The sequence below is a fragment of the Corella eumyota genome, chromosome 5 (genome assembly GCF_963082875.1).
Source record: "Corella eumyota chromosome 5, kaCorEumy4.1, whole genome shotgun sequence".
NCBI lineage: Eukaryota > Metazoa > Chordata > Ascidiacea > Phlebobranchia > Corellidae > Corella > Corella eumyota.
Window position 1 is genome coordinate 14585447 of NC_137494.1, and position 66637 is coordinate 14652083.

The 66637-nt window shown below is 30.4% G+C and overlaps 15 protein-coding genes across 16 annotated transcripts in view; 4 read left to right on the forward strand and 11 right to left on the reverse strand.

Annotated features, from left to right (window-relative positions):
• Window positions 1–461: 461 nt before the first annotated feature.
• LOC145752176 (cholesterol 7-desaturase nvd 1-like) lies at window positions 462–9150 on the reverse strand. The gene is made up of 8 exons (XM_082568401.1): window positions 8323–9150; window positions 7942–8111; window positions 6126–6311; window positions 4905–5083; window positions 3893–4018; window positions 2815–2931; window positions 2240–2413; window positions 462–1633 (listed from the first exon to the last, which is right to left on the reverse strand). The coding sequence occupies exons 1-8, from the start codon at window positions 8634–8636 to the stop codon at window positions 1469–1471; spliced, it is 1431 nt and encodes a 476-aa protein (XP_082424527.1). The 5' UTR covers window positions 8637–9150; the 3' UTR covers window positions 462–1468.
• A 2919-nt stretch (window positions 9151–12069) lies between these two features.
• LOC145753568 (alpha-(1,6)-fucosyltransferase-like) lies at window positions 12070–14347 on the forward strand. The gene is made up of 4 exons (XM_082569972.1): window positions 12070–12153; window positions 12529–12748; window positions 13301–13538; window positions 14161–14347. Exons 1-4 carry the CDS (start codon window positions 12070–12072, stop codon window positions 14345–14347), a joined length of 729 nt encoding a protein of 242 aa, XP_082426098.1.
• Window positions 14348–14746: 399 nt separating this feature from the next.
• LOC145753293 (alpha-(1,6)-fucosyltransferase-like) lies at window positions 14747–15642 on the forward strand. The gene is made up of 2 exons (XM_082569703.1): window positions 14747–14821; window positions 15380–15642. The coding sequence occupies exons 1-2, from the start codon at window positions 14765–14767 to the stop codon at window positions 15584–15586; spliced, it is 264 nt and encodes an 87-aa protein (XP_082425829.1). The 5' UTR covers window positions 14747–14764; the 3' UTR covers window positions 15587–15642.
• A 317-nt stretch (window positions 15643–15959) lies between these two features.
• LOC145753569 (alpha-(1,6)-fucosyltransferase-like) lies at window positions 15960–19797 on the forward strand. The gene is made up of 8 exons (XM_082569973.1): window positions 15960–16313; window positions 16851–17003; window positions 17176–17284; window positions 17734–17953; window positions 18053–18274; window positions 18699–18945; window positions 19021–19171; window positions 19610–19797. Exons 1-8 carry the CDS (start codon window positions 16195–16197, stop codon window positions 19778–19780), a joined length of 1392 nt encoding a protein of 463 aa, XP_082426099.1. The 5' UTR covers window positions 15960–16194; the 3' UTR covers window positions 19781–19797.
• Window positions 19798–20357: 560 nt separating this feature from the next.
• Window positions 20358–23152, forward strand: LOC145753965 (polycomb group RING finger protein 5-A-like). The gene is made up of 8 exons (XM_082570527.1): window positions 20358–20569; window positions 20950–21089; window positions 21295–21418; window positions 21547–21699; window positions 21958–22103; window positions 22302–22393; window positions 22623–22731; window positions 22845–23152. Exons 1-8 carry the CDS (start codon window positions 20434–20436, stop codon window positions 22896–22898), a joined length of 954 nt encoding a protein of 317 aa, XP_082426653.1. The 5' UTR covers window positions 20358–20433; the 3' UTR covers window positions 22899–23152.
• Window positions 22678–24994, reverse strand: LOC145753968 (ubiquitin-conjugating enzyme E2 W-like). Its single transcript, XM_082570529.1, has 5 exons — window positions 24834–24994; window positions 24498–24689; window positions 23960–24115; window positions 23391–23466; window positions 22678–23244 (listed from the first exon to the last, which is right to left on the reverse strand). Exons 1-5 carry the CDS (start codon window positions 24846–24848, stop codon window positions 23231–23233), a joined length of 453 nt encoding a protein of 150 aa, XP_082426655.1. The 5' UTR covers window positions 24849–24994; the 3' UTR covers window positions 22678–23230.
• LOC145753966 (transmembrane protein 205-like) lies at window positions 24982–27655 on the reverse strand. Its single transcript, XM_082570528.1, has 4 exons — window positions 27477–27655; window positions 26295–26482; window positions 25935–26101; window positions 24982–25582 (listed from the first exon to the last, which is right to left on the reverse strand). The coding sequence occupies exons 1-4, from the start codon at window positions 27509–27511 to the stop codon at window positions 25295–25297; spliced, it is 678 nt and encodes a 225-aa protein (XP_082426654.1). The 5' UTR covers window positions 27512–27655; the 3' UTR covers window positions 24982–25294.
• Window positions 27656–27828: 173 nt separating this feature from the next.
• Window positions 27829–30468, reverse strand: LOC145753570 (3-galactosyl-N-acetylglucosaminide 4-alpha-L-fucosyltransferase FUT3-like). Its single transcript, XM_082569975.1, has 5 exons — window positions 30434–30468; window positions 29900–29906; window positions 29622–29759; window positions 29046–29290; window positions 27829–28702 (listed from the first exon to the last, which is right to left on the reverse strand). The coding sequence occupies exons 1-5, from the start codon at window positions 30466–30468 to the stop codon at window positions 27829–27831; spliced, it is 1299 nt and encodes a 432-aa protein (XP_082426101.1).
• A 297-nt stretch (window positions 30469–30765) lies between these two features.
• On the reverse strand, window positions 30766–32712 carry LOC145753119 (3-galactosyl-N-acetylglucosaminide 4-alpha-L-fucosyltransferase FUT3-like). Its single transcript, XM_082569517.1, has 3 exons — window positions 32579–32712; window positions 32003–32247; window positions 30766–31659 (listed from the first exon to the last, which is right to left on the reverse strand). The coding sequence occupies exons 1-3, from the start codon at window positions 32705–32707 to the stop codon at window positions 30786–30788; spliced, it is 1248 nt and encodes a 415-aa protein (XP_082425643.1). The 5' UTR covers window positions 32708–32712; the 3' UTR covers window positions 30766–30785.
• A 952-nt stretch (window positions 32713–33664) lies between these two features.
• LOC145751938 (3-galactosyl-N-acetylglucosaminide 4-alpha-L-fucosyltransferase FUT3-like) lies at window positions 33665–35924 on the reverse strand. Of its 2 annotated transcripts, none has more exons than XM_082568097.1 (3): window positions 35785–35924; window positions 35071–35315; window positions 33665–34616 (listed from the first exon to the last, which is right to left on the reverse strand). In XM_082568097.1, the coding sequence occupies exons 1-3, from the start codon at window positions 35911–35913 to the stop codon at window positions 33743–33745; spliced, it is 1248 nt and encodes a 415-aa protein (XP_082424223.1). In that variant the 5' UTR covers window positions 35914–35924; the 3' UTR covers window positions 33665–33742. The 2 variants fall into 2 exon arrangements, with proteins under 2 accessions (XP_082424223.1, XP_082424224.1); XM_082568098.1 differs by lacking the exon at window positions 35785–35924 and adding an exon at window positions 35521–35724.
• A 17-nt stretch (window positions 35925–35941) lies between these two features.
• On the reverse strand, window positions 35942–38713 carry LOC145751937 (NXPE family member 2-like). The gene is made up of 2 exons (XM_082568096.1): window positions 37793–38713; window positions 35942–37688 (listed from the first exon to the last, which is right to left on the reverse strand). The coding sequence occupies exons 1-2, from the start codon at window positions 38707–38709 to the stop codon at window positions 36713–36715; spliced, it is 1893 nt and encodes a 630-aa protein (XP_082424222.1). The 5' UTR covers window positions 38710–38713; the 3' UTR covers window positions 35942–36712.
• A 5429-nt stretch (window positions 38714–44142) lies between these two features.
• LOC145752421 (uncharacterized) lies at window positions 44143–51805 on the reverse strand. The gene is made up of 12 exons (XM_082568707.1): window positions 51614–51805; window positions 51125–51300; window positions 50760–50874; window positions 49991–50178; window positions 49218–49370; window positions 48807–48883; window positions 48292–48415; window positions 47815–47976; window positions 46849–47030; window positions 46127–46507; window positions 45398–45668; window positions 44143–44661 (listed from the first exon to the last, which is right to left on the reverse strand). Exons 1-12 carry the CDS (start codon window positions 51762–51764, stop codon window positions 44434–44436), a joined length of 2208 nt encoding a protein of 735 aa, XP_082424833.1. The 5' UTR covers window positions 51765–51805; the 3' UTR covers window positions 44143–44433.
• Window positions 51806–52649: 844 nt separating this feature from the next.
• On the reverse strand, window positions 52650–65159 carry LOC145753571 (uncharacterized). The gene is made up of 16 exons (XM_082569976.1): window positions 65018–65159; window positions 64271–64388; window positions 63265–63446; window positions 62863–62977; window positions 62078–62250; window positions 57836–57910; window positions 57543–57660; window positions 57282–57460; window positions 56910–57024; window positions 56511–56689; window positions 55102–55212; window positions 54752–54869; window positions 54123–54304; window positions 53717–53828; window positions 53269–53441; window positions 52650–52869 (listed from the first exon to the last, which is right to left on the reverse strand). Exons 1-16 carry the CDS (start codon window positions 65085–65087, stop codon window positions 52865–52867), a joined length of 2025 nt encoding a protein of 674 aa, XP_082426102.1. The 5' UTR covers window positions 65088–65159; the 3' UTR covers window positions 52650–52864.
• Window positions 58831–60678, reverse strand: LOC145752520 (L-rhamnose-binding lectin CSL3-like). The gene is made up of 6 exons (XM_082568820.1): window positions 60573–60678; window positions 60252–60372; window positions 59949–60130; window positions 59620–59731; window positions 59236–59414; window positions 58831–59106 (listed from the first exon to the last, which is right to left on the reverse strand). The coding sequence occupies exons 1-6, from the start codon at window positions 60628–60630 to the stop codon at window positions 59099–59101; spliced, it is 660 nt and encodes a 219-aa protein (XP_082424946.1). The 5' UTR covers window positions 60631–60678; the 3' UTR covers window positions 58831–59098.
• Window positions 65160–66313: 1154 nt separating the features above from the next.
• Window positions 66314–66637, reverse strand: part of LOC145753572 (rhamnose-binding lectin-like) — a 5955-nt gene continuing 5631 nt past the window's right edge. The window contains exons 10-11 of the mRNA XM_082569977.1: window position 66637; window positions 66314–66507 (exon numbers count right to left, since the gene is read on the reverse strand). The exon at window position 66637 is cut by the window's right edge and continues 178 nt beyond it. Coding sequence (XP_082426103.1) covers window positions 66500–66507; window position 66637 — 9 coding nt within the window. The 3' untranslated portion in view covers window positions 66314–66499. The remainder of the gene's footprint in view (window positions 66508–66636) is intronic.

Below are 66637 nucleotides of genomic sequence, written 5' to 3' on the forward strand. Positions count from 1 at the left end.
CTTTTTTAAAGCAAAAGACATTTGTACTAAATTGCATTTATTTACCTACATTTGTCTTGTGTAATTTTAAAAAAAGGCTGCTCTTTTGTATCTTAATGTTTTACAATTCTAAAGCTGCTGCACTTTTATACTTTGAATATGTTATATTAGCAATCTATAACTATCTGTAGTCTATCTAACTTTTTTACATTTGTAATTATAAACGTCTTAAAAATGGTTTTCAAATTTTTAGCTGTATAAAAAATTTACTACAATTGTATTTCTATGCTAGCTATAGCAGTAAACGCTTTGTTTTTGTTTGGTCTATGCGAACCTTACTTAAGGCGACCTTAGCATTTTATGATGTAAATAAACGCAACATTTTAAGTTCTAGAGCTCACGGCAATTAAATCATAGAAAATCTGTAGGTTTATATTTGAAACATTTAATGTAAAACTAAAAATATAGTGTGATCAATATAATAAAAATAAAGTTTATTTACAATATAAGCTCATATACATGTCTATTAATAAAGTGCCTTGTTAGTTGCATTGATATGCTGTTTTGCATTATGGTCGCAACCAATAATTGTCGGTGCACCACAAACAATATTGATTACAATTTTTTACAAATAAAAAAAACAACAAAAAATCTTAAAGCATTTGGTTTAGGGTGCAATTGAATAAAAAAAAAGTTAACTACCTTAGGATATAATAACTTACACAATGAAACAATATTAGAATTTCTAGAATCGTAATTGTTATTTTTTATGAAATCTTAAAAAAAGTAAATAAAATGTTAAAACTTTAAATTTTACTGAAGTATAGTGCAAAATATAACGCAATATTAAATAGATGTGCATAAATGTGTTTCAAGATATCTGTAAATCTATGCATATAACGAAATTAATATAATACGAAAAAAATAAATATCCCAAAAAAGAAAACAAAAATAACTAAAATCTTTACAAATAAATTTACAAAAAATACAAATTAATAAATTCTAAAATAATACAACCTAAAAATATACATTATTCATCATATTATTTTAGGTAGTTGATAAAAAATTTTACAAATTTTTTTTATTTAATTTAATTGCTATTTTGATTCAGTAATATTAAGCCTAAATGTAGTCGTATTTATAAAGATTTTACATATTTTTACATGTTGTTAAATTAAGTTTCAAATCCCACATTATAAATTTGGGTCGCCTGAAAATAAGGGAAGGGAAATTGAAGAAACGGAAAATGAAGGAACCGGAAAATGAAGGAACGGAAAATGAAGGATCCGGAAAATAAAGGAACGGAAAAATGAAGAAACGGAAAATGAAGGGACCGGAAAATGAAGGGACCGGAAAAATAAATTCCGCCTCTCCTTTTTTCACTTTTCTTTAATTTCCGTTCCTTCATTTTCCGGTTTCTTCCTTTTCCGTTCCTTCAATTTCCGTTCCTTCATTTTCCAATTCCTTAAATTCCGCGTCCCCTTAAAGTCTACCAAGATAAATTATCTTCTGATTTTATCTCCAACCTTGGACTATTTTCCGAATAAAACTGAGCGAACCATCTTCGATATTTCGCTATCTGGTTATCCTCTTTCAACAACTTTGGTTTGCTTGCAAACGTTTTATTATTCCAGATCATGACGTCACGATCAACCTGGTCACAACACAGTTCGTATTAAATATATTAGTTGTTTAATAGACCAAGCATTAGGAGATCTTGGACAATTATTACCCTGTTGTGTTATGCTAAAAATCTATATGTCAGCAATTTTGCAAATGTTTTTGTAAGACTAGAGGTTTTGGTTTTGATTACCACTGCAATTTCGTTGTATATGTGTTTTTGTACTTATTTAATTGAGTGCTATATTAATCCTATAGCAGCTAGGGATTAAGCCACCATTGGCGTTACGTTCAAACGGCATCCACCAACATAAGGATGCAGGTTAAAAGAAGCAGTGGAAATCAAACCCAGTTACCTTAACTCTCAGCTTTAATATACAACGCCTACCAATACAACATTATGTAACAAAGCATAACATTAGGTAATTAAGCTATTTTAACAGCTTTTTCGTACAACATAAGTGCAGGGCGTGTAATGCCATAACTTCTGATATGCTTTATAATAAACAGACAATGTTACTTAAATATAAGACTTTGACAAAGTTAAAATAGATCCTAATTTCTTGACAAGTTAATAGCCCTTTAAATACAACCAATAACCAAATAAGTATAAATATTCAAACAACAATTTAAAACCAACCTGAATGGCTTCCAATGTCAAGAACAGTCTTCCAGCAAACATTGGAAAGTACCAGTTTGTGTACAAGTTGTGGCTGAGAACTTGATACAAGGGCTCAAGTGGGACTAAAGTTTGGACTAAAACACCTTCACCAAACGGATGAGTGAAATGAAGATGGACAATTCCTGGCCCAATCTGAATTTAAATTAAAGAAAATATAACCTAATTAAATAATAAATAATTTTATTTAAACTTTTTATTTTTGATAAGACTTGTACTACGTTTTGCTGGTTTAAAAAAAACATGTAACTTAATAAGTAACAGTTTTGCTTTACATTCTTAAGGGCCTTTATCTAAAGCCTTTATATTATTGACCTCTAAACTTAGTATTTATGTGTTCATTTATAATGTAAAATAAGTAAACCATCTGGTAGTTGTTATTTAGAAAAAAAAATTTTTACCCTTTTTCACTTGTTTTCACAGGTGTATTTTTTCAAACAAATAAATGGCTTAAACAATAACCTACTTCGTTGAAAATTATTACATTGTTTATTGTATTGATTTACTGTTAATAGTGTGCTAAAGTTGCAATGTACCTGTAAAACATTTAGTTTCAGGTTATAACACTTCCATTTTCGAAAAATATCTAATTGATGAAGAAGCTTCATTCTTGATATGTGAGGTTGATCTTTATCGGGTCCAATACAAGTAGCCTAGAAAAGAAAATTAAACAATAATTATAAACAGCTATTAACTAATATATTATTGTAATTTGTTATCAAAAATGAGTGAAAATATTGTGCTTTTTTAAATATCGATCTTGTTTGGAATTTAATTTTTTTTATTTTGTATCATGGGTCATTAGGTTACTTGTTAAGTTGTTTGCTTTATTCTGAAATTAAAAAATTTATGGTAAAATATCATGTTACAAAAAAACAAACTTTTTTAACCTTTTAGTTAAATTAAATAAAAGTTTCAAAACGCGTCGAGAAGAGGAAAACAAAATGCCTTGTCACGTAAGTAAGCGCACAATTGATTTAGAACAAACGAACAAAAATCCCCTCGCATTCTAGAACAACAAACCACGACACCATACATTCTTAGCTTCATTGAAATTTAAAAGATTTTTTTGATTCGGTTACTACAGGAAACGGTTCAAAGTTTGTTTAAAAAGGGTGTGGCTCAAGCCGTTAGGGGTGTGTTGTTTACCCAATGTGTGCTATAGGTCGACAGTTTATACAATACTATAAAGAAAATTGTGTGAAGATGATTTCGAAATATCTTTGTATCGATTTACTTCCAACAAAAGTGAACCCTTTTAAATATTTAAATTTGATTAACAATTATAATACCTTCTTTACAAAAATACATTTGTTTTAAATGTTTTTGTTTATTCCTAATGAAAAATATAACTTGATAACTTTTTAATAAAGTTACGTTTTTAGTCGACTTTTTAACTTTTTTGCTAGTTTTTACTGGTATTAACTTGATGATGTTGCCTTGTTATTAAACTACAAAGTGGTTTTTACTTCGACAGAGCTATCCTTTTATTCAGAAAAGCTACGACATCAACGCAGTAGGAATCAAACTTAAAACCTTGCGTACTCCCAAGAATTTAACCCACTTTGCATTAGTGCGTTTTAAAAAACTTTATAAATTGTAGGGTAACCTCACCGTAAATAAGTGCTCAACAAAATTAAACCAGGTGTCGAATTGAACAGATAAATCGTTCCCACTCATAACATTTGGTAGGTGAAGGTGTCGCAAGTGTGCAATGTCGGATCCATTCTCTGGGATATCCTAAGAAAAATATTAATAGTTAAAAAAAAAATCATTTTAAATAAATAACTTTAAAATATACTAAAAATCTTTCTTTATAATTAAAACTGCTGTTTGTAATACTTGGTTATATTATTACAGGTATTAAGTTAGATTTGCAACCATATTACAAAATTAAAATGCCAATAGTAGGACAATCTAACGACCAGTATGTTTATAAAATACCTAAAGTAAATGAATTTAAAAATAAATAAAAAATATGGTTCGAAATTTGACTCTAATTTGTCAAAAGATATTTTTTTAAAGTTGTATGTAAGCGTTATAAGTGCTTTGTTAAATATCTTCTACGTGAGTTTTTTGTTTGCACTTTTAAATAGAAGAATGAGTTTCTATTATATTATCTCTCCTTTTATTCTATTGTGTGAATTGATTCTAGGATTGTCATTCTAAACGTTATTTATCATAGAATATTTAATTTATTTCTTGTTATTTATCTTTCATTTCCCGTTGGGTTAAATTAACTTTTATAATACTTTTATGATGAACGTAGCAATATAATTTTTAGCAAGTATATTATATGGACACTGTATATATTATAATGAATTTTATGATTGGTTAAAGTTACAAGTTAATCAAGAAATATTACAACCATCCCAACAAGAATAAAAACTGCGAAATAAATCAACTTGAGACTGGGTCGAGGTAACAAATGTTACTCTATGTTTAGACAGACAATTTTAAATTAAAACATTTCTAAAACTAATTGGTTAAAAAACACAATATCCCAAACTGTCAAAGGCAACTCGAGACATGGTTAGGGTAACTGGTGTTAGTTAATGTTTAGGTTGCAAAGTCGACTTTCCCACATCAAGGATAGCAGAAACGAATTTATACTAAGTAAATTTACCTGTATATGTGTGTTGGCATGGTGTTCCACCCGCCCGCGGTAAGAGTAGTGTCCGTTGCTAATTTCCTTAATTTCGGGGATTTCCCATTGAGGGGTGACGTCATCACAGTGATACCAGACGAATATAGCTCCGTTGACTTCGGTGCATGGCCATGATTTAGTTGAAGAAAAGTTGGGAACTAAAAAAATAATAAATAGCAAAGTTTTTTTTTTTTTTTTTATTTTGGTTTTTCGCGCATTGATAAAAGTAAATAATAAATACGATATACAATTAATATTACAACAATGCGACGAGAAAAAATGACAAAATCAATTTAATGATTTAAAACATGCCAAAAGTATTAATGTTTACACAAAGATTTTAAGTATATTATAGCATGGTCACCAAACCCAGTATACATATACACAATTTAAAACATGTAAATTTAATCTAATCTTATAAAATAATGTTTTGTTTTATGTTATTTAAATTAAAATTATTTTGACAAGTTTTAAGATGCGTAAAACCTGCGTTAAAATTTATAATTAAACTTGTTTAATTAGCTTTAAGAATCGAACAAACACTTTAATAAAAACGTGAAACCAAACCCTTTTATAATACTACTTGGGTTTCTTAGCAAATAAGGTTGGTTTTATCAAACAGAAATTAACAAAAATCGATCCAATATAATAATAGGGCCTGTTAACTTAACTTTAGCCTTTATTTAAATTTCAAAACGTATCAAATAATTTTTATTTGACATTTATTAAATAATATATATATCCATATCACACCCAAAATGAAATAAAAATGTGCTGTAAGAAGTTTTAAATAAACGAAAACCTGTCAATTAGTTCAAGTTTAAAAAAGAATGAACTAATAAATTAAACTAAAACAGCTATAACTCACTGGGTTTTAAACCCTGAACCTCGGGGCTCAAAGGTAAAAAGCGTCCACCAATACTTTAATACGTGTTACAAGCTCAAACAAAAATTTACCAAGTTTAACTAACTTAATCTGGTAGTATGGTTCAACGGTTATTTTAGAGGACTACGAGCTATAACGTTTCGGGTTCGAGCCGCACCAATACCACACTATTCGCCCTTTAGTCCAGCGTTTATGTATAGCTTAAAACTGGTCACAACAGCACAGCCTTCCCCAATAAAAAATACAAAAACTTATTATCTTAAGATGACACGGAGAAATTCACGCAACATAGTTCAACAAAACACAAGTCTTACTTTTATTTGAATACGGAATATTCGTGCATTCCCCATCTCCAGAGAACGTCCACCCATGGAACGGACACTGTAGGCATTCCCCTAATACCCGCCCCCCTTGAGCGAGGTTTCCTCCCATATGAGGGCAATATGCATCTAGAATATTCGCTTTTCCATTATCACCTCGGTACACGGCAAAATGTTGCCCTAAAAATTAAATTTTAGTGATTAAAAATTTTTGGCATAAAATTTAATTAAGGTATATAAATAACTAAATTAAATTGGAAATTTTTTTTTAATCTTACATTTTTTTATATACAAATTTCAAGCTTTAAAATATCTTTTTCGATACAGTATATAAACGATGGTTGCCTGTTATAGCCATGCCGGGATCACCTTACGTAATGCACTTTAATGATAGGCCTATACTTCCTTATGTCAAAACCATACATTTATTAAAAAGCTCTATTGTCAATAAACAAAACACGTCGTCATATAACTATTTAGCTACGTCACCGTCTTGTGTAACTAACACATTGTACGAATGTTAACTTTATTTGTTTACATTTTTTGCAAAACTGTCAACATAAACATGTCAGTTAAGTCCTGCAATTTGTTGTGTAATAGAACGACTTATCGCCTTTAAAAATGTTTAAGGTTACCGATCTTTAAGCTTGCTTAATAAAGTAATTAATTACGGTCTTGCTGTCAAAATTGTAATATGATATAGAGTTTTGATGTCAGCGTGTTATCAAGTGACATTAATGTACGTTTTTAATACGTAAATAAATGATCATAATACTTGTTAAACGAGTCCCAGAAATAAAAAAAATATACTAATATCATTAAATTTATTTTGTCATTTTTTCCTGTCGCATTGTTGTAATATTAATTGTATATCGTATTTATTATTTACTTTTATCAATGTGCGAAAAACCAAATTAAAAAATAAAATAAAATACATACTCTCGTGTTATAAAAAAAGCTGTAGTGCTAAATAAAAGACATTTTGTTACCCCTGCCCTATATTACTACGCATTAGGTTCTGTTCACAAAGCCTTATATTCGCTCAAGCCTAAAATGACCGCGATTAGAGCACGACAATTCGTAATTACATAATTTCAATGGAATGTTTTGAACATAGCAACCGTGGTACCTTTAGTTGTGCAATATTGGTTCATAATCTGATTAAAGTGTTTTTAAGATAGCGCATATAAGGTTAATTTCTTATATTGGCCTAGTTTTTATTATTTATTTTGCAACGGAAGTTATTTAGGGGCAATAAAGTAAATGCATGTCCTTTTTTAAAGGAAATGAAAAGCTATAAAATATTATGCACGCTATATTTTTATAGAATTTGTTTTCAATACGTTAACGTATTGTTTTAATTGTTACATTTTTTGATTGTTTTAACCTGCTGCGATTGTCAAAAATAACAATTAGCACAATAGTAAAAACACACCATTGTGTATTGTGCATTAAAACAAACGAATAATTTTTATTATTCTTGCAAAAAGAGATCTGTATATATGCATTGTTTTACCTTATAAAGATATACAAGTAAATAAAGGTAATTAACTAATAAAACCATTGTAAAGGATGCTACATATTGTGAGTTATTGTTATCGTCATTAGTATTGTTATTATTAATATATTTCAGTGTCTTAAAAAAAATTTGATTTTTTAATACGTTTATATTTTAGTGTCTTAAAAAAAATTTGAATCAAAATAAATTTTGTTCTTTAAAATTTAAAGTTTTAAAATTTTGGTATGTTGTTTATCATTAGATTGTGTTTTAATTCTTATATTTAGAAAATTTACCTGATAACCGTCTTACCTAAACAGCTGACTTCTTTAACTTTTCCTTTTTCAAGCTGCCATGAATCGAATAACCGAAACCAGCCGTTGGGATAGACTGGCGGTAAGTCGTTGCCGATTTTGCGCCGGTTTCGAAGCAGATTCGCGACCTCCTTTTTTTTATAAGATGAGCCGTTGTGATTAATGTAACTACAATAAAAAAAAGTAAAAAATTTTGATTTTTTTGCTGAATTTTTGAATGTTAAAATCTCATATAATCTTGCACATAATTATTATATAGTTACACAATTGCTTCGCTAAATGTATACAAAATACAAATCTTTTTTAAGTTAATTAACAACGTTTAAAATTAATTCTATATCATAATATTTTGAAGCCATATTTTAAATAAACTACCCACCCGATAGAGCCAAGCTTTTTAATCCTGTTTATAGGCACAAAAAGCAAATAATATAATCCATATAATATACTTGATATCAAAACCAAGTATATTACTAATGATAAAATCGACCAGCTTATTTCAAATATTCTAAATAACTTTTCTTCGTCGTTTTGAGAAATCGTAAAATTGTTGTCTGCATTGGGTGCTGTTATATTGGAACGGGTAAAATGCTGACTCGAAAAAATACTTGAAAACGAGTTTATAACACTAGTAACTGGATGGGAAATAGATGTACCGAACACTCTGTGTATATGCTGAATAAAATTGCTCATATTTCTTCAAAATTTAATCTTTTTTTTTCGGTAATTCGAGGTATTTGGCAAAGTTTAGAAGCTTGAATTTAAAACTAATTCATATATTCTACTTTTAAAGCATATATAATACTTTTTAACCAACTAAGATAATATAAAAAGCGTTTTTAGTGAACCCTTTCGCTAGTTATATTCTTATACAATGTGTTAACCCTTTTGTACCCTGTACTGCTAAGAAAAACAAACCCTTTACGTTTGAATAGCTTTTAACTGTAAGCGCAAACGAAAAAGGGGAAATTACGTAGTGCCTAGTCTATTTACATTTCACTATGATTTCATAATAAAACAATTAGTTATAAATTAATACGGTGTTTTATAGATGATGCGATATGCATAAGCAGTGTTAGCACAATTAATCAATATAATTTAATAAACGTTTTTGATGTATATTAACTTGTTTTACTATGGTAAAAATTATCAACATTACCTATGACCTAGCAAAACGAAGTGAAACCATTATAAACGTTTTGCAAAAAAATATTATTTTCTATTTTTTAATATGCAAATTTGCAAGTAGTAATCACATTTTAAATTAACATATTTGATAGCACTTTTTTATTTTAAGTTTAGCCTACCATTTAACAAGAAACAAACGTAAATAGATATCCCAACTTTACAATACATAACCGCAAAGATACATAAGAAAAAAGTAAAGTCAATGGGTCAAGTTTTAAAACAATGTGAGCTCAAATACCGAAGCAAAGTTTCAAAAAGAATCTTGTATTTCATTTCGACTGTAACCACGCAACCATATTATAATAACACAACAAGGGGGTTTCCCTAATTTCTAGAATTCGTGATTTTTTTACGTGACGTAGTCCTATAGGCAAGGCTACAATAAAATGGGCCAAAATTATTTGTAGTATTATTAGAAAAAATTTAAGAATTAAATAAAAAAATTGTTTTTTTTTTTAATAAAATAATATTTAATATTTTATAAATCGCAAAATATAAGGTCCGAAATATATGAAAATATTTTAAACATTTAAATTATAAACCAAAAGTATGCGTTGTTAAGTAACGGTACATTAAACACGAAAAACTGAACAAAAAACGTTCATAAAATATAATCCAATATAACCCCATATAAAAGGAAATAAATTCTGCTGAGTCATCGTTACACGAAATTTTTGGACAGAAACTAATTTTTATCCTCGATGTGATAGAGACGACTTCACAGCCTTATTAAACATTTTTTATTACCTTAACTTAATAGTAAGTTACACTGTAATGTTTAATATATTGTTGGCTTAATGATATTGATTGTTATGGAACTGTTTGTTATTTTTTCCGGTCTGAGATTTGTTTAAGCGAAGCTCAACAACATTTAAACCATCCTAAAATATTTGTAATCTTCATTCGTATATTTTAAATTTAAAATCGTAATACTTTATTCTTTGATTAACATTTTCAACAGACCCCACTATTCTTTATTATAAGAAAAAAATCCATATTCTATGTTAAAAAGTTTTCAAAATTCTGACATTTTTCGAACTTAAATTGTATGTCCAACTTTACAACATATTTAAATATTAGTCTTTACTATTATTGCTAAGCCTTACATATAAAACATACTACGTTTATTTCATTGTAACTAACTGCGCTACCATATCATTATAGTCATAACGAAAACAGAACTCGCGCACTAAATTACTTGTGTTTTCTTATGCTTAACTGCATAGAAAAGTGCTTGAGGTTTTTACACTTTAGCCTGAGCTTCATTACACTTTACCACGGGCTTAACCCGCATTCATTCTATGCAAAAACACAAGTTTAGAATGTCCTTTTATACTTGACTTTTTGTAATCTTATAAGCAACAAAAACGCGCACCTATAAATATCGATGAACTTGCCTTAAAATAGAAATTACGAATCGCTTTCGCATTTTTGTTGCACCACTAGATCGTAGATCTTACATTAATTTCTGCAATATTATTAAATTCACTTTATTTTATTGCCATTTCTAACATTCAAAAATAATTTACTAAATTAAATATAAATATATAGAAAAATAGAACAATAAAAGTTAATTATTTTAACTGTTAAATATTTAATATACCTAAATTTACTATTATAAAACAGTAGCAACAATTAAAATTAAAAAAAATGTAGGCAAAAATATGACATAACTAATTTTTAAATATAATATATAACACAATGGCTTAAAAAATCATGATATGTTAATTAATTAATAAAAATATATATCGCTGCTTTTCCAATACTTTTATTAAAACCAGTTGTTTTTTTTTAATTTTATCCATATCACAATAAACGGTAGGTTTTCGTGTTTTTATTAAAAGGGTTTGCTGTTAGGACGTGTTTAAGCTATCCATAAACGCCTGGCTCACAGGTTAGTAGTCTGGCATGAAAGCGGCTCGATCCCAAAGCCTTTCGGCTCGAAGACAGATACTATGACCGCTTAACCACACTATAAACTACTTACCTTTTTTTTAATTTAACCATAAGGTGATAGGTTTTATATTTTTTTATTAGGCAATAGTGTGTTGTTATGGCGTGATCGAGCTATCCGTAAACGCCGGGTTCAAGAGCAAATAGTGTGACATTGGTGCGGCTCAAACCTAAAATCTAAAACCTTTCGGCTCGTAGTCCGCCGCGATGACCGGTTCATCACACTATTAGACCCAAACTACTTAATTAAATTACAGTCAATAAAAGTAAACAAAGTGTCCGCTCTTATGGCGAGCCGGCTATTTAAAGCACACACAAATTGTTAATATTTAACAAATATTATTAACATTTGATAGCAAGCAGGCTGATTTTTTAATATCAAGACAATGGTACGCTCTTATAAGGTTATAAAATTGGTTTTCTTAACATTAGGTCTTAGTGCATGTACTTATTTCTTCGTTGAATACAGGTATAGTTAAATAAGTTATGTTAATTAAGTTTAAATATCGTAAATATTAAGTTAATTTTAAAGTTTTTGCAGCATTACCCAATGTGCTTTAAAGTTTGATTAATAAGATTATTTTTGTTTAAATTATTTTGTTAATTTTTAGGTTCCTAATTCTGTCCCAAAATGTAATGGAAGTAAAATAGACGAAAGAACTAAATTTTCAAAATCCGGATAATACCCAAACAAATAGTAAGTTAACCTTTTTAAATAATGTTTTTTTTTTTAAATTGCAATAGGTTATACGTTCTTGCAGTTCTTTATGTTGTAAACGTTAGAGAACAACAAGAATATTACAAAGCTTGTATTAGTTAAGGGTTATTAAATATTGTACACTATTGCATTACTTTATAGTGGTATAATTTTATAGTTTATTAAATTTGCTTTTTTATTATAAAACAATATCCCATGTAACAAAACAATTTCGCAGATGATCAAACATCAATAAGAAACTTTAAAAATACTACAAGCCAGTGGCTGATGAATAAGACAGAAATAAAAGCTCACGAAGAAGAATTTCTTAATTTTGGGCAAAAAATCCAAGAAAAATTCAAAAAATTACAGGTAAGAAAAATTAATGTTATTGATGAAATCCATTGGTTATACTATGCTTATTTTTTAACCAAAATTTAAAAAATAACTTGTATTTATTTTAGCTTTTATTGTGAAACTCCTTTCTTTAAATTAGCCCACAAAAACTTTACAAATCGTTTATAAATTTAGGTTTTATATAGGCAAGGTTGTATTTTTTACAACTATATATATTTTATTAATACAACATGTAACAACTTTTCGAATATTTTTACCGTGTTAAAATAAAATTAACATGTGTTAGGTATATTTTGTTACATGCTTCTGTATGTAAACTATACCAAAAAACATTTAAAAAATTTCAAAATAAAAAAATTAGTTTTTAAAATTTTATAATCTTATTTCTAGAACCCTAAAAACTGCAATGACAAAAGGTTGTTGTTATGCACTATGGCAACAAAGGGTTGCGGGTTTGGTTGTATAGTCCATGAAATAGCAAGATGTATGTTCGAGGCACTGGCAACTAACAGAACTATGGTTCTAGATCTTAAACTATCACAATATGGGATCAAAGAAATATATAATCTTTTTCCAAATTTGAATGTGTGCCAAGAACTTAAAAATTCGGGTAATACCATTTTGTACTTGAATTTATTTTAAACGTTTTAAAAATTCTCAGTATGTTACAAGATAACTAACTCTGTGAGATTTATATAACAGGAGTACGTGAAATTTAACTACTACTTCAAAGTACTTTTATATTATATTAATTCAATTTTTCCGGCAGCGTGGTGTAGTGGTAAGAACACTTGCTACATCACTCATGAGGTCCTGGTTTCGAATTCCAGTGATCTCATGCTGTAGCGCCCTTGAGTAAGGCGCTATAAACGGTATAAACTCCTGCTGAGCCAGCACTTAATCAGCAGCATAATTATCGGGCAATTATAATCTATAATATCCCAAACTGCCACAGGCAACTCGAGACTGGGTCGCAGTAATTGATATTACTCTATGTCGCGCACTCGACTTTCCCACATCGAGGATAAAGATATATACAAAAAAAATTAACAAGTACCAGTCAAAATCAGACTGAGCCAGAGTTAACCATCAAAAAAATTTGGTTAATTATTATAATATTTTTTTTTGATTAATCTTTTTACTTGTCAATTTTTTCTCATAGAAACAGACAACGACCGTATTGTACGAGTACGAATGGATTCTGATAGACCCTACCTACCCGGTACTTTCCCTGAGGGGTTATTAACTGTCACCTCCAAGTACAACACTGAAGTAGCAGTATGGTGGATTGGTCAGATTATGACGTACATAAACGTAGTAAATGATCAATTTCAACATGTAATAGACAATAATAAACAACGGCTTGGAATCGTCGGAAACAGGGATTATCCTGTGGCCGGGTAACATATTGAACAATGATTTTTTATGCATTTATCCTAGATAGAAAAAGGTCGACTTCACGACCTAAACAAAGAGTAACATTCGTTACCCCGACCCAGTCTCAGATTGACTTTGGCAGTTTGGGATATTATAGATTAAAATTTCCATATAATTAAGCTGCTCATAAAAGGTTAATTTAGCAGAAGTTCATACCGTTTTGGTGCCTTCTCAAAGGCGCTACAGTATAAATGCAGTAGAGATTGAACCCAAGACCTCATATTGTAAAACCAAGTTTTCTGACCCTACACCTTAGTTAAATTTTAACCAATTTTGAGTAACTAAAAAGACCCTTTCATTCAATTTATTTGTATAAGCCACAAAACAAACAAGTGAAGAGATAAACGAGTCTTAACTTAAAATAAGATAAACCCATAAAAACTTTAGACTGTGGTAATATATTACAATAAAGTCTGGTTTACTTAGCGTCAACATAAAAATTAATGTTTAAAAACCAATCTTAGTATAAGAACAAAACTGTTAAGAACATAACAGTTCCTAACAAAGTCTGATAACTCAACATAACTTCCAAAGAGAAATAAAGTAACTACATTATTTTACTAACCCAGCACTATTGTTTTAAAGAATTCACATTCGACGAACTGACAAGCTTATAAGAGATGCTAAATTTACATCAAACGATATCTACATGAAACATGTGAAGAGATGGTACGACAATCTGGATGTTATAACTGGCAACCATTCTATTCCCCGAACAGTTTTTGTTGCAACTGATGATGTTACAGTTCTACAACAGCTTCGTAAACAGTAAGTGAACATAAAACTAAAACTGTTTTTTAGTTCATATTTTTTTAATTTTTTGAAAATATTTAAAGACTGATTTCATAAATATTTTAGGAGTGTTTTTTTGTTGACTCCTCTGTCTTAGTCTTAAGTTTTATTCACAACTTCTTGTTGGTTTACTTATATTGTTGGTTTACTTGTTGGTATATATAAATTACATTGGTTTCTGGATCTGCAGAAGTAAGAACTGCAACTAACTTAAATATGTCACCACAGAAAGTTTGTCGAATTCTAACAGACATAAATTTAAAATCTATTTTTTTTATTTTATAATTCAGCTTGTTTTTTTAGATACAAGGAATACACATTTTTGTACGATGAAAAAATAGCACAGAGCGCTGAAGTAGCATCTAGAAACAGTGAAAATGGTTTGAAGGGAATAGTTATGGATTTAAACATTTTAGTTGATTGTGATTTTGTTGTTTGCACGTTCTCATCAAATGTAAGTACAAATTATGATCAAGTATTATACTTCTAATACGAGTCATATAGGCTACAACCAAATAAGAAAACTTCAAGTTTTTTTTATAACAGAACCAAAATTGTAGTACTGATTCTAAAAATATAACCCATTCATTGTAAAAATTTAAACTTAGTTGTTCCAGTGGGGCGTTTAAGGTCATAAGCGAATAGTGTGGCATTGGCCCGGTTTACACTTGAAACCTTTTGGCTGAGCTTAAGAGCAAAAAGTGTGGCATTAATCTGGGTTAAATCTGAAGCTTTTTGTGCCTGAATGCCATGACCAGTATACTACACTTTTTGGCACATTAAATATAATATTGGTAAAACCCTAGCCAACCAATGGCCCCATACCTGAAAGCAGTAGAAATCAATGACCAATAGTGTTGAAATTTCTGCGGCCCCAATTGACTATTATAAATATATTATTTACTACGGTAGTGGAACCCAATATGATGCATATACATTATAATCTTTGTTGTATTTTTGTAAACACTTTTGTATATCATACAATACTTTAAATGCAATTGTTCTTTTTTAGATCTGTAGACTTGTTTATGAAATTTTAAACACAAAGTACATTAACGCACGGGAAAAATTAGTTAACTTAGACAAGCATTACTTCTATGGTGATTTGGGGGAAATTATTACACTCAGAAGCGACAAAAACAGTGATATTTTGTTGAAAAAGAAAGCCTTAAAATATATTAATTTTGAATTTGATAAAGTTAAGGATATAAACGATTAAGTTTAAATATAAATTTGGATATATTTTTAAAACAATGTTTAAAAACTTGTTTTTATTTAAAAAAAAAAGTACTTCTAAAATATTGCAACTATCTCAATCCGTTATGTCTTATTTTAAGCACACATTTGTTATAAATTAAAGGTAGTTTAGCATATATACATTCTTGTGCTTTAGTTGCAATATTGCATCTTTGTCGTTAAGGCATAAAATGAAAAACACAAATGCTAAATTATTCAATTTAATGTTGATGTGACAAAATTTATAAACTAAAAATAGCAAATCAAAAAGCAAACAGTTATAATTATATCGGTAAACTAAATTATCTAAAAAAATTAATTTTTTAAATTTTTTTGATAAACTGAATTTTTTACATTTTTTTGGCCCTAAGTTTATTTAAGATTTAAAAAAACCGTTGTATTTGCAAACAGAATATGTATCGCACACAAAAACTTCAATACGAATAATTGCAAGTTAAACACAGCAAAGAAATACCGGATATATTAAAAACTCGATTAGGTTCACAACTGTTGTTTGAGAAATTGATGTATTTAAACAAGTTGTAAAAATTAAAAAGTGTTTGCGAATTTAGGAGAAAATTTTTTGTGTAAATGTTTATTAGTGCCATTCTCCAAAAAGCAAGCTATCTAGATATAATGCGTAAAAGTAAAGCTTTTTGTGTGTTTTGTTGTGTAGTTGGGTTGACTTTATGGTTTTATACTAAAAACAGGTAATTAAGTAAATAAAATGTTATAAAACCTAATGTGGGGATAACTATTAGACAATAAACTTTGTATTTAAAATTGTACGAACTAGTACCGGCAGCGTGGTGTAGTGGTAAGAACAGTTGCTACACCACACATAAGGTCGTGGGTTCAATCCCCACTAATCTTATGCTGTAGCGCCCTTGAGTAAAGCACTATAAATAATATAACCTCCTTCTGAGCCAGCACTTAATCAGCAGCATAATTATCGGGCAATTATAATCTATATTATCCCAGACTGCTAAAGCCAACTCGAGACTGGGTCGGAGTAACTAATGTTACTCTATGTTTAAGTTGTGCATTCGACCTTCCCACATCAAGGATAAAGACATATACACAAAAATTATAAAAGTAACTGTTTAACAAAATAAGTTAATATAAAAAAAGAAAAGTTGCAAAACATGTTTAAAATTTTATAACTTAAATATCTAAGGGACTCTGTTAATGTTTTTTTTTTAAATAAAAGCTTATCAAAATATAAATAAATAATCATTGGTATTTAGACACTTTCTACAGAATATCAAGAAAGAAAAACAACAATTTTTAAGTTCAACTAATAGGCCTACTGTTTATATCATATTAGAACCAGATATTAAATATGATAAATCAACTGCTTCATTTGCATTAAAAACAAGAAAAAATGAAATACCAAACAGGTTAAAATTATTAATTTAAAACTGGTTTAACTTAAAATATAATAGGCTATACCTAAAAATAATTAACTTTCAAAAAAAATATTTAAATGTTTTTAACATAAATTTTTGCTAATTGGTTTTAAAGTATAGTGTAGAATTTATTATAACAATTTTAAAATTATCCATATTTTAGAAAACCTTTATTGAAAAGATGGCGTTTTTTAGAAGAATTTAAAGTTACAAAAGAACAGAAATTACTTCAAATTGGAGAAAAAATTCAAGAAAAAATTTTCACGTTACAGGTAAATATGTTGTCCTTTATTTAAATGTTAAGTTAAAAATTGAACTTTACAAACTTAACAAAGATTAAGCTACATTATTCTGAGTTATACGCCAATGTTAGATGCTATTAACCTTATGATATCCTTTGTATTTTGAAATTTTTTTATCCTTAATGTGAGAAGGTGGAATTCACGACCTAAATAAAAGTAACATAAGTTACCCCGATCCAGTCTCGAGTTGACTTTGACAGTTTGGGATATTATAGAATATAATTGCCTGATAATTACGCTGCTGATTAAGTGCTAGCTCAACAGGAGTTAATGCCGTTTATAGCGCCTTAGTCATGGGCGCTTCAGCATGAGGGCAGTAGGGTTCAAACACAGGACTTCATGTAGTGAAGCCAAGTATCAAAAATTCAAAAAAATCCAAAGACTGTCGACGTTATCAATAAAAATAGAATTGTTTGCAGAATCCCAAAACTTGCAAAGCCAAAAATATTCTAAAATGTAAAATGAGTCAGCTTGGTTGTGGATTAGGCTGTTTCTTCCATCAGATAGCAAGATGCTTGTTTGTAGCACTTGGAACGAATAAAACTATGGTCTTAGCACTAACCCATACAGACTATGATATAAGTAACATCTACAATATGTTCTTCAGTCTTAACGTATGCGAAAAATTTCAAACAAAAAGTAAGATGTGTCCATGTTTTTCTTATATATATACCCATTGGTTGGTTTCAATGTAATTTAAATTACAGTTAATTTATTCGGTGACTTTTTTTATAACAGAATGTGGAAAGAAATATATTTTAGGGAAAGCAACCCAATTGCCAAACAGTAAGTTTTATCCCGGCACCTATCCTAAAGAATTGTTACCAATTACTTCAAAGTATCAAACAGAAGTTTCGGTTTGGTGGATTGGTCAAATTATCAGGCATTTGTCTCAAGTGAACAACGACTTTCAGCAAGTGATTAAAGAAAGAAAAAAACAGTTGGGGATAAAAAGCGATCGCGATTTTCCAATAGTTGGATAGGCAAACCCGTGTATTTGACTTTGGTACAAATCGTTTCGTTTTGGAATAGTTCTTTTTTTTGTATATATCTTTATCCTCGATGTGGTAAAGTCCGATGTGCGACTTCAACATAGAGTAACATTAGTTGACCCGACCCAGTCTTGAGTTGCCTGTGCCAGTTTGGGATATTATAGATTATAATTGCCTGATAATTAAACTGCTGATTAAGTCCTGGCTCAGCAGGAGTTCGCCCCGTGTATAGCGCCTTACTCAAGGGCACTACAGCATGAGATCAATGGAGATTGAACCCTCGACCTCATGTGTGGTGTGACAAGTGTTTTTACCACTACACCACGCTGCCAGTGTTCATAACCTTATCATGCTTTAATGAATAAGACTTGGCCTCTAATGTATTTGCTAAGTTGTAATAATTTTGGCTTGGTTGTATTTTTTAACTATTTATCTTTTGAACTTCTATACTTTTAGAATCCATATTCGACGAACCGACAAACTGTTAGGAGAAGCAAAGTTTCAGCCAAATGATCTTTATTTAGAAGAAGTAGAAAAATATTACAACAATCTGGTTTTTACAACTGGCAATTTTTCCATTTCCAGAACAGTTTTTGTTGCAACTGATGACGTATCAGCAATACAACGGCTCCGCAAAAAGTTAGAACAAAAATAAAAAGCTATAGATATTTTAATTTGCCTAATTTTAAATTTTAATGTTTAATTATTATTAAGGTATAAAAACTACACATTTTTGTTTAACGAAAAGAATATAAAAAGCGCCAATCATAAATATCGAAACTCAAGATATAATTTCGAAGGCATTCTGTTTGATATCAGTGTTTTAGTTGATTGCGACTTCGTTGTTTGCACATTTACCTCAAATGTAAGTAAAAACTAATCAACATGTTCACATTGATATTTTTAAAGTCATTAATATATCAAACTAGTACAACTTGAGACTGGAGTTGGGTTAATATCTCTACTGCTCTTATGCTGTAGCGCCCTTGAGTAAGGTGTTTTAAACAATATGAACTCCTGCTAAGCCAGCTCTTAATCAGCAGTATAATTATCGGTCAATTATAATCTATAATATCCCAAACTACCACAGGCAAATCGGAACTGGGTCGGGGTAACTGTTGTTACTCTACGTTCGGGTCGTGTATTCGATCTTTCCACATCAAATATAATATATACAAAAAATATCATGATGTCAATAACATCTCAAACTTGGGTAACTTAAAACTGGGTTGGGGCAACATTATGCCACAAACCACTGATATCGACGAGGTTATTGTTGTTTTATTTTTTTGTTACTTTACAGATCTGCAGGTTGGTGTATGAAATAAGACACACCAAACTTATTGATGCACATAATATGTTAGTTTCATTGGATCACAATTATTTTTATTTCGGTGGAAAAATTAACTTTAAAAAACGTTATCAAAAAAATAACGCTTTACATTATCCAAATTTTGACGAAAACTTTTTTTAAAACTGCTTTTTATGTACCTACCTTATTTTTATAATTTTACTGTCTTTAGCATATATTTTTATATAAAACCTTATACCTCATTTCTGTATTTGTTTTTGATATATTGCACTGTTACATTAGAAATATAATTACTTATCATAAATAGTGTATCTTTGCATATGCATAAATAAAACTTTATTGTAGCACTTTATATATTATATAGATAATCATTGCCCGATAATTATGTTTTTTGATAAAGAATTGGCTTAGCAAAAGTTTGTACAGTTTATAGCGTCTTACATTACGAGAGTACAGCATGAGATCACTGGGAATCAAACCCAGGATCTAATGTAGTGTAGGAAATGTTCCGACCACTACAACACGCTGCCGGTTGCAAATTTTGTGTAAATACCTACAGAGCACTTTTTGTTTTGTCAAAATATTAATGGTTTTAAAAAAATATGGCCAAGTTTAACTTTTTCTTATTTTTTTAAATGATAAGAAATTGAAAATCAAAATTAAAAAAAGTCTCATTTAAGGTAAATTCCCCAAAAATCCCCTATTTTTTATAAAAAAAAAGTTAGGACAAAATTATTTTTATACTAAAAACTAAAACGGTTTAAAAGGTGTATTAACAGATAAATGAACTAAAAAAGTGTTTAGAAAATAAAGCAATGGCTTTAGAATCGAATGTACAATCTTTTTTAAAGCAATACGTAACCCCTTCTACAAAAGTTCGATATTTTACTAAAAGTCAGTTGTTTGTAGCTTATCGATCGTTTTTGGCAAGGACAAGACCAAAAGAAATAAGTAAGTTTATATCTGACTTTTATCAGTTTAAACTTATAATTATTTTAATAGAATTTTTTAACGTTATGTGAACCGCCGGCGTAGTGTAGTGTTCAAAGCACTTGGCTGCACTATACGAGGTCCTGGGTTTGATCCCCACTGCTTTCATGGTGTAGCACCTTTGAGTAAAGCGGTGTAAACGGCATTAATTCTTGCTGGGCCAATACTTAATTAGCACCCTAATTATCGGGCAATTATAATCGAGTCGGGGTAAATGATGTTACTCTATGTTTTGTGAATTTAACCTTCCCACATTAAGGATAAATATATATTATATAAACAATAACTTTTAATTTGCAATAAGAGCTTAAAATTTAATTAAATATTTGTATGAAATTTAGTGACAATGGATTACGACATTTTCAACATAGAATTTCAAGATGCTGTAACAAACCTTACAATGCCAACTAAAAATCATGGAAAAACAATTTATTATAAACTTTATATTGGTAGCCAGCCAAACACAACCAACGTTGAAAAAGTAATTATCTAAAAATAATAATTTATAATGTTTAACTTTTATTTTCTATAATATCCCAAACTGCCAAAGTTAATTCGAGACTGGGTTGGGGTAACTGATGTTACTCTTTGTTTAGGTTGTAAAGCCAGTCTTCCTACACCAAGCATAGATAATAAAACTAAAAACCCTAACTAAAAGAATAAATGCATTATTTTGGACTTTTCAGAAAGTTGATCAAGACCAGAACCAAATTAAACTCAAACTGAATGAAACAAATATTTTTATCTGTTGTAAACTATGCTGTGGGTATTTAGTTGAAGCAACCACGATTACTGAATGCCTTCACTCTTGTAAGATACTTGCTTAATAAATACAAAAAAAAATGGTTCTCACTGTTAGTTTATAAATGTCATTACTTTATAAATATACCTTTGTGGATTGTAGCTTATTAATCTTACTGATTTTTATTTTGTTAAAGTTTGTAAAAGCTGTATAGTGAAGCATTTTTCTATTAACAAGTTCTGTCCAGTATGTGGCATTAATGTCCATCAACGAAATCCGTTATCTTCACTTAAACTAGATCAAGTGTTACAAGATATTGTGAACATCATACTACCAGGAAATGAAATAAGTAAGTTCAGGATAGAACTTCTTCATAACAATTTTGTAATAATATTTAATTGTTTTTTTTAAGTGTTACATACCAAAAAATTTTTTTTCTGTGAAACATTGATTTAAAATGGTTGTTGTTTAAATGTTTTTTTGCATTAGGTAAGTATAAGTGATACTTATTTTAGAATGGTTTATAAAAAGTTATACCTAGATCATAGAAAGTTATACCTTATAATATAATTTCATTTTACCAACTCACTTTTAATTATTTTACCAGATGAACAGAATAAAATTCTTGCTATAGAGAAGACAAACAAAACCCAAACTACTGACAAGACTGATGTAGAATTAGCCGCTCCTTATGTCATGTGTACAATATATCTGGAATGGGTTGGCAAAGAAAAATGTACTTTGCCCTCCGAGGTAAAAACTGATTATTTCAATTAGTTTGTTCTGTACGAAACTAAGATGTAAATAGCTGGCAATATAATATAAAACTAGCAATTTAGCTTAAGCCATCGCAGTCCAAATCAATGATCAACTAAGGCCAGTACATTATGATATTTAAGGCCCCCTAACTGTTACAATATACTTACCATTTAAATCTATATTATTTTGCAGAATTTAGTTTGCCAGTATATCAAGACATCTAATAAAGCCACAATTGCACATGTTGCACAATTCATATTACTCAAGCTGGACAAATTGGACAAGTAGGTTTCTCTATGGATGTTTTTTTTTTTGAGCAAACCAAATTTAACGATATTTACATATTGATTCTTGATGTGGGAAGGCACACTTTATATAGTAATCTTTGGTTTTTTGGAATAACAGTAATATTACCAGTAAAAATAGATGAAACCCAGGACCTCATGTATAGTTGTCCAATGGCGTTATTACTACCTTTGTTATGTATACTTTCTACTTGTAATTTTTTTACAGTGAATCTAATCCAACAGTAAGTTGTGCTGTTTCTTGTGGAGGGGTAGAATTACCATTTATTTTCACCCTTGAGAATATCACCAAGAATAACTTGGATTTTGTATTAAAGGTACACTTCAATTTATTTCTATATGCATAATATAAAAGCACATTAAGTTTTGTCTCTACCTATATCAAAAAAATACCAAAGATGGCAGTAAAAAATGATTAATTATTGTTTAGAATGGTGCCATTTGTCTCCAGTATGATTTGCAACCTTTAGAAGCCAAAAGCTGATAAATAAAATTTATGTTAAAAGTCTTAAATCTGTTTTATCTTATTGAACTAATGCAATAATGTAAAAAAGCATTGGAAATTTTTCTAAATGATTAGTTCTAAAAGAACCTAAGGATGATTAATAACCACTTGAATATTTAAGTATTTATACATATATAAATAAGAAATTGGCTGACAATGATAAAGATACAACTTGAATAACAATCAAGTATTTAAATTGGCATTTTTGGAATCGCTTTGGGCAATGGACAAATTTGTTGTTAGAAAAAAGTAGAAGCTAATTGAGAAAGAACAATAATAAGAAAGTAAAAATCACAGAAACTCGTTGGAGATCAAACTTTGTCATCTAAAAAAATAAAACAAAGTTACAACAAAATTATCTTTTAAAAAATAATACTTTAAGTTATTAGTTGCATTTTTTGGATGTATTTGATATTGTAAGAGACAGCACAATTAGGGAGAAAAACTTTAATTATATTTTAGTTTACCTACCGTGAAACCACCAATTTGTATCTTTTGGGTTTTTGCTGCATGTTCTGACATAAAAAGCATTATCAGGTGGTCGTTTCTAAGAAGAAATAACAATTTTATTGTTTAGTTTTTAATTGGTTGAAAAAATGTCCCATCTCAATAATCATACCAAGCCAATCGGTTAACAAACAAGTTTTATATTTAGATACCATCAATATACCGGCAGCGTGGCGTAGTGGTGAGAAACACTTGCTACACCACACATGAGGTCGTGGGTTTAATCCCCACTGCTCATATGCTGTAGCGCCATTAATTAAGGCGCTATAAATGGTATAAACACCTGCTAAGCCAGCACCTTATCAGCAGTATAATTATCGGGCAATTATAATCTATAATATCCCAAACTGCCACAGGCAACTCGAGACTGGGTCAGAGTAGCTCATGTTACTCTATGTTTAAGTCGCGCATTCGACTTTTCCACATCGAGGATAAAGATATATACAAAAAAAAATATATATAATATTCATTTTGCTAAGCTTACATGTACACATTTTAACACAAGATTGATCATAACTTTAAGGTTTAAATACCTTTTCTGTACAGCTACTAAGCATAGAAATGACACTTAAACATATAGATTCAACTGAAAGAGCAGGACTCCAGTCCTCAGTTAAAATAGATAAACAAATATGACCGTTGCTATATACATGGGGGTGTATGGGTATTGAGTCACCAATAAACATCACCTAAAATGTAGAAAAGTCATTTTAAATTGTATGAAAAATATTGAACAATTTGAATTCCCTTTTTAAAGGCATGAGGTCCTTAGTTTGATTTTTATTGCTAGTATGTAATAGCATTACTAAACACTAGTCAGGCCTGATCTATGGCCGGGATTTTAATTGTTATAATATGATCAAAACTCTAAACTTATATTTGCCTGTAATAATTAACCTACGTTCTACAAACAGCATTTTTATTTATCTTGAACTATAAGCTGGTCATACAAATGTATATAATAAACACTCTATATAAGAGATTTGACCGAAAAATTTAGGACTTTATTTCTAGTATAGCAAAACATTGAACCAACCTAAAAGTACTCAAAAAAAATTACTTGTAAATTACCTGTGGCGATTCAAAAGGATATCGTTGCCCAAATTTAAACAATAATTTAAAATTTTCTCCTTGGAACAAAGTGCTCGGAGCGCCTGCAACTTCCACTGCAAATTCTGCTCCGTTTTCGACCGAGTCTTCGCATAACTTCATGCCAGGAGGTGGATTATTTTTCATGTTAAAGATATCTTTTTGGATGCGTTTCTGCAAAAAAATGTTATAAGTTATGGAAGGTTAAATGACTCGAGAGCCTAGGTGATCTAGTCTTTATTAATTAGGAGAAAAATTTCAAGTGAAATATTTAAACATTTTTCTTAAAAATATTTAAAAAAAAACAATTATTTTTACCTGTACAAAAGCCATGTTAAAGGTTCGTTCTTTGATAAAGTCCCTGTTTTTCGTCTTTAAGTATTTGCCATAGAAAATCAACTTCTTACATTATCTTATTGGCATAGTTACTTATACTGCATTGTTAAACAATTATTAACACAATGTCCTGTAATAAAAGCATCACAAATTAAAGTTTTAAAATTCTAGTTCACTAGCAAGTTATTAAAATAAATTCGTTAAGCAAAAAAAATTGAATGATTTGGTATAACTTAAAACAAAAATTTGGAAAAAAGGTAAACTTACAGTTAGTAAAAACAAAGATTACAACACAGAATATTAATAGGTTAAACATATGTAGGGTATACTACTTTTACAATATTCAAAACAATCTATATACAGTGGAATGTGAAGCAAAATTACTAGAATTAAAATGGTTTTATAAACCTTGGTTTTTACGAAATAATTCTTTGCGCAAGATTTTAAATCTTTGCATTTTTCAACATTTCGAATGCTACAAAGTACAACACATAAAAACTTCCAGCAAAGGAAATTAAATTAAGCAAAGTCGAAATGCCGTGGAATTTCCCAAACTCCTTGCTTATAGCTTTATAGATTGGGTCTTCCCCTAATTTTGACCCAATATTTGGGGCCATCACCCCTTCCTCTCTTTCCATGGCAACACGCTTGACCAAAATTTGGGAGCATTTGGGTCCAAGAAATACTCCGTTAAGAAAACCAGCAATGAAGTTGAACAACAAACAAATGGCCTAAAAAATAGCAAAAAAGAAGTTGAGCTTAGTTCATTTTTTTTATATTTATTCATCCTTGATGTGGAAAGGTCAACTTCAAGACCTTAACATAGAGTAACATCAGTTCCCCAGACCTAATCTTAAGTTGACTTCGGCAGTTTGAAATACTATAGATTATGATTGCCTGATAATTAAGCTACTGATTTAGCAAAAGTTTACAGTTTATAGTGCTTTACTCAAAGGGTGCTACAGCATTAGAGCGGTAAAGATTAAACCCAGGGCCTAATGTGGTAAAGCCAAGTGTTCTTACCCCTACAGTGCACTACCAGATATGAATTCACACAATCTAAAAACTTTACCATAAACTTACCACATATTGTTCCATCATTGGAAGTTTCAAAATCGTTTTTCTGGTGAACAGAATCACACAGAGTTGAAGCAGAGCAGTCAATCCAGTGATGAAGAAATAAATTGGAAATAATCTACCCTGGACTTTGCCAAAAGAATGACGATCCAAGGTTTTGAGCATCACCCAACCTAAATTAAGTTAAATATTGGAAAAAGTTACAATCAGTTGGTAACAGAACTACTATGCAAAGTTCGATAAACCACTATTCACTTGCTTTTTCGCTCCAGCTATCCATCGTAATTGAAGTAATCTTACAAGGTTTTAAAATTAGGACTATGGGCTTTAAAGTTGAATATTGAGGATAACTTAATAAAAACAAACCTGCAACAAATGTCACCCAAGCTGTAACTCCAAAGTTAAGTCCCCATGACAACAAAAACAGAGTATTGGAGTAAACACACGTCCCAAAAATGCTGATTTCCTTGTTAATTTCTTTTTGTTGCTGGTTTGCAATGTATCCAATTGCTAGGGCTGCAAATGCAGCAGTAATATGCCAAACGCGATTGAATCTAGACCAAAAAAATTAACTTGTTTTCAATATTTATCTAATTTTATAATTTCTTTCGATCTCTAGTAAAAACATGTAGCAGTACATGAGGTCGTGGGTTCAATCCCCACTGCTCTCATGCTGTAGCGCCCTTGATTAGGCGCTATAAACAATATGAACTCCTGCTAAGCCAGCACTTAATCAGCAGCATAATTACTGGGCAATATTAATCAATAATATCCAAAACTGCCACAGGCAACTCGAGTCTGGGTCGGAGTAACTGATGTAACTCTATGTTTAAGTCGCGCATTCGACTTTCCCACATCGAGGATAAAGATATATAAAAAAAACTAAAACACAGCTATTATGTAAAGAGGTTAAAGAAAGATATTAAACCCCACTACAATCTTTGTAAAAAAGGTTCAAAAAGGGTTTAATTAGCAAAACTATGTTAAAGTTTTGGAATGTTTCGTTTCAAACGATGCATATTCAGATATTGCAGAGGATTTCTACTTTTTTTTTGTATATATCTTTATCCTCGATGTGGGAAAGTCGACTGCGCGACTTAAACGTAGAGTAACATCAGTTACTCCGACCCAGTCTCGACTTGCCTGTGGCAGTTTGGGATATTATAGAAACTATAATTGCCCGGTAATTATGCTGCTGTTTAAGTGCTGGCTCAGCAGGAGTTCATACCGTTTATAGCGCCTTACTCAAGGGCGCTACAGCATGAGATCAGTGGGAATTGAACCCACGACCTCATGTGTGGTGTAGCAAGAGTTCTTACCACTACACCACACTGCCGGTACTAATTTTCTTATTTTAATATTGGGTTAGCAATGCATTGTCAGACTTTAGTTTTTGATTAATTTTGTAATTATCAGAAATATTTAGCGTTAACCTACATTTAAAGTACCTAATTTATTTTGTTTTTATGACATATATTTAAATTTCTTTTGTCAGTTTGTTATTTGGTAAGTAATAACTAAAAAAAATTATTCGTTTTGTTAACTTACTTTCTGTAAGCTCCATTTTCGTCAGTGAAAGCCATTTTGCTACAATTTATACGCAGGATAGTAGTTTTATTAGTTTTGCACAATTTATTACAAAATTTAATTATATTTTAGGTACTAGCACCTGTTTTTAAGATCAAAACCTTTGGTCTAATGCCTGCGTGACTTTTTTTTTGTTTACATTCTCAATACCGCCATTTTCACATTCCGGAATTTCCGAATTTCAAGTTCACATTTTTAAATAAAAAATGGTATATTTAAATAAGCGCACGTAAAATTGTTCACATAATAATTTAACATAAAATACAATTTTTACAAATTAATTTCTCAAGATAATATAAACAGATATTTTTTGTTACTTGAAATCCAACAAATATTGACCCTCTTCTTTAGTTATTTTATTAATGCTTTCATTTCTTAAACATAGATCGTCTGTGTAGCCCGTACTATACATCCATTTACTTATAGAAGTATAGGTTTTAGGTTTATAAGTTGTTAAACGCTTGCATAAGCGACAAAACAGGCTAGGGTGCCCAGTTTTATAAGGTATATCTTCCACCTCTTTTAAAGGCGTTTTTCTCCAGTTATGATACTCCAGATAAGCAGTATCGTTCTTGTCTAAATATTCAAGATATTCAACCAGTTCTTTTGGAGTTTTAAAGTCGTTAACAAAAATAAATGAATTAGGTGGAGCTACTGCTATTACATCGTCTTTAGTTGGGCCCAAAACAACTGGAACTGAAACTGAATCAAGGCTATTTCTCCAGAATTTTTCTGTTACATAGTCAGGGCAATGTACTGCGTTTTCAAAAGCAAGGTAAAACTTGTATCGGTGTACTAGTTCATGTATTTTTACATCACTTTTGGTGTTATTATTAAAGCAAGAACCGTATTTATCTAGTGTTAAACCGGCTTTCACCAAAGACTTTGCGTATTTCATTCTTTCCAAAGAGCCTTGTAGTCTAAAGCAGTTGCTTACAATCCAGACCGCCAATTTTGTTTTGTCCTTCATTATATTAGTAACGTTTTCTGAGTAACCTAGTTTTAGTGAAGTTCTTAAAGATGAACTATACGAACCAAAATATTCTCTAACGTCTGAATTTCTAGTGAACATCATCGTAAGGTTGAATATTGAATCGTATTCTTTTTTAGCCAAAGCTGATCGAAACTCAGGTTTATATTTTCCTTGGGATTCTTTGCTCCAAAACACATAAAACTGGTTTTTATTTCTGCAAAAACAAATAATATTTCAAATTTTGCTTTAGGTGATATTGTAACAGCCTAAAGCAGATCCTATAAAGACCTGGAAAACTTAGAATAACACCACAGTTACTCTGACCAAATCTCAAATTGCCTTTGGGAGTCAATATTAATTTTGATTGACAGATAATTAAGTTGCTAATTAAGTATTGGCTAAGCAGAAGTTTATATTATTTATAGCACTTTAATACAGGGTGCTACAGAATAAAAGCGGTGGGGATCGAGCCCAAGATCTTACGTAGTGAAGTCAACTAAACCCCTACACCACGCTGCCGGTTATTTTAATTTTAAAATAATTGCTTCCTGCTTTACCTTGTTGCTGGGTCTGGTATTTCGATTGTAAAATTTTTTTTATGACGAACATTGTTAAAAATTACAACTCCAAGACTCTCTTGGATCGTGCTTCGATTCCTCGTTACCAGGCAACCACCGCATGATGGTGACGTCATAAATTCAAACTCGTTTTTAAATTTTTTTTGGCTAAAATAATTTGCTGTTGTGAAAACCAAAATGATTGGCGTTTCGTTCTTTTGTTGTTTTACCTTCCAGGAAGTGTTCTATAGATTTAAGGAGTTTATTAAGTAATATCTACTTTACGATCTAACCATAGAGTAGTATCAGTTACCTCGACCAAGTCTCAAGTTGTTTCGGCAGTTTGAATACCATAAAATATAATTATAATTAAATTATTGATTGTTTTTTATCTCGGCAGAAGTTCACAATGTTTGTTGCATCTTACTCAAGGACGCTACAGCACGAAAGCAGTCGTGATCAAACCCTTTAAAAGCTTTTTAAATATGACAGATATGTTTTTTTACATTACATGTGGTGTGGCACCTGAAAATTTACATAACTATTTTTAATTCATGAATAACATAACAACTTTACCTTAAACTTTATTTTGGCATAAAATTTTACTTCAATCTCATTCTGAGGCAAATTTAATTCAAAAAAACTTATTACTATCAACAGCAGGAAGGAGAATAGAAAACCCCTTTTTGAACAAAACCACATCATGGTACCTAGCTATAAGAACAACAACAACAACTAGATAACAAAAAAATAGGCCATAGGCTAGTCTTACGCACTTTGTTGTGAGAATAAACTAATTCTAAAGCGCATCTTTTTGTTTAAATAACTTGATTTTTAACTTTCATATAACATACCACAACACTTGAAAATCAACATAGACAGAAAAAACAAAATTTTGGTTTAGCCACGGGGTATTACATTTTTTAAATGTTGCCATTTTTAACCAAGTTTTTAAAACGAGTAAAAATGGCAGAAACATGAACAATATTAAATGCTTATAGACTGTGTATTACAATAAATATTGCAATATCTAATATACGTTTATAAAAAAAAAAAAAACTAGAAATGGGAAAAAATACATTACAAATTTCAATAAAAAATGATCAAAAAATGATAAAATGATCAAGATCAATAGCAAAACTATGTTAAAGTTTTCGAATGTTTCGTTTCAAACGACGCATATTCAGTTATTGCAGAGGATTTTTATTAAATTTCCTATTTTAATATTGCATTGTCAATCAGTTTTTGGTTAGTTCTGTGGCTAACAGAAATATTTAGCATTAACCTACATTTAAAATACCTAATTTTGTGTTTATGGCATATATTTAAATTGTTTTTGTTATTCTGTAAACGAAAAACTAAAAAAATTATTCGTTTTGTTAACTTACTTTCTGTAAGCTCCATTTTCGTCAGTGAAATCCATTTTGCTACAATTTATACGCAGGATAGTAGTTTTATTAGTTCTTATCAACTTATTACAAAAATTAACTATATTTTAGGTACTAGCACCTGTTTTTAAGATCAAAACCTTTGGTCTAATGCCTGCGTGACTTCCTTTTTGTTTACATTCTCAATACCGCCATTTTTACATTCCGGAATTTCCGAATTTCAAGTTCACATTTTTAAATAAAAAATGGTATATTTAAATAAGCGCACGTAAAATTGTTCACATAATAAATTAACATAAAATACAATTTTTACAAATTAAGTTCTTGACATAATATAAACAGATATTTTTTGTTACTTGAAATCCAACAAATATTGACCCTCTTCTTTAGTTATTTTATTAATGCTTTCATTTCTTAAACATAGATCGTCTGTGTAGCCCGTACTATACATCCATTTACTTATAGAAGTATAGGTTTTAGGTTTATAAGTTGTTAAACGCTTGCATAAGCGACAAAACAGGCTAGGGTGCCCAGTTTTATAAGGTATATCTTCCACCTCTTTTAAAGGCGTTTTTCTCCAGTTATGATACTCCAGATAAGCAGTATCGTTCTTGTCTAAATATTCAAGATATTCAACCAGTTCTTTTGGAGTTTTAAAGTCGTTAACAAAAATAAATGAATTAGGTGGAGCTACTGCTATTACATCGTCTTTAGTTGGGCCCAAAACAACTGGAACTGAAACTGAATCAAGGCTATTTCTCCAGAATTTTTCTGTTACATAGTCAGGGCAATGTACTGCGTTTTCAAAAGCAAGGTAAAACTTGTATCGGTGTACTAGTTCATGTATTTTTACATCACTTTTGGTGTTATTATTAAAGCAAGAACCGTATTTATCTAGTGTTAAACCGGCTTTCACCAAAGACTTTGCGTATTTCATTCTTTCCAAAGAGCCTTGTAGTCTAAAGCAGTTGCTTACAATCCAGACCGCCAATTTTGTTTTGTCCTTCATTATATTAGTAACGTTTTCTGAGTAACCTAGTTTTAGTGAAGTTCTTAAAGATGAACTATACGAACCAAAATATTCTCTAACGTCTGAATTTCTAGTGAACATCATCGTAAGGTTGAATATTGAATCGTATTCTTTTTTAGCCAAAGCTGATCGAAACTCAGGTTTATATTTTCCTTGGGATTCTTTGCTCCAAAACACATAAAACTGGTTTTTATTTCTGCAAAAACAAATAATATTTCAAATTTTGCTTTAGGTGATATTGTAACAGCCTAAAGCAGATCCTATAAAGACCTGGAAAACTTAGAATAACACCACAGTTACTCTGACCAAATCTCAAATTGCCTTTGGGAGTCAATATTAATTTTGATTGACAGATAATTAAGTTGCTAATTAAGTATTGGCTAAGCAGAAGTTTATATTATTTATAGCACTTTAATACAGGGTGCTACAGAATAAAAGCGGTGGGGATCGAGCCCAAGATCTTACGTAGTGAAGTCAACTAAACCCCTACACCACGCTGCCGGTTATTTTAATTTTAAAATAATTGCTTCCTGCTTTACCTTGTTGCTGGGTCTGGTATTTCGATTGTAAAATTTTTTTTATGACGAACATTGTTAAAAATTACAACTCCAAGACTCTCTTGGATCGTGCTTCGATTCCTCGTTACCAGGCAACCACCGCATGATGGTGACGTCATAAATTCAAACTCGTTTTTAAATTTTTTTTGGCTAAAATAATTTGCTGTTGTGAAAACCAAAATGATTGGCGTTTCGTTCTTTTGTTGTTTTACCTTCCAGGAAGTGTTCTATAGATTTAAGGAGTTTATTAAGTAATATCTACTTTACGATCTAACCATAGAGTAGTATCAGTTACCTCGACCAAGTCTCAAGTTGTTTCGGCAGTTTGAATACCATAAAATATAATTATAATTAAATTATTGATTGTTTTTTATCTCGGCAGAAGTTCACAATGTTTGTTGCATCTTACTCAAGGACGCTACAGCACGAAAGCAGTCGTGATCAAACCCTTTAAAAGCTTTTTAAATATGACAGATATGTTTTTTTACATTACATGTGGTGTGGCACCTGAAAATTTACATAACTATTTTTAATTCATGAATAACATAACAACTTTACCTTAAACTTTATTTTGGCATAAAATTTTACTTCAATCTCATTCTGAGGCAAATTTAATTCAAAAAAACTTATTACTATCAACAGCAGGAAGGAGAATAGAAAACCCCTTTTTGAACAAAACCACATCATGGTACCTAGCTATAAGAACAACAACAACAACTAGATAACAAAGAAATAGGCCATAGGCTAGTCTTACGCACTTTGTTGTGAGAATAAACTAATTCTAAAGCGCATCTTTTTGTTTAAATAACTTGATTTTTAACTTTCATATAACATACCACAACACTTGAAAATCAACATAGACAGAAAAACCAAAATTTTGGTTTAGCCACGGGGTATTACATTTTTTAAATGTTGCCATTTTTAACCAAGTTTTTAAAACGAGTAAAAATGGCAGAAACATGAACAATATTAAATGCTTATAGACTGTGTATTACAATAAATATTGCAATATCTAATATACGTTTATAAAAAAAAAAAAAACTAGAAATGGGAAAAAATACATTACAAATTTCAATAAAAAATGATCAAAAAATGATAAAATGATCAAGATCAATAGCAAAACTATGTTAAAGTTTTCGAATGTTTCGTTTCAAACGACGCATATTCAGTTATTGCAGAGGATTTTTATTAAATTTCCTATTTTAATATTGCATTGTCAATCAGTTTTTGGTTAGTTCTGTGGCTAACAGAAATATTTAGCATTAACCTACATTTAAAATACCTAATTTTGTGTTTATGGCATATATTTAAATTGTTTTTGTTATTCTGTAAACGAAAAACTAAAAAAATTATTCGTTTTGTTAACTTACTTTCTGTAAGCTCCATTTTCGTCAGTGAAAGCCATTTTGCTACAATTTATACGCATGATAGTAGTTTTATTAGTTCTTATCAACTTATTACAAAAATTAACTATATTTTAGGTACTAGCACCTGTTTTTAAGATCAAAACCTTTGGTCTAATGCCTGCGTGACTTCCTTTTTGTTTACATTCTCAATACCGCCATTTTTACATTCCGGAATTTCCGAATTTCAAGTTCACATTTTTAAATAAAAAATGGTATATTTAAATAAGCGCACGTAAAATTGTTCACATAATAAATTAACATAAAATACAATTTTTACAAATTAAGTTCTTGACATAATATAAACAGATATTTTTTGTTACTTGAAATCCAACAAATATTGACCCTCTTCTTTAGTTATTTTATTAATGCTTTCATTTCTTAAACATAGATCGTCTGTGTAACCTGTACTATACATCCATTTACTTATAGAGGTATAAGTTTTAGGTTTATAAGTTGTTAAACGCTTGCATAAGCGGCAAAACAGCCCAGGGTGCCCAGTTTTATAAGGTATATCTTCCACCTCTTTTAAAAGTGTTTTTCTCCAGTTATGATACTCCAGATAAGCAGTATCGTTCTTGTCTAAATATTCAAGATATTCAACCAGTTCTTTTGGAGTTTTAAAGTCGTTAACAAAAATAAATGAATTAGGTGGAGCTACTGCTATTACATCGTCTTTAGTTGGGCCCAAAACAACTGGAACTGAAACTGAATCAAGGCTATTTCTCCAGAATTTTTCTGTTACATAGTCAGGGCAATGTACTGCGTTTTCAAAAGCAAGGTAAAACTTGTATCGGTGTACTAGTTCACGTATTTTTCCATCAGTCCTGGTGTTGTTATTAAAGCAAGCGCCATATTTATCTAGTGTTAAACCGGCTTTCACCAAAGACTTTGCATATTTCATTCTTTCCAAAGAGCCTTGTAGTCCAAAGCAGTTGCTTACTATCCAGACCGCCAATTTTGTTTTGTCCTTCATTATATTAGTAACGTTTTCTGAGTAACCTAGTTTTAGTGAAGTTCTTAAAGATGAACTATACGAACCAAAATATTCTCTAACGTCTGAATTTCTAGTGAACATCATCGTAAGGTTGAATATTGAATCGTAATCTTTTTGAGCCAAAGCTGATCGAAACTTAGGTTTATATTTTCCTTGGGATTCTTTGCTCCAAAACACGTAAAACTGGTTTTTATTTCTGCAAAAACAATTAATATTTCAAATTTCGCCTTGATATTGTATTATAGCCTAAGGACCTGGAATTTGCTACACGAAATCTTAGGCTTAATAATTACTACGTATTATTGTGTACCGTTTGGAAAGGAGTTACTGTCGATATTTTTCTATGTTTTTATTTATCCTCGATGTTGGAAGGTCAAATTCACAACTTAAACATAGAGTTACATAAGTTACCCGACCCAGTCTCGAGTTGCTTTTTAGCATTAGGGGATATATTATTATAATTGCCCAATAATCATAAGCTGCTGATTAAGTTTTGGCTTAGCAGAAGTCACTGTTTAAAGTGTCTTACTTGAGAGTATCACAGCATGAGAGCAATGAGGATCAAACCTAGGACCTTATGTAAAGCCAAGTGTACTACCACACCATACTATCAGTGAATTTAATTTTAGAGTAATTACTTTACACTTTACCTTGTTGCTGGGTCTGGTATTTCAATTGTGAATTTTTTCTTACGACGAACATGGTTAAAAATCACGACCCCAAGGCTTTCCCGGATCGTGCTTCGATTTCTGGTTACCAGGCAACCACCGCATGATGGTGACGTCATAAATTCGAACTCGTTTTTAAATTTTTTTCCGCTAAAATACGCTGATGTTGTAAACACTAAAATCAATGGTGTTTTGTTTTTCTTTGGTTTTACCTTCCAGGAAGTGTTCTAAAGCATAAAAAGATGTTAGTATATTTATGTCCTAACTGTAAAGAAACATCTATTATACTAAACCAGTTACGCTTTCTTATTAACGTTTTAGGATAAAAATTAAATGAATCTTATATACTAATGTTAAATGTTATGTTTTATAGATTTCAGGAGTTTAAGTAATATCTACTTCACCATCTAAACATAGAGTAACATCGGTTACCTCGACCCAGCCTCAAATTGTTGTAGTTAGTTTGGATACTATAAAATACAATTATAACTAAATTATAATTGTTTTTTGTCTCGGCGGAAGTTCATATCGTTTGTTTCATTTTACTTAAGGACGCTACAGCATGAAAGCAGTGGGAATCAAACCCTACTAAAGCTTTTTAAAAATGACAAATATGTTTATTTTACATTACATGTGGTGTGGCACCTGAAAATTTACATAACTATTTTTAATGCATGAATAACGTAACAACTTTACCTTAAACTTTATTTTGGCATAAAATTTTACTTCAATCTCATTCTGATTTAAATTTAATACAAAAAAACTTGTTACTATCAACAGCAAAAAACAGAATAGAAAACCCCTTTTTGAACAAAACCACATCATGGTACCTAGCTATAAGAACAACAACAACAAGATAACAAAGAAAGAGGTCGTAGTCTAGTCTCACGAACTTTGTTGTGAGCATAAACTAATTCTAAAGCGAATATTTTTGTTTAAATAACTTGATTTTTAAATTCCATATAACAAACCACAACACTTGAAAAACAACATAGACAGAAAAACCAAAATTTTAATTTAGCCGCGGGGTATTACATTTTTTAAATGTTGCCATTTTTATATTACGCTTTTTAAAATAGGTAAAAATGATAAAAAAAATGCACAATATTAAATGCTTATAGACTGTGTATTACAATATATATTGCGATACCTTATATCTGTTTATAAAAATTCGAAAAAAACTAGAAATAAGAAAAAATACATTACATAATTCAATAAAAAATTAAGTATTTTAATTATCAATATCTAAGCTAGCGTATACTACAACATAAAAAAATAAAACTAAAATTACAAAAAAATACTAAAAATCATATTTAAGAGTATATTTTTATAGAATGTTATGAATATACACAGTATAATTGTAATTTTTTAGGGTGGTAGACTTTAAAGTTTTTTTAAGTAAATTGTTGTTTAAAAGGGATTTTTTTAAAAGGGAAGCAGGTTTGTCTTAAAAGTAAGTTTTTTGTAAATGGTGGCTTTCAAAGTAAATGTTATAAAGAAAATTTTGTTTAAAGAGATGGGAATATTGTATAAGTGTTATGTTTAAGGGGTTATCCTTAAAGTTTATAAATAAATTTGTCTAGACAGAAGTTACTTTTTCAAAAGGTTGCTATTTTCCTCCAAATCACATATCACATATAAAATCAGCTATTAAGAAGCTCTGGTGGTTTAAAGTATCCTCTTGTGGATGGTATCCCACAATAGGCCGCGTAGTAGTCATACCCCATAGGTCGAGAAAGATGATATTTTCCGAATCCTTGAAAATCTGGCGCATAATGTAATTATATCTTGCTAAATACCAGACCGATGAGAATTCAACCAAGTTTTGGCCGCGTAATATAACCTTAGTACCGGGGTATACTTTGTGTAATTGTTCAATCTGTTTTCGAATATTAATAAACCTGTTGATAAACAACGAAGGGTCATAAGACACGATATGTAGACCAACCGTCATTATAATAACCACGTTATCTCCACCCTTTATACCGCCTATCACATCAGCTATATACTGAGGACGTTTTATATCGTATACACCACCCATAACGTTGATTAAAGGTAGTCCATGTGCTCTGTAGTATAATGTAGTATTGCTTTCCTTGTCGAATGAAACGCGGGATGGCCAATATTGATCTTCGCCTTTAGGTGGAATGTATTGGAGAGCTAGTATCTTCCTAATGGAGTCGAAAAACTGACGCATAGTCGAATCGCCGAGGAAATACAAAGTTTTGCCTTTAAGACATTGTTTCAGCTTGTCGAATGTGTGGATTTTATTTTCACATAGCAACGAATGCCAGTTGCCGTCTTTAAAAAGCCCGGTAACTGTAGTTTCTTTATAAGTATCCGTATTTCTTCCGCACGGCTTTCGCAGGGTTAACATTGAAGGTTCTTGATCCGTATTTGCGACGGATACTGTGACACCTGATCCGGTTATTGGCTTGTATCCGTTAAATTTGGCATCTAGAATTTTTTTTACGTCCATTTCATATAGTCCTAATCCGGGGTTGATTGTTACAATAGGATGGCAGATTCCAGACTTGGGTCTAGTGCAAAACCATGGTTCTTTTGTACGAGGGTGGCTGTAGTCACATAGATCATAACCCCTGAAAAAATTGTAAACTTTAACTTTAAAATTTACAAACAAGTAGAAATATGAAAAATTATCTAATTTAAACCCATATTTAAGTTATTGATTTCAATTACTCACGTATTATATGTGTATATATCCCAATTGCATAATACGGTTTCCCCAGATTCTAAGTTAGCTTTGTAAACCCGATTTTTATACAACCGCCCTGATGATGCTGCTATAGAAAAAGCTAAGCCTTCCACAGAGGTAAGCAATATAATCTCTAACGTCAAAGACCCATTTAAAAGTAATGGTGCACTTAGTTTGTATGTGCCATCTAAGTTATCCTTAATTTCGCATGGTATAGCATCACGGGGTAGCGGGAATTTTACGCCATTTCGCTTCAGTCTCGCAAAAAAGAAATCCCCACCGAATTTTTTATTTTTTCCGTTACTATCTTTAGCTTGAATATGAGCTACCATTGTTTCTCCTTTTTCGTACTTATTGTCTTTATCTAAAGTTACTGTTGTTCTTAGGTCGGTGTTTAATGCATTATCTGCATCCTTGTTATAAGAATGATATTGCTCAATCGAGTATTTCAAATCAGGATAAAACATTTCCCAATTGAAATAAGTTTGTACAGAACTAAATTTAAGGTCCGTGTTAGTTGGCTGTAGCTTATCTTGAACATTTAATCCAAAGGTGTGCGATATAGTGTTGTTGTCGTGATTTTTAGACAAGTCATAAAGAGTAACAGTACGAGTGTTTAATTCTCGATGAAAAGCTCCTAGATCCATTATTTTTCTTATCTTGATCCCGTTTTGAATTTCGAAATCAGGTTGAACTTGCACAGTTTGATTCGATGTTGAGTTTTTGTCTTGACTATTCTTGCAGTTTTCTTCTTGGCCACCATACTGCAAAAGCTGCCTTAAATCAAAACTTTTGATATCATAATTTATTGCATCTTGTTTCAGAGTGAAATTATATAAACCCATGCCAACAAAAATTAGACAAAATAACACAAAACATTTTTGCTTGTTTGTTAAAACCAACATTCTGATTTCTAAAAAAATATATAAGCCCATTAATTATTTTTAAGTTAAATTAAATATGAAATTTATTAATTTGGCATTTAAAATATTTGAATTTTGTAACTCAAATTTACATTTTAAATAACTATCAGTCTGAAAATACAATTTTTAGACATTTAAATCACTTAGGCATTTCAGTTTAATAAAAATAATATATGTTCTGTCAAAATCTTGCTTTTTTATGAAGTACAAATGCATATTAAATATGGCCTACAGTAATATATACCGGTTTCTCTTTTTTAGATAAATAGTTGACTAATTTTTTTTAATATTCCTTTTATGACTTTATCTCTCTGCTATAACAATTATTCTATTTTTAAAATAAAAGGATTGTATTAAATATTAGGCATTAGATATTAGCGCTTTGTAATAAGGTATATACATTTAAATATATAATAAGTTATACTCTTTTTTTATTATTGTGTATGTTTGCTAAAAGTATAATGTATTCTTGAATATGGAAATGTCAAAAGTTAATTTTTATTGCAGTCTAAATATTTAGAACATGATATTATAGCATTAAGTTGTATTAAAAAGCTGTTAAATTAAAAACAAAAAATTAGGGCACATTTTAAAATAGAAAATAAGTTGAGTACGTATTTTATTATGCATATAATGCAATGAAATTAATTGGCATACCATATAAGTCTAGTAGACACATGAGCTTTAAACTATCGAATAAATATAATAAAGTTACATTTTATATTCTTTTGACCAAGTAACCTTATAAATAACTGCTATAACTGTAATATTTTAATATGTACTCTTTCTTAAATGATCTAAAACTAATTTTGATGAATTTAAAAAAAACGCTATTAGGGGTTACTATCATTTAACAAAAATGTTTCATTAAATATTTTTCTTTATTGGATACTTAAAACTTTTTTTTCTTTTATTGCCAAAGCGGTAACCGCCTTTACTGACTGGGCATCTGACATCTTGTGATAAGTATTATATTACCTCGAACACAAAGGATTGTACGTTAACTTAAAAAAACCTTTAACTGTACCCAGTAAATTTTGCGCTACGCTGGATAGAAGGAACTCGGTGTGAAATTAAAAATTTTTATTTTTATTCTTTTATTAACTATTTTTTTTTTTGGTTTGTTCCTAAACTTGGAATATTTAACAACATTTTTTGATTCGTAAATTTTTTTAAATTAAAATTTAAACGGTTTTGAGATTTAATATAGTAACTAGTAATTGTCTTAGTGAACAAAGTACGTTTTTTTATATTATCTTAAAATGTTATCTTGTTACGAAATTTAAGTAAACGTCTGTTAATGATATGCAAACCATTTGTAAACACCATGTCTAAATAACAAACAACATGATAATACAGCCTAAACCTCACATGCATTTAAGTTAAGCAAAAACGGTTACGTAACCGATCTAGTACGTACCTTGGCCACAAATTCCCTTTTCCAGAAATAACTGAAAAGTTAGCTCTCTATCGCCTCCGGGTGTAATATTAAATTTCTGGTATTTGACAAACATTATATGAAATATATACCTAAAAATACTTGGCTATTTTATTAAGCTTTAGTGTATATACTTACTTATTTAATAGTTAATATAACTTGTTCAGTAATTCTTGTTTGGTTTATATATATGATTTACTATAGACCTAATATAATGTTAACTTATAAATTATAAATTAATCGCATACTATTGTCTTTTAAATTTACTTGTTTTATATTTTCGGTCAACTTTTAAGAACTAAATTTAACGTTTTTGCTTAATTTTGTTAAGTGTTTTAAAACATCGTGATTAAATAAAGAAGGCCTTGCTAGTGACTACGTAGCGTTACCACAGCCTACTTCTAGGTAATTCTTACTCAGTGAGGCCAAGCTTTTGCTTATAAAATTTTCTTTTTATTTTAGTGAAAATTATTTGAATGTGTTATAACTTAAATTATTTTTTGATTTTAATTTTAGTAGGTAGTACAAACTTGATCAATATCGGTTTAAGAGAGAAAAATTAATTGCTAAATAAAAAATACAAGTTTTTTAATCCGACTTCAAAGTTGAAATATTTATAACCTAAGCCGAGTATTAAAATGTAATATTACACTTACTCACTTTGATGTGATGTTTTTGCGGTCAAGCCATCGCAAATTAACATATCTTATGCGTATATATTACAGAAAGAAATATGGTATTTTAGTAATTGTTGTTGAAGTCTGTTAAAATAGAAAATATTGAGATTGAGATGTATTTCTTATTATATGTTAGTTACTTGCTCATATTATATTATTAATTATCATTATATTAAAAGGAAAGAAAAAATGTTTTTAAATTTAATAATTACATCAAAAGTTTTGATTCTTTTTGTAATTTTAAGAAGTTTTGAATCAAGTAGCGTTCATGGAATTAGATTTAAGCCAAGCAATATACGAGGTACGATTGGTTTTTGTTATATATATTTTTTTTTATTTTGGTTTTTCGCGCATTGATAAAAGTAAATAATAAATATGATATACAATTAATATTACAACAATGCAACGGAAAAAAATGTCAAAATCAATTTAATGATTTAAAACATGCCAAAAGTAATAATGTTTACACAAAGATTTTAAGTATGTTATGGCATGGTCACCAAACCCAGTATGTATTAAAAAAATGTTTTTTTGTGTCATGTAAGTTAGACTGATTAAGATAAATAAGAAAAATATACTTCATAATAAATATGTGAAGTTATTCGCACGAAATACTGAGTGAAAAATGTAACAAAAATGTTTTTCAGATATTTTGCAAGTTTTTCCAAACCGAGCTCTGAATAGTTGGGAGAAGTCTTGTTCAAATGCTCACAATAAACTAAGGTTTGCTCACAATGTGTCCAATCTTGTTTGGAACGATTTGTTTTTTAGTCTAGCTGACAAAAAAGCTCTGCAACTAATGTTTCAAAATCAATTTGATTTTTCGAGAATAAAATTTGAAGACCGGTATTTTGAACCAGGTGAGTTATATATTACAACAAAATCATTTAAAGCAGTTTTAGATAATTTTTTGGTCACAAATTTAGAACTTAAAATATTAAATCTAACGGTATTACATAGATACAACTCTAAATATTGAAATAAAACAGTTAGGTTTAACGAATGCTTAAGAAAAAAACGGCGAAGTATAAACAATGTTTTCTCTTTGTTTTTATTTAGCAGATGAGATAGCTTACAATACAATACAACAAGACATTAAAATACCAGCATCTGTATCAAGAAACCATAAAAGGTTGTTGAACTTTTATGCAAAAACGGTGGATTCTATTATAAAGAATTGGTATATGGATGGACTGTTCAACTCTACAGAATCAGACGGTATAAAATATTGTTTTAAAATATAATTATTATTTTGTTAGGTATGTATTAAATTTATAGGTAAAAATATATAAATTCACTGAAATTTATATGTCTAGAAATAATAATAAAATGCTATATACTATAGTAATGTTATAAAGCCTACATAGCATAAAAATGCTGCGGTAAATGTACTAAAAATGCACAAACTTTTGTTGTGAAAAGCCTTAAGCTTAGATTAAGCCTTGAAACGCTAAGTTAAGCAAAGCTTTTTAAAAATGCGTAATTTGTTTGGCACCCTAGGCTTAGAAAACACAAATCGTTCGGAAAGGAAATTTAATGGTTTTGAAACTGTTCATTAGGAAATGTCATTTGTTAAATGTTAGGTTGAAGGAATATAATTTAAACTTAGTCATGTTTAATTTGCATTAAAATGTGTAATTAGAAAAGCAGGAATGTTTATTAAATTTTATGGTTATAGTCAGGCTGTATTAAACTATAAATTACATGTTTAAGAAAAGTTAATAAAATTGGAATGTTTAAAGCATGGAAAGTGGTTTTGATATTTTTTTGTTACGAAATTATGTTAAAGAGATGGTTCGGTCGTAGAGTTTCTTTTTTAATTATGTTGGAACTTTTCCAACTTGCACGAGGATATCATTATTTTAAAAATTGGTCAAGTAGTTTTTGAGATATCGGGTTTTGAAGGTAAATATTGTAAATAGGGAAAGTCCCAACGTTCGCGAGTCACGTGACGCACGACGTCATCGTCGTAAGATCATATTCTGGCAGACATAGGAAAATGACCTTATTTTGTCCTCTCTGAGCCGTTTGTTGTACTTTTTTTTAAAAATTTTTTTGCAGAAAGCAAACTTAACATAAAAAGCAATATTTAGCCATATTATATTAGACATTTTTTTACTTTTAAAGTGTTTTTAATTAGGAAGTTATTTATTTTGTCTAGAATTTTGGAACATAGTTGATCCAAGGGCAAAGGTATTTGGTTGTGCAATAAGAACAAAAACTGTTGGATTTTTGAAGATCGAGTTTTATTTGGCAGTGGCATATCATAAAAGAAAATACCTCGACGAAGAGCAGAACTTGATTGATCGACAAATATATTCGCTTCCTAGCAAGGGTAAGTGTAAAGATGCATTTAATTATATAATTAATAATACTTTTTATATTTAACTTTTTGTGGAATAGCTAACTAAACTGTCTAACATAAACTTTAGTTTTTAAATAGTTAGGCCTTTGTTGTAGTATTGGTGGCATCGGTTGTAAGTTTTTTTGACAACCTGACATTGGGGTATAAACACGAGACCCTAACTCATACATTACAAGTATGTGTTTCGACATAAATTTTGAAACTTTATGACCAAGTTTTAATGGTTTATTAAACTGCTAATGGGTTTTGGATCTAGCAAAATGAAGTTCCGTTGGTAAGACAACCTAAGAATAGAATTAAACTTGGACCTTAAGGAGTAAGTTAAAAGTGCATGTACTGACGCAGTAATAGTTAAAAAATTTAATAACCAGCCTTTTTTTGAATTCCTTATTTATCCTTTATATAGAAAGATCATGTAATGCACAATGCTCAAATCAAACCTCCTCACAATGCTACTCTTTACAACACAACAACGTCTTACAATCCCGTGTCACCAGCGTTGTACCAACTTCACCACCTGAAAAACCATGCTCTTGTAAACCTAACAACTCGGGTAAATCTGAGCCTTTCTGCAGCGGACCATGTTTTGTTAATTGTCTATCAGCAGGTTTGCAGAATTCTTGCCATGGGAAATTTGTTTGTCGCTGTAGCGGGAATACCGCATCCTGTCAGTAAAGTTTGCCCAATTTTCGTTTAGAAGACTTCTTGGTGTTTTAAGAGGACAAAATAATGCTTTTTAAGGTTTGAGGGGTTTTAAATTTGACGACATCTCTAAAGATGTAAAAAAGTAGCTTGCGTCTTTTAGGTGGTGTTTGTTTTTAGCCTTTTTTTCTGCGGTTGATAACAATTTTTGTAGATTTAAATACTTGTATTATATTGGTCGGTGTCCATTGGTAACTTGCTTTTGTAGAGACAATTCTTATAAAATACACATTTTATTCGCATGTCATATTAACGCAAATTGAACTTTTTCACATAAAACTGAAGCGGTATTAACAAAATTCTACATAGGAACAAAGGTAACACTTTAACCAAGTAAAAAAAGAAATTTTTTGAATAAGCCTTAAAACTTAAAACAATACAACATTTTGTTGTCGTTGAGTTAAAATAATTTGAGGCTTTGGGTTAGATTCCCACTGCTTCCATGTCACAAGTCTTTAAACAATACTTACTCATGTTAACACCATTGTTTAATTACTAATTATTAATTAATTTTATTAATTAACTTATTCTCCTACACACCAGGCATGGAACGCAACAATAGCTAATCCACAATGTGAGATTATGATAAATAAAACGTAAACCCGGAAGAATAAAGTGTCTATTGCTCTGGCAACACTCTTCCATTCCTCGTGTTCCAAGCTTTCCATTTCTTCCCGTTCCTCTCTCACTGATTTCCATTTTTTCCTCTCGATCCTTCCCTGGCAATCTCGTTTGCGATGTTTGTCAGCGGTCTGTAAAAAAAAAAAATTGTTAAAAATATGCCTACTATCGTTGAAATGCTTTAATTAAAAAGGCAGCTTTTAACCGCTTTGTTGTTTTGCATTAACCTGGCCACCGTTGGCGCAACAGAGAAGGTCAAATATTTTTAGTGCTAAAAGAACCTATGTCCGGTAGTGTAGTGTACCAATAATGGGATCAAACTACAAGCTGAAAGGTTTTGGGTTCAAGCCGCACCAATGCCACACTATTCGCCCTTGAGCCCAGCATTTACAGATAGCTTAAACACACCAAAAGGTTTCGGGTTCAAGCCGCACCAATGTCACACTATTCGCCCTTGAGCCCAGCATTTACAGATAGCTTAAACACACCAAAAGGTTTCGGGTTCAAGCCGCACCAATGTCACACTATTTGCCCTTGAGCCCAGCATTTACAGATAGCTTAAACACACCAAAAGGTTTCAGGTTCAAGCCACACCAATGCCACATTATTCGCTCTTGAACTTAGAGTTTGCAAATAGCTCTAACATGTCACAACAAGTTGCGTTGAAGTAGAAGTTATCAAAGGTTCTAAAGTTATAATTATGCCTTATGTCATATAATTAGTATTTAATGACCCAGATAACACAATATTGATAAACACATAAGGCACATATTTAAAGTATTTTTACATTACCAACGAACTTTACAAGACTTATCTTTTATGACTTGCTAATCAATTAAGTGTTAAGCAAATTTAAGGTTTATTTACCTTTGTGTGAATGTAGTTTTTAAGGTTCGCTAGAACATTTCTATCAGGCAGAATGCTACCACGATGTTTAGTCTTCGCTTTACCACGATTCACGTCGACCTTATCCGAAGAATTCTTTACAATGACGTCATTTTCCTTCTCTAAAAGGCTTGACGTCACGGTTGTTGCCATTGGCGATGAAAGTTGTTTCGTTTCGACCAAAAGTGAATTTGCTTTCGTTAGTTCTTTGTTTGTTGCCCCATTGCTTTTTCTTAAATCAGGAGTGCTATAACTAAAACATATAAAATATAAAAATCTTCTATGTTAGGTTTGTTAAGACTTTATAAGCTTAGTTGTGGTATGTTGTCGCTGTTGGTTGTGTTGTTTTTTGTCTTTATTGCTTTATTTATAGCACATTTATAAGTTCTATTTATCATTACATCCAATTATTTAAAAGTTGTATTTTTCTACAAAGCTTTTTTCTATTATCAGTCTAAAGGTGGAATATCGTATAATATTTTCTATAGCTGTTGATAAAAAAATTGAGATGAATTATAGCTTCAACAGCTAAGTTTACAAAACAAATAAAGCACTATTGTTAAAGGGTCAAGTTATAGACATTGAACATAAAAAAGCTTTTTGTAAATTCCTATTAACGCTTGAAAATAAATTAAGTTTGGTTTTATTGAAAATTCCAATAAGCCAGCTTTTAAAATCGAGCATGTGCTTATGTTTATTTAGTGGTATTACCTCACGTCGTAATTAGGCGCAGTTTGAAGAGATCGCCTTGGTTGAGTAACATCGTCTGGTTCGTTCAAAATTTCATTTTTGCATGTGGTATCATCATGGCATGATGAATCAATACTCGAACTATCATCTAATTGTAAACTACATGTTGGTGACTTTTTGTTGTGACGTAGGGCTTCGTTTTCTTTTAGGTATTCCCTATCGCAAGGCATTTTTGTATAGATTGGTTTCATCCAATTTGCAGTCTTTTCGCCTAAGCTCCAATGGCGGTCGCAAAATTGCAAGATTTGTCGAAGTCTAATTGATACAACTGAGTTATTACAAGTCATTCGCATTGAGGGATCGTCGTCTGTTTTCTTCCTACTAATACGCGACCAAAGAGACCTACAAAACATAAAAAACTCTAATATTTTACAAATATTTAATTAAAAAACAAGTCACTTTTTTATGTAAAAATTTTATGTAAAAATGAAGGCACCAAACCATGAATAATTTGTTCAAAAACTTATTTACTGTAGACTAGATGGACCAGACTACACAACCTAATTATATTTCGGTACACTAATTTGGGTATATTGTAAGCTTAAAATCAGTAAAGTTATTGAACTGAAACTTAGAAAAATTTGTGTTTTTTTTTATTTAATAAGCGTAAAGTTATTTAAGATGAAACTGGAATTACAAGCTTGGGTGAACTACGAAATTTCTTGTTCCAACAAACCACTTACCCCTTTGTTATGATATGTTTCGAGCGTTTGGCATTTAGAATAACAGGCTTAAAATGTATATTCAGCACCATAACAGTCATAAGCAGATTAAGGCCTAACAGTCCCATACAAATGACAAAGTAAACGCCAAGGTAAGGCCCTGTAGAAGCAGGGAACATTTCACCAACAGCTAACAGGAATACCTGAAAAATAAACTCATATAAATAGGTGTTAATAAATATTTAGATTATCGGCATCTACTTAAACTTGTATGTAAATGGGTCGTGCATTATATTCAAGACAATATATGGATATCTTCCCTTTGACCTAATATAATATTAGATGTATAACATAATTTAAACAAATACTTTTATATTTAACTAAATACAATAAAGGGAAATCCGCAAAGACTATCGCAAATTGACGGACAGTCAATATTATGTCTGTCACTTATTTGGTACATCCTTTGAATGTTCGGTAATTATTAAATGTTCAATTACTATTAGGCTAGGCCGTATTGAGAAATTGCAAAAAATCGACAAAATATAATTTTATCATAAATTTAATATTAAAAAATATTAAACACACCTTAATATATATAAATATAATTTAAATGTAGATTTGTAACATATGTGCAACGATTTTTAAGTTTTGTTATAACCAATATTTAAACTGTCATAAAATTTTAAAACAGGAATTAAAATGCTGTTTTTAGGTTGAGTTTTACAAACTAATGACTTAAATTTCGCTGTATGCATATAGAAATACTGCATTTATTGATGTTTTTAAACCAAAAATCCTTTTAATATTTGGTCTAGTAGCCATGTTATAATATATTCTGCAACAAACTGTTAAATTCAATACCTACTTTAGGTTTTAAAAATGATTTTGTCATTTTTCCACTACCTAATATATTGTTTGTTGAATCTTTTAAATTGATATTGCCACTTATTTGTTAAACTCTATAAAGTACGAACATATACTTACCATGAAGGTCAAAAGTATTGTGATTTGTAGTCCAATTCTTTCTCCAGAGTCTGGGGGTAAATAAAAGCCCAGCACAGCAACAGTTGTGAGCAAAATGCTTGGAAATAGCATACTTTGCATGTACAAGGACGAGTTACGTCGAAGTGTGATCGTAAATTTAACCTGAATCATATAAATTAATTAGAAATGCCTTAATTAATAGGTTTTCTGTATGTGTTATATTTGTAAAATTTATATGTGAAACATTTTTAAAGACAAAGTTATTTGAAAGTATCTTTTTTCCTACCCAAAAAATTACTAAAAAAGTCGTAAAAATGGTATTTAGCCTAAGGTGAGCTTACTTAACTGTATCAGTTTAAATGTTATATAGCAGGTTAATTATCTGGCAATGGACGATATTACTAAGTCAGCAATACAAAAAACTGGTAAATTCATCAAGGCTTGGTCAAGTTAATCATAGTTAAATATAAATATTACCTCTGAAAACATGTCTGCTGACATTTTGATTCCTCCAAGTAAGGTCGATGTGGCTGGGGTGTCGACAGGTATTCGGTAAACTCCAGGCTGGATTAAATCTACTGTCATCATACTTTCATTGTGGCTAAAAGTAATATTGTGTCGTGGTAAGAACACTTGCTACACCACATAAGGTTGTGGGTTTAACTCCCACTGCTCTTATGATGTAGGGCCCTTCGAATAAGGTGCTTTAAACGGTACGAACTCCTGCTGAGCCAGCACTTAATCAGCAGCTTAACTATCAGTCAAATATAATCTATAATATCCCAAACTGCCACAGGCAACTTAAGACTGGGTCGGGGTTACTGATGTTACTCCATGTTTGTGTCGCGCATTTGATCTTCCCACATCAAGGATAAAGATATATAAAAAAATGTTTAAAGTTTAAATAGTAAAACATTTAATACACAACAGTTTGAGAATATATTATCCAATAGAGTAAAAGCATGTGAAAAATTTAACCAATATTTTCATACTTTGGATGTATTTGACTTTTTTCTTTCTCTAATTCTGCAACGGAATCGTGGCTAAGTAAAGACGAATAATCAGTAACCTAAAACAAAAATCAATCATAAAAATATCTTGCAATGTCATATTAAAACAAATAAACAATTAATAAGTAAACAACATACACTTGCATCCTTTTCAAAACGTTAAAATTTGATTTAATTGTCAATTTATTTATAATTACTTCCTGATATTTGTAAAACCAGTCTCAAATTATTAAAAAAATTTTTGTTTCTTCGAATAGGCTATTTTACTACATTATATAATGTTTTTTTGTAAGCTGTCATATAGTTTTTTGGCAGCAACCTTCGACTGATTTTTACATTTATTTTTATCTTATATTACATCTTTAAAAGTTATTTTACATTATAGTTTGTTACCGTTTTCATGACTATTAACTTGACGAACCGCCACTCTCCGGTATTGATAAAGAAAGTTGAAGCATCTGCGCTCATTTTATCCTGAGGTCGATCCGTTAAAAGGTCAACATGCAAAATCGATTGGGTCCATGAGACGAAAGTCATATGACATGCCTTAAAACAAAGACTTATACAAGTTACTGGTATCACATTTTGGTTAATTCAAAAATTGAAATTCCAATAGCAATAAACAGTTTATATCATCAGGTCTACATTTAAAACTGACAAAGCTTAGTCATAAAACAGATAAATTTATTTGGAAAACCAATTATTTCTACACTTAAAAAAACAATAATTTTTTAATTAAAACTGCATTTCTCAATTCTTTTTAAAACAACGAAATAAATTTTTTTTTGGTAAACCAAACTCATCAGTATGCGTCATTCTTAAAAGGTCTTTCTCGTATTTGCCTTTTCCGAAAACAAGTTCTCCTAAAAATTTGCGGTCGAGATATTTACGTTTTAAGTTAAATAGAATTACATATTAAGTATTAAACATTAAATATTTATATACAAAACTCTAGATTTTTATGTCCTAAATTTTAGTTTTAGTAATTGATAAATACCAACGAATATAGCCTATTAGCAAAACACTGCTTTTTAAGACTTAACTTAAAATTATCTTAACGAAATGAAAATTAAGTTCTTTTTACTTTTAAATCTACAACTCTTTATATAAAATTACTACAACAAAAATAATTTTTTTTTTTTATATTAAATATGTTGCCATCTTACTTGTATATCAAATGGAAAGAAGGCAGTGTCAATGTTACAAGATGTTTCGAACACCGTAGGTTCCAGGTACGAAACCAGGCCGTTGTTTTTTATTCTCACGTAAGGTAATCTTGGTGAGTAATCCCTTACTCCTATTTCTTCGTACATCACTATATCAGGCATCCATATTTGGCTGCATGGGATTTCAACTAAAAAAGTAATGAAAAAATATTAAAAAATAAACTAAAAGTAATGATTAAAGAATTAATTTAAAAATTGTTAAACTTTGGTTATTTTCTAAAAACAATTCACAGAATTCTAAAATTTGATATTAAAAATAAAATGAAAAAAAACAAATTATATATTAGAAGAGGAAGCTTAGATTAATTGTACCCCTATAAGTACAAAAAACTGTGCAAAAATCATAATATTATTTAACTTTAAAACTTTTTTCAAGAAAGTGTCAAAATTTCTCTATTACAAATACCTCTTATGAATATACAACAAAACATAGGAATTTGATAGTACAATTCAACCTTATCGTGTAAATCAAATATGGTAACAAAAGAATATGATAACAGTAGACGCTTTTATATAGAACAAGATATTATCGCCCTACATAAAACAACACATAAATTGATCCCTATATAAAATTATATGAAAAGTATTTTTTACCTATATTTTAAACTATAAAATTGTTTTTATCATTTTTGCATTGTATAGATTGTTATTGATGTGTCTAAAACTCATGTAATGCAATACCAACAATCTTATAAAGTGTTTTACATACTTTCTTTTATATTCTCATATTCTTCAGGATCCCATGTCATAAGTTGATCCACCCAAAACAAACGATACCAAACCAGACTTTTAAGGATTTGATTTTTTTCGTCCAAGTCCAATACCTAAAAGCAAAATATGACGTCATTTGTAATGCAATATTACGTCATATCCACGGAAGTACGACTTCATATATCAAAATGCAAAAGGATATCATTTACACTTTTGTTATTAATATTTTATGTTAAATTTTACCAAATATTTTGTCAGGAATTTAAATATAGAAAAAAAAAACGCTTTGGTATATTGGATATCGCCTTAATGTTGCTTTAAAATAAATTATTAACAATATATAAAATATTAAAAACGTATTACCTGTCTGTAAGTGAACCCAACTTTAATTCTCATGTTGTCTGTTTGATTTAAAAGTGGCATAACAGATTTATCATAACCTCTTAATAAATCGTTTTTAAGTTTCTGGGTCAAGGTTTTGGGTTCCAAGACGTTAACATGTTCCCCTATACCCCCATTATCTTTTGAATGTACAGTATCTGTAAAATAAACAAGTTAGATTTTGCAAAAAAATTGCTAATTTTAGTAATATTTTTAAATTTCTATTACTTCATTTATAATCACTTATTATTTTGTTTTATAAAAGTATAAAAAGAAAAAAATAATTTGTTAGTATTAAACTTAAACTGCAATGTTTTAAATGATAAAAGTATTGAATTTAGTTGCCTTATTTTTATTAAATTACAGTATGGAATTTCAAATAATAGCATATTTTGTACAATGAAAATGATATAGCATTTTTTACCCTTTCATTATCACTAGTGCATAAAAAACAATAATTTTCACTCTTACCTTTTTCTTTATTGAACTGACTACCATCGATACGACTTGCAGCTGCTGCGCCGGACCGCGCTGCTGTTTTTCCAGCGAAAATGATATCAAAATTTCCGACCAAAATAACCGAAATGTAAATCAAAAACCGTAAATCCAATTTCAAATGCATTTGTATTTTTCTTAAGTTTTCTTAATATAACGAACTATATATAAGCTAAAAAAACAAACAAGTACATATTCAAGTCTAATATGTAATATAAAGTCTGTAGAATATAATTTACGCCTAAATATCTTGCTATATTTGAAGTGTTATACTATAACAGTTCAATGGTAATAACGTAACAACTATATAAGTCGACTTTCAATTTTCTTAACTCTTTTATTCTGTAAACGAATCGTCAATTTATCATATATATATTTACGTTTTATTATTAAAACATTATAGGCTTAACGAAATACTTCAACTGGTATAACAACCTGTCTCCATTCACATTTAGTTACTTTGCAATAATCTGATATATCCTGTTACGTAAAAGGTGCTTATTTATACGCCAGTTATTTGTATCGGCGAATATTTTTCGCTAGACATGTGCGTTCTTTTTCGCTAAATTTAGAACTATTTCGAACCTGTGGGTTTTGCGTAATGTTGATTTATTCAGAAAAGTGCTTAAACACAAAACATATTCTAAGTTTCGCGTTTTCTTAAAAGCTTTCACAACTTATTCTTTGAAATAATTTCTTCGTATGAAGTGTATTTAAATACTGTTGGGTTTTTGTTTGTTATATAATCAAGCAGCTCGATAATTTTGACTTTCCATAAATAAAGTATTTTTGTCAGGTTTAATTAAAGAAAATCAATTGATTTTAAACCACTTATAAATTATAAAAACTTTTTATATTATTCTTCCTAATTTATATACGTAAAATATTTTAAAAGTAATAGTTATGTATTTAAATGTACATTTAAACTAATGCTATAATTTAACCATCTGTAAATTTATTTTTTTTTATTTTGTTTTTTCGCGCATTGATAAAAGTAAATAATAAATACATTTACAATTAATATTACAACAATGCAACGAGAAAAAATGACAAAATCTATATAGAGCAACTCAATAATATATTTGGTTATACAATCAATCTTATATAAGTGCAATAACAAAATGAAATATACACAGTTTAATAGCTTTGTCTTGGATCCTAATAAAGTATATAGGTTGTAAAGTAACATTATAAAAACTGCAATATGTTGTAGATTGGACCTTTACATTAATCTAAAAATTTTAAAACATAATTAAATAAAAAAATAATGCAAAAAGCATGTAGCCTGAGCATTACAAAAAATCTACTAAAAAACATTTTTTTCCAAAATAAAAAACAGTTAACATAAGTTATTTTTTATATTTTTTCTGTATATATCTTTACCCTCGATGTGGGAAAGTCGACTTATCCATAGAGTACTCCAACCCAGTTCGGTAATAATGCTGCTGATTAAGTGCTGGCTCAACAGGAGTTTATACCGTTTATAGCGCCTTACTCAAGGGCGCTACAGCATGAGATCAGTGGGGATTGAACCCACGACCTCATGTGTGGTGAAGTAAGTGTTCTTATCACTATATCACGTTGGCGGAAAATTATTATCTAAATAATGTTAAAAAAAAATTAAAACTCACTGATTGGAACGCACGAGTATTGAATCTCTAAATATTTAGATACTCCTGGGCAAGGGTTACCATAAATTCTGTCGCTTGGAAATATTCTGCAGATCGAGTTCATGTTGCATTGGTCTTGTATGTAATCAAAGGCCCCACAGGCCGTGCAGTTGGTGATTTCGTTATCACCACATCTGAACAAAATGAAGCTTATATATATGTCCATATTATAGGCCAATGCTGAATAAGTGCTGGCACATCAGGAGTTTATACCGTTTATAGCGCCTTTCTAAAGGGCGCTACAGCATGAGAGTAGTAGGAATGACCACAGGACCTCATGAAATATGAAGTGTTCTAACTACTACACCACGCTGTCGGTCTATATACACAAGGTCCTTGCTTCGACCCTCAATACTTATATATTAAATTGATCTTATTTCTAATACAGCTTAGAGTAGATGTTTCTTACATTGTTGAACTAGTTCTTCCATACATTGCACTTTGAATTAGAATCCGGTTAGGCCAGGGACAAGTCAGAATACCGTTTCTTTCTTCACAGGTTATACTTGTTAATATTGGCCCTTTTGTAATATACATTATACTTTAATGTCTTATTTAAATGCAAAAAAAATTAAGCATGTCGAGTTGTCCTTATTTGAAATTAAATTGAAAAAACAAATTGGCAAACCATAAAAATAAGTTAATTTTTATCTGATGCCTTAAATGACCTGGTCAGTTATAAATTACTTAAAAAGAGGTGACATTAACCCCTTTTAAATGGGCTGAAATAAATACTTCGTTTTCTTGGATTTGCGCTTTAACAAATGTGGTTGGTAATTAAAAAATTTTGTCAAAAATTACAATTTTAAACTCACTGACAGGATAACATGTGTATTCGATGTGTATGTATTTTCCTGTGCCAACGCAAGGGTCGCCAAACACGCTGCTGCTGGCCTCAAGGGTACACGAAGTCATGTTATTGCACAAATTTCCAATTATGTCGCCTGAACCACAAGCTCTACAAGCGGCAACAAATGCCTGAGGACCACTTGAGCAGCTAAAAACAGACAAAAATTTATAAAAATTCTACTGTAAGAGTATAAAAAAATATTAATGTCTTTGCGAGTTAGTTTTTTTTATTTCTTTATCTTCGATGTGTAAAGTCGTATGCGCGACCTAAACATAGAGTAACATCAATTACTTCGACCCAGTCTCGAGTTGCCTATGGCAGTTTAAAATATTATAATTTATTTTTGTATATATCTTAATCCTCGATGCGGGAAAGTCGAATGCGCGACCTAAACATAGAGTAACATCAATTACTTCGACCCAGTCTTGAGTTGCCTGTAGCAGTTTGAGATATTATAGATTATAATTTCCCAATAATTATGCTGCTGTTTAAGTGCTGGCTCAGCAGGAGTTTATGCCGTTTACAGCGCCTTACTAAAGGGCGCTACGGCATGAGAGCAGTAGGAAATTTTAAATAACTTTTTTAAAAGTTTACATGATAGAAGAGTTGCGACCGTAAAATGCAAAGTTAGTTGAGATTACGTATCCATCCGGACAAGAAATAGTCTCGGTATCCCCCTCGCAAATATCGGCTGAATACCTAATTCCTGTTTCTGTAACAAAGTTCGTATATTTTACAAAAAAACAAATTTTAAATTATATTAAATTAGTTTTTAAATTCTTTTTATTTTAAAAATATTCTTTTTCTATTTCTGTTGGTAAGTTGTTTCAAATGAATTAAAATCTATCAAAAGATAAATAGAACCAATATTTTTAAATTAAAATTCAAATCATATTTAATATTTCTTAGAACTTTCAAAATTACTGAAGTGTTTATATACTTACGCTCGTTATATCCCCACGCTATGCTTGATAACACAAGGCACAAACTAACTATATGAACATTTACGTTCATTTTTATGTAAAAATTAAACAATTTCAAACCTAAAATAAGGTCTTATAATTGTAAATCATATTTGAATCTTGCGTTGTATGATCCTAACCTTGCTACAAACTTTTTGCTTTTTATAATCAAGTTTTGTAAATTGATTGGTTCTTAACTTTTGTGACGTCAGAATTAGTGATAATTCTCGTTAGACTTTATTTTTGTAAATTCCAATGACTCTTAGGCTCGATTTTAAATACAAAAATTTTAGCTAAAGTTTATTTTTTGTGCCACTAACTTTACTTATATTTTTGCGCTAGATTGAAACTTGCTATAAACTACAGTACATGTGCACTGACTTAAATCCCTTGTTCTTAAGTACTTAGGTTATATCCACCCGATTATGATACATTTTTCAGTAAGGTTACTCTTCAAAATGTGTCACATTATAGGTATTACCAATTACCTAAACTAATACTACAGCCTATCTCTTTTCACCTTTAAATACCTTGCAACAATCTGATGTATCATATTACGTATAAGGTGCTTATTTATATAGCAGTTGTTTGTATCGACACATAGTTTTTGCGCGTTTGTTTTCTATATTTGGAACTTCGTTTTTTTTGCGAATTGTTAAATGGTCTAAAACAATTCGCCCAGAAATGCATAACACAAAACATATTTTGGGTTCCTTTAAAAAAATTTTGTGATTTATTTTCAAAATAAGAATTTGCTTGTTATAAAAGTATGCATGCTGTTCTTAATTACATTTTATAATTAACTTATCTTTTGTCAAGTCAATTGAAGAAAAACAATTAATTTTAAAAGCCATATTTTGAACAAAAATTTTGAAGTATATATTTTTTTAAAACAAGCACACGAGTAAATAAGGCATGCACATTTCTATCGCCACTGACGATTTGACAGCTACTCACCTAAACAGTAAAAACATAAATTTATTAAAAAAAAAAATCCGGCAGCGTGGTATAGTTGTAAGAACACCTGCTACACCACAATGAGGTCGCGGGTTTAATCCCCTTTACACTCTTGCTGTAGCGCCCTTGAGTAAGGCGCTAAAAACGGTATAAACTCCTGCTGAGCCAGCACTTAATCAGCAACATAATTACTGGGCAATTATAATCCATAAATCCCAAACTGCCACAGGCAACTCGAGGCTGGATTGGAGTAACTAATGTTACTCTATCTTTAGGTCGCGCATTCGACTTTCCCACATCAAGGATAAAGATATACGAAAAAAAAATCACTTAACAATTAAGCGTTCACAAAAATTTTTACAAAATTTCAGTTTTTTAAATTTTAAACAGATAACGTAAATTATCTAAGTTAATATGTTAAGTTTATAACTTACTGGGTGAAAGAAGAACGCAAGTGTATTGAACGTCCAGATATTTAGGCACCCCTGGACATGGATCACCAAAAATATCGTTACCAGCACGTACGTTACAACTGGTTTGCATGTTGCATTTATCTTGTAAGTAATCGACGGCACCACAAGCACCGCAATTGGCGTTACCGTTGTTACCGCATCTAAAAATAACAAATTTTTGTTTAAACAGAAGTTGGTAATCGTTTTTTATGCAGTTTTAAGCCTTCACTTAAATATTAAAATTGTTTATGTTGTTTAAAATAAATTAATCTAATTAAAAATTGGTTCTAAGTTCTTCGATAAGCCAAACCCGATTATATAACAGGGCAATTCATTTCACAGTTCGTTTTAAAATAGCATTGTTAACAACGTAAAACTAACTCTGTTGCACTGGTTCTTCCGTAGACTGCATTCTTAATTACTATTCCTTTTCCAGCTGGACACGAAAAATCACTGTTATGTCCTTCACAAGTTATGCTTGTCCTTATTGCATCTTCTGTAATATTATTTAAACTTTAATAACTTAACAGACACAGTTGCAAGTAAAGGAAAGTCTAGAGTATGTTTAAGTAAAAAAAAACTTAAATAGTAAAAAATATTTTAAATCAGTATTAAATGTTTTATATGCCCTACATTTTGTAATATTACCTATTCCAAAACAACTTGAAATATTTGCATTTTTTTTGATATTGTGATTCAACTAATCGAGTGAAAAAACTATTAATTTAATTAAGTAATCATTCTTAAACTTACTGATGGGAAAACATGTATATTCAATGTGTATATATTTTCCTATAGTAACACAAGGATCGCCAAATACACTGTTGCTAGCATCAAGATGACACGAATTTCTGTCATTGCACAAGTTTTTAATTTTTGCTTCAGAGCCACAAGCTTTACAAGCGACAGCATTCATTCTTGCATGAGGACAACTAAAAACAAGAAAAACCATTAGGTTGCACTTATAATTTTATTAAATATGTTTTTAATAGATTTTTACAACGTTAAGTTTACAGAGTAGTAGAGGTGCGTCCGTAAAAAGCTGAGTCAGTTGAGATTTTGTATCCTTCAGGACAGGAAATGGTTTCAGAGTGATATTCACAAATATCAACAGAATGTTTTATTCCCAGTGCTGTAGCAAAATTATTACAAATTATCGATTAATTTCGATTACTTTTAAATGTTTTTATTTCTGTAGGTTCAATTTTAAAAATTGCAGGCCTGATATTTATTTATAAAATTGTAAAAAAAAAATTTATGATATTTTTTGAACAAAATATTTTAATTTTGTAAACTTTAATACTTACGTAGCAGAAATCCTGACGCCGAGCTTAAAAAAGCAACTAACAGCCCGACTGCAATAAAGTTCAAGTTCATTTTTATTTAAATGTTAACTTATTCTTATTATTTTCTAAAAAATAACTTATTCTTATTATTTTCTAAAACGGTTTTATTAAAGTAATAGTTTGATCTTGCGTTGCAATTGCAAGTTTGCATTCTACTTCTCTTAATAAACTAATATTTTCCAATATTCTGGTCTCTTTTATAGACAGGTTGTTGCAACCTGATTGGTTCTTAACTTTAATGACGTCAGTTCTCTTGATGATTACATGGTTTTTTGCTAACAGTTGTCCTCGAATGTCACCTGAAAAAAGCTGATTTGTGCAAATTTAAAAAATCTATAGCAAGCTTTTTAAAATCAGGGTTTTTGAAAACATTTATTCTTTGTGTTTACCTCAAGTAAAACTTGTTAACTATAATGCATATACTGTAAACTGACTTTACACTTTTATTTTTGTGCACCCGATTAGTTTGCAATTAATCCCAAGATGATTTTTGGTCCCTCTGGTTATTCTATATTCTGCAGTCTCTAGCGATTAAAGATACATAGGTGTACAATTAAGCACAAAAAAGGCTATAACTGTAACTATTTTAAAATTTGTGGGAAAGTTTGCTCTGTCTTTAGGGATTTAAATGAGCACTTGCAAAATAAATGATGTAACATAATGATGCATCACTCGAATAATGTATTTTAAAAATAACGATATTATATAGTTTAAGCTGAAACAATTATTTTAAAGCTTTAAAAACTATTATTTTAAATCTGTAACTTTATATTTATGTTATTAATATTTTAAGATGAGGATAAACAGAATATTTCAAAAAAACTTAGCCTCTTCTGTATCGGACTAAAGGGAAGTTACAATGTTTTGAACCTACAATAAAATTGTGGGAAACTTTGCGCGAGCCTTAAATAAGTTAAGAATAGCAAAACAAACATATTTTTTTAAACTTTGTGATTTTATTAGCGAAAAAGGCAGTTGAATTAGCAGAAGAGAAATTCAAGTAAGTAGTTTACATTAAAATAATTTTGGAAGCCCGTTCTGGTTTAAGTAGCTTGATCATGGTTACATTTTGTTAATAACATAAATCTGTGAGGTAAATTTAAGAAAATCAATTAATTTTAAAAGTCACGTTACAAACAAAAATTCTGAAGTAAATATTTTTTGCAAAACAAGCCACAAGTAAATAAGGCATGCACATTTCTATCACCACTGACGATTTGACAGCTACTCACCTAAACAATAAAAACATAAATTTATTAAACAAATCACTAAACGATGAAGCGTTACACAAAAACGATTTTTTTAAACGTAAAACTGATAACGTTAATTATCTAAGTTGATATGTTAAGTTTATAACTTACTGGGTGGGAGTGCGACGCAAGTGTATTTAACGTCCAGATATTTAGGCACCCCGGGACAAGGATCACCAAAAACATCGTTACTAGCTTGAACGGTGCAACTGGTTTGCATGTTACATTGCTTTTGCAGGTAATCGATAGAACCACAGCTTCCGCAATCGGTGTGTCCGTTGCCACCGCATCTAAAAGTATTAAATTTACGTTTACACTAAAGTAGGTAATCGATTTTTATCCAGTTTTAAGGCTGAACCTAAGTATTGAAATCGTATATGTTGTTTGGAATAAATTACTTAAAACTGTCCATATGTTAATGCAACTTTATTTTACAAGTTGTCTAAAAGTACCTACATGTTATACCCTAAAAAATGTCAAAAAATTAATACTAACGTATTTCTAGCAGTTCTTCCAAATATTGCGTTCTCGATAACTATTCCTTTTCCAGCTGGACACGACAAAACATCGCTTTGTCCCTCACAGATTATACTTGATTTTGTTTCTACTGTAATATTACAAAGTGAAAAATTAGCGCAAAACAATAATTATATATTTCTGAAAATGTTTTAAAAAGCTTCACATTTTGCAGATCATTCAAAAAGTAAGTGTGTTAACTATTTAGAATGGGTTGAAATATATACGTTTGTTTTACGGGTTTTGCGATTCAACTAAACAAGTCAGAGATTTATTTACTCACATAAGTAATCACTTTTTGAACTTACCGATTGGATTGCATGTGTATTCAAGATGTATGTATTTGCCTGTTCTCTTGCAAGGATTGCCAAACACACTGTTGGTAGCCTCAAGTTCACATGAATTCCTGTTGTTGCACAAATTTCTAATTATTGCCCCAGAGCTACAAGACATACAACCGGCAACTTGTGCTCGTGGACCATTCGGGCAACTAGAAACAGAAATGTATTAAAATGTTGGTTCAAAAACATGACAAGAGTCGTGATATAAATGCCTTTAAACAGTTACTTTAATAAGACTTTATTGATTTTTTTTAAAACGTCAGGTTTTACATTGAAGAGGAGGTACGTCCGTAAAATGCTACATCAACATGGATTTTAAATCCTGGGGGACAAGAAACGGACGCAGCCACCGAGTTTTCACAAATATTAAGGCTGTATTTTTTTCCCTGTGCTGCAACAAAAATAAAACAAGTTTTTTGATTAATTTGGATCTTTTTTTTTAACTAAATATTTTTTTTAAACGCATTACAAATTATGTAAAGTAACTAAAAAATGACAGACCTGATATTTATTCGTACAAATTTAAAATTTTTGTTTTTTGATATTATGCATTAGACAAAACAATTCATTTTAATAAACTTTATTACTTACGAGCTCCTGACACCATGCTTAAAAAAGCAACACACAGACCGACTACAATAACGTTCATTTTTAGATGAAAGTAACTAACAGCTTTAATTTAACTTTAAAAATTTCTAAACAGAAAACAGTTTTAATTATAACACTCTTCTGTATGGTATAGCTATTTAAATAAGCCTTCGCCCCTTAAGTTTGCCTTATATACAAGCTGTTGCAACCTGATTGGCTCTTCGGTTTATTGACGTCATTTCACGTGATAATCGCTCGTTGTTATTCCGGGCAGCTGTCGTCGAATGTCCAGTGAGAATTTATTTTTGTAAATTTAAATATTCTCAAGTAGGCTATTTGCTGTTTTCTTGAGCATAAAAGTTTTATTTTTTTGCGCTAAGTAAAAACTCTGTTAGTTATATTTACCCGAAAAATCCCTTGGTAATTCCTAATTTGTAGTCTCCAGTGATTAATTCTACTTAACTAAGAAATCAAGCTTTACAAAGGTCATAACATCGACCAATTTAAAACTTGTTTGGAAGGTGCGCTTTGTCTCTTGGGGTTTAAAGCGCTTGCAAACTTAATTTATTAACAGTAATAGTAATCGTTGACTAAAGTGTTCTATCATAAAAAACACTCTAGAGCTCTAAGACTTTAAATAATTAGGACAAAGTTTTTTAAACAGGTATTAAAAATTCACAACTTTTTATTTATGTTGATATTGTTAAATACTGAAGTTTTAAAAACAAATTAATAATATTTTAAAACAGGACTAAGCTTTAAAACTTCTATTGAACATACTGGCACATTACAATGTTTTGGTCCTGCAATAAAATTGCTGAAAATTTCGCACGAACCTGAAATAAGTTAAGAATAGCAGGACAAACATATTTTTTTTAAATTTGGTGATTTTATTAGCGAAAATGGCAGTTGAATTAACAAAAGAGAAATTCAAGTAAATAATTTACATTAAAATAATTTGGGAAGTCCGTTCTGGTTACATTGAGATGAATTTAAGAAAATCAACAGGATTATATGTCACATTGTAAAAATTATACTTCTGTTAATGATTTGACCGTTGCTCTAATCTAAAAATTGAAAAAATAAATTAAATAGTTTTAAATAAAAATCACTATTGTATAGGCATTTACACAAAAATATAAGTTAAAAAAAACTTTTTTTAAGACAGTTAACATAAATTTTAAATAAACCGGCAGCTTGGTGTAGTAGTAAAAACACTTGCTACACCACCATGAGATTGTGGGTTCAATCCCCACTGCTTTCATGCTGTAGCGCCTTTAAGTAAGGCGTTATAAACGGTATAAACTCATGATGAGCCAGCACTTAATCAGCAGCTTAATTATCGGGCAATTATAATCTATAATATCCCAAACTGCCACAGGCAACTCGAGACTGGGTCGGAGTAACTGATGTTACTCTATGTTTAAGTCGCGCATTCGACTTTCCCACATCGAGGATAAAAATATATACAAAAAAAATACACGATATAAATAAAGTTTAAAACTTACGTGGTGAAGCACAAGTGTATTTGACTTCCAAATACTTGTGTACTCCCTGACATGGATCACCGAAAATGCTGTTATCAGCATAAACGTTACAACTGGTTTTCATGTTGCATTGGCTCCTTAGGTAATCAACAGCACCGCAGCCACCGCAGTTTGTGTTACCGTTGTTACCGCACCTAAAAATATTATCGTTAAAAATTAAAATCTTGTCAGATTATTTTTTAATTACATTTTATTTAAAAAATAAATCCTTAGAATTCTCAACAAGAAGTAGGTGATAGTTTTTTGTGCAGTTTTAAGTCTATCTATCCACATGAATTTTAATATTTAATATGACATTTATATAGGCAAGGCTAAACATCATATCAGTACCTACAGTCTTAGTTCGACCCAATTTGATCATATTTTAAAACGATGCTGTTCAGTCTAATAATTTTTAACATTAAAGAAAGTCTGGCATAAAAAAGTAAATAAGAAAAAGTAAAAAAGTTTGCCGGGAGCGTGGTGTAGTGGTAAGAACTCTTGCTACACCACACATGAGGTCGTGGGTTCAATCCCCACTGATCTTATGCTGTAGTGCCCTTGAGTAAGGCGCTATAAACGGTATGAACTTCTGCTGAGCCAGCACTTAACCAGCATAACTACCGGGCAATTATAGTCTCTATAATATACCAAACTGCCACAGGCAACTCAAGACTGGGTCGGAGTAACTGATGTTACTCTATGTTTAAGTCGCGCATTCGACTTTCCCACATCGAGGATAAATATATATACAAAAAAAAACTAACGTTGTTGAACTAGTCCTTCCGTATATCGCGCTTTCAATGACTATTCCTTTTCCAGCTGGACATGACAATACATTATTCTGTCTCTCGCAGGTTATGCTTATCTTTGTCGCTCCCTCTAAAATATTAATTTTATTATTTAGCATTTTTAATAAAGAAAAAAAAAGTTTTAAAGTACGCGAAAAAATCATCTATACAAAATACATGTGGGATCTATAAAAATAGTTTTTAATGCCATCTTATGTTTAAAGTGTATTAAATTATTTACAAACAACCTAAAAATAGGTGATATTAACCACATTTAAGCGGGCTAAAAGATTTTCTTCGTTTTTTTGTTTTTTTTGTGATTTAAGTAATCGAAACAATTATTAAAAAAACTATTAAAATATTTAATCTTGAACTTACTGGTGGGATAACATGTGTATCCAATGTGTATGTATTTTCCTGTGCCAACGCAAGGGTCGCCAAACACGCTGTTGCTAGCATAAAGTGTACACGAATTTCTATCATTGCACAAATTCTTAATTTTGTCGCCCGATCCGCATCCCTCACAACCGACAACATATGCCTGAGGACCACTTGAGCAGCTAAAAAAAAAAGATGTTAAAAATGCTGTTGCTAAAAAAAATGGCAGCAAATTACGAGCCGAAAGGTTTCGGGTTCGAGCCGCACCATTGTCACATTATTCAATCTTTAGCCCGATGTTTACAGATAGCTTAAACACACCTTTTGGGTTCGAGCTGCACCAATGTCACATTATTCGCTCTTGAGCCCGGCGTTTACAGATAGCTCAAACACACCAAAAGGTTTCGAGTTCGAGCCGCACCAATGTCACATTATTCGCTCTTGATCCCGGCGTTTACGGATAGCTCAAACACACCAAAAGGTTTCGAGTTCGAGCCGCACCAATGTCACATTATTCGCTCTTTAGCCCGCCGTTTACAGATACCTCAAACACACCAAAAGGTTTCGAGTTCGAGCCGCACCAATGTCACATTATTCGCTCTTTAGCCCGCCGTTTACAGATACCTCAAACACACCAAAAGGTTTCGAGTTCGAGCCGCACCAATGTCACATTATTCGCTTTTGATCCCGGCGTTTACGGATAGCTCAAACACACCAAAAGGTTTCGGGTTCGAGCCGCACCAATGCCACACTATTCAGCCTTTAGCCCGATGTTTACAGATATCTCAAACACACCAAAAGGTTTTGGGTCCGAGCCGCACCGTCGCCATACTATTCGGCCTTGAGGCCGGCGTTTACGGATAGCTTATACATGTCATAACATCACACCCCTACCCAAGAAAAAATACAAAGCCTATCACCTTAAGATGATATGAAAAAAAGTAGGTCTTGTTTAAAATTCGTATAAGGTTTATTTTAAGCTTTAACAAAAAATGTTAAGTTTTACATGGATGGGGAAGTTCTTCCATAAAATGCAGAGTCGGTAAAGATTTTGTATCCGGGAGGACAGGAAATTGTTTGAGTCTGGTGCTCACAAATATTAGCGGAAGATTTTATTCCCCGAGCTGAAATAAAAAAAAATTTTAAAAGATTATGTCTAGTCTATGTTGGTTATTTGTTAAACGAATTACAAAATTTGCAATAAATATAAATAATCATCAATACTTAATAATATAATTCTCGTAATATGGTCGCAACTCCTAATCAATATTTGCCGGCAATAATTTACCAGCGTACCGCAAATGACTGTTTTATTAATAAAGTAGGCCTTCAAATGAAATATATATCGTCCACTGATCATCATTATATAAACTCGGAACCTAACTACGAGCCGAAAGGTTTCGGGTTTGAGCTGCACCATTGCCACACTATTCGCCCTTGAACCCGGCGTTCACGGATAGCTCAAACACGTCACAACAGCTATTCGCCCTTGAACCGGGCGTTCACGGATAGCTCAAACACGTCACAACAGCTATTCGCCCTTGAACCCGGCGTTCACGGATAGCTCAAACACGTCACAACAGCTATTCGCCCTTGAACCCGGCGTTCACGGATAGCTTAAACACATCCCAAACCGCACACCCTTACCCGATAAAAATTATCAAAAACTTATCTCCTTAAGAGGATATAGAAAAAATTATGGTTTCCATTAACATTAGCCAAAATAATTTAATTTTAAAAACATAAAACTTACGTTCTTGAAATCCCGAGGCAACGCTTAACAATGCAACACACAAACCGATTGCAACAACGCTTACGTTCATTTTTAAGTTAAATTTAAACAGTTAACAACTTTGGTTCAGTTATCTTGATTATTTTTTAAACAAAAAAACAAATTTTATTAAAATGATATTTTTATCTTAATTCGCAGTCTGTAGTAATAATTATAATCTGTAACATAATGAACGTATGCTGGTCTCTTATATAATTTAAAAAAATGTTTCATAACATCGCAGCTTTTCTTTTTAAAATTTTTTATGACGTTAGTTTTCGTGATAACTATAGGTTATTGTTACTGCCAGTTTTTGCCGGATGTGCAGCAGTATTCAATTTTTAAAAATTTCAAAAAATTTTTGGCATTGTTTTTAAGATTATGGATTTTCCAAACTATTAGTAAGCTAATTTTCGCTTTAAAGCGAAAATAAGATAAAGTCATCGAAACCTTTAACCAATAAGTTGGTTTTTCCTAAAGTTTTTTTTTGTGGAATTAAATTTAAACATTTTACTACCAAGTTAAACTTTGGAAACCCCTGTAAGCGTGTAATGACTTTTATTGAGTCACGTATGTTGTCCGGTTTTAAACCAAACATATTAACACTACGGCTATCCTAAATTTTCTCGTTGGGATTACAGTGCGAGCACTACGGCTATCCTATATTTTCTCGTTGGGATTACAGTTTTTGGTCCCTCTGGTTATTCTATATTCTGCAGTCTCCAGCGATTAAAGATACATAGGTGTACAATTAAGCACAAAAAAGGTTATAACTGTAACCATTTTAAAATTTGTGGGAAAGTTTGCTCTGTTATTAGGGATTTAAATTATAGCGCTTGCAAAATAAATGATGTAACATAATGATGCATTACTCGAATAATGTATTTTAAAAATAACGATATTATATAGTTTAAGCTGAAACAATTATTTTAAAGCTTTAAAAACTATTCTTTTAAATCTGTAACTTTATATTTATGTTATTAATATTCATTTTTAGGGTTTTTAAATATAAACTATTAAGATTTTAAGATGAGGATAAACAGAATATTAAAAAAAACTTAGTCTCTTCTATATCGGACTAAAGGGGACGTTACAATGTTTTGATCCATACAATAAAATTGTGGGAAATTTTGCGCAAACCTTAAATAAGTTAAGAATAGCAGAACAAACATATTTTTTTAAACTTTGTGATTTTATTAGCGAAAATGGCAGTTGAATTAACAGAAGAGAAATTAAAGTAAGTAGTTTACATTAAAATAATTTTGGAAGCCCGTTCTGGTTTAAGTAGCTTGATCATGGTAACATTTTGTTAATAACATAAATCTGTGAGGTAAATTTAAGAAAATCAATTAATTTTAAAAGTCACGTTACAAACAAAAATTCTGAAGTAAATATTTTTTTGCAAAACAAGCCACAAGTAAATATAAGGCATGCACATTTCTATCACCACTGACGATTTGACAGCTACTCACCTAAACAATAAAAACATAAATTTATTAAACAAATCACTAAACGATGAAGCGTTACACAAAAACGATTTTTTTAAACGTAAAACTGATAACGTTAATTATCTAAGTTGATATGTTAAGTTTATAACTTACT

Coding starts and splice junctions, on each gene's coding strand:
- LOC145753965 (XM_082570527.1), top strand. CDS start 20,434: ATGGCTTTAGAATCGAATGTACAATCTTTTTTAAAGCAATACGTAACC. Junction 21,419..21,546: donor TACTGAATGCCTTCACTCTT/GTAAGATACTTG, acceptor ATTTTGTTAAAG/TTTGTAAAAGCTGTATAGTG. Junction 22,732..22,844: donor ACTTGGATTTTGTATTAAAG/GTACACTTCAAT, acceptor ATTATTGTTTAG/AATGGTGCCATTTGTCTCCA.
- LOC145752520 (XM_082568820.1), bottom strand. CDS start 60,630: ATGAACGTTATTGTAGTCGGTCTGTGTGTTGCTTTTTTAAGCATGGTG. Junction 60,373..60,572: donor AAGCATGGTGTCAGGAGCTC/GTAAGTAATAAA, acceptor TTTTTGTTGCAG/CACAGGGAAAAAAATACAGC. Junction 60,131..60,251: donor GGACGTACCTCCTCTTCAAT/GTAAAACCTGAC, acceptor TTCTGTTTCTAG/TTGCCCGAATGGTCCACGAG.
- LOC145753571 (XM_082569976.1), bottom strand. CDS start 65,087: ATGAACGTAAGCGTTGTTGCAATCGGTTTGTGTGTTGCATTGTTAAGC. Junction 62,251..62,862: donor GGAAGGACTAGTTCAACAAC/GTTAGTTTTTTT, acceptor TAATATTTTTAG/GTGCGGTAACAACGGTAACA. Junction 57,461..57,542: donor GGACGCACCTCTACTACTCT/GTAAACTTAACG, acceptor TCTTGTTTTTAG/TTGTCCTCATGCAAGAATGA.
- LOC145752176 (XM_082568401.1), bottom strand. CDS start 8,636: ATGAGCAATTTTATTCAGCATATACACAGAGTGTTCGGTACATCTATT. Junction 5,084..6,125: donor TATTCCGTATTCAAATAAAA/GTAAGACTTGTG, acceptor TTATTTTTTTAG/TTCCCAACTTTTCTTCAACT. Junction 2,932..3,892: donor TTGTTGAGCACTTATTTACG/GTGAGGTTACCC, acceptor TTTCTTTTCTAG/GCTACTTGTATTGGACCCGA.
- LOC145751938 (XM_082568097.1), bottom strand. CDS start 35,913: ATGATGTGGTTTTGTTCAAAAAGGGGTTTTCTATTCTGTTTTTTGCTG. Junction 35,316..35,784: donor ATGCCAAAATAAAGTTTAAG/GTAAAGTTGTTA, acceptor TTTATGCTTTAG/AACACTTCCTGGAAGGTAAA. Junction 34,617..35,070: donor ATACCAGACCCAGCAACAAG/GTAAAGTGTAAA, acceptor TTGTTTTTGCAG/AAATAAAAACCAGTTTTACG.
- LOC145753968 (XM_082570529.1), bottom strand. Junction 24,116..24,497: donor ATCCTTTTGAATCGCCACAG/GTAATTTACAAG, acceptor TCTACATTTTAG/GTGATGTTTATTGGTGACTC. Junction 23,467..23,959: donor TTAGTAGCTGTACAGAAAAG/GTATTTAAACCT, acceptor ATTTCTTCTTAG/AAACGACCACCTGATAATGC.
- LOC145753569 (XM_082569973.1), top strand. CDS start 16,195: ATGTTTATTAGTGCCATTCTCCAAAAAGCAAGCTATCTAGATATAATG. Junction 17,954..18,052: donor CGAAAAATTTCAAACAAAAA/GTAAGATGTGTC, acceptor TTTTTATAACAG/AATGTGGAAAGAAATATATT. Junction 18,946..19,020: donor ATACAACGGCTCCGCAAAAA/GTTAGAACAAAA, acceptor ATTATTATTAAG/GTATAAAAACTACACATTTT.
- LOC145752421 (XM_082568707.1), bottom strand. CDS start 51,764: ATGCATTTGAAATTGGATTTACGGTTTTTGATTTACATTTCGGTTATT. Junction 51,301..51,613: donor TCAGTTCAATAAAGAAAAAG/GTAAGAGTGAAA, acceptor TTTATTTTACAG/ATACTGTACATTCAAAAGAT. Junction 48,884..49,217: donor AGTTAATAGTCATGAAAACG/GTAACAAACTAT, acceptor TTTTTGTTTTAG/GTTACTGATTATTCGTCTTT.
- LOC145753570 (XM_082569975.1), bottom strand. CDS start 30,468: ATGGATTTCACTGACGAAAATGGAGCTTACAGAAA. Junction 29,291..29,621: donor ATGCCAAAATAAAGTTTAAG/GTAAAGTTGTTA, acceptor TTAAATCTATAG/AACACTTCCTGGAAGGTAAA. Junction 28,703..29,045: donor ATACCAGACCCAGCAACAAG/GTAAAGCAGGAA, acceptor TTGTTTTTGCAG/AAATAAAAACCAGTTTTATG.
- LOC145753568 (XM_082569972.1), top strand. CDS start 12,070: ATGAATAAGACAGAAATAAAAGCTCACGAAGAAGAATTTCTTAATTTT. Junction 12,154..12,528: donor AAAAATTCAAAAAATTACAG/GTAAGAAAAATT, acceptor TCTTATTTCTAG/AACCCTAAAAACTGCAATGA. Junction 13,539..14,160: donor AGGGATTATCCTGTGGCCGG/GTAACATATTGA, acceptor ATTGTTTTAAAG/AATTCACATTCGACGAACTG.
- LOC145753966 (XM_082570528.1), bottom strand. CDS start 27,511: ATGGCTTTCACTGACGAAAATGGAGCTTACAGAAA. Junction 26,483..27,476: donor GAAAATGGAGCTTACAGAAA/GTAAGTTAACAA, acceptor TTTTTGGTCTAG/ATTCAATCGCGTTTGGCATA. Junction 26,102..26,294: donor TTGGGTGACATTTGTTGCAG/GTTTGTTTTTAT, acceptor AACTTAATTTAG/GTTGGGTGATGCTCAAAACC.
- LOC145753119 (XM_082569517.1), bottom strand. CDS start 32,707: ATGATGTGGTTTTGTTCAAAAAGGGGTTTTCTATTCTCCTTCCTGCTG. Junction 32,248..32,578: donor ATGCCAAAATAAAGTTTAAG/GTAAAGTTGTTA, acceptor TTAAATCTATAG/AACACTTCCTGGAAGGTAAA. Junction 31,660..32,002: donor ATACCAGACCCAGCAACAAG/GTAAAGCAGGAA, acceptor TTGTTTTTGCAG/AAATAAAAACCAGTTTTATG.
- LOC145753293 (XM_082569703.1), top strand. CDS start 14,765: ATGGATTTAAACATTTTAGTTGATTGTGATTTTGTTGTTTGCACGTTC. Junction 14,822..15,379: donor TTTGCACGTTCTCATCAAAT/GTAAGTACAAAT, acceptor GTTCTTTTTTAG/ATCTGTAGACTTGTTTATGA.
- LOC145751937 (XM_082568096.1), bottom strand. CDS start 38,709: ATGTTGGTTTTAACAAACAAGCAAAAATGTTTTGTGTTATTTTGTCTA. Junction 37,689..37,792: donor GATATATACACATATAATAC/GTGAGTAATTGA, acceptor CAATTTTTTCAG/GGGTTATGATCTATGTGACT.